The 57,714-nt window shown below is 42.2% G+C and overlaps 3 protein-coding genes across 4 annotated transcripts; 1 reads left to right on the top strand and 2 right to left on the bottom strand.

The window, feature by feature from the left end:
- The first annotated feature begins 18,510 nt into the window (after positions 1 to 18,510).
- On the top strand, positions 18,511 to 20,929 carry mrps18a (mitochondrial ribosomal protein S18A). Its single transcript, XM_068576811.1, has 6 exons — positions 18,511 to 18,667; positions 19,035 to 19,066; positions 19,411 to 19,515; positions 19,626 to 19,749; positions 20,246 to 20,318; positions 20,432 to 20,929. Exons 1-6 carry the CDS (start codon positions 18,532 to 18,534, stop codon positions 20,574 to 20,576), a joined length of 615 nt encoding a protein of 204 aa, XP_068432912.1. The 5' UTR covers positions 18,511 to 18,531; the 3' UTR covers positions 20,577 to 20,929.
- Positions 20,930 to 21,013: 84 nt separating this feature from the next.
- On the bottom strand, positions 21,014 to 24,836 carry rsph9 (radial spoke head component 9). The gene is made up of 5 exons (XM_068576810.1): positions 24,500 to 24,836; positions 24,213 to 24,375; positions 23,688 to 23,817; positions 23,239 to 23,382; positions 21,014 to 21,324 (listed from the first exon to the last, which is right to left on the bottom strand). Exons 1-5 carry the CDS (start codon positions 24,724 to 24,726, stop codon positions 21,164 to 21,166), a joined length of 825 nt encoding a protein of 274 aa, XP_068432911.1. The 5' UTR covers positions 24,727 to 24,836; the 3' UTR covers positions 21,014 to 21,163.
- Positions 24,837 to 30,869: 6,033 nt separating this feature from the next.
- On the bottom strand, positions 30,870 to 42,469 carry tmem63a (transmembrane protein 63A). Of its 2 annotated transcripts, XM_068576807.1 has the most exons (23): positions 42,291 to 42,469; positions 40,361 to 40,553; positions 40,155 to 40,234; positions 39,962 to 40,034; positions 39,709 to 39,746; positions 39,458 to 39,600; positions 39,161 to 39,212; positions 38,936 to 39,044; positions 38,641 to 38,711; positions 38,442 to 38,522; positions 37,966 to 38,083; positions 37,569 to 37,702; positions 36,902 to 37,048; positions 36,203 to 36,356; positions 36,008 to 36,114; positions 35,831 to 35,917; positions 35,449 to 35,514; positions 34,787 to 34,949; positions 34,171 to 34,276; positions 33,600 to 33,767; positions 33,077 to 33,192; positions 32,940 to 32,990; positions 30,870 to 32,511 (listed from the first exon to the last, which is right to left on the bottom strand). In XM_068576807.1, the coding sequence occupies exons 2-23, from the start codon at positions 40,526 to 40,528 to the stop codon at positions 32,368 to 32,370; spliced, it is 2,376 nt and encodes a 791-aa protein (XP_068432908.1). In that variant the 5' UTR covers positions 40,529 to 40,553; positions 42,291 to 42,469; the 3' UTR covers positions 30,870 to 32,367. The 2 variants fall into 2 exon arrangements, with proteins under 2 accessions (XP_068432908.1, XP_068432909.1); XM_068576808.1 differs by lacking the exons at positions 30,870 to 32,511; positions 32,940 to 32,990; positions 33,077 to 33,192; positions 33,600 to 33,767 and adding an exon at positions 33,846 to 33,985.
- Between the last annotated feature and the right edge of the window lie 15,245 nt (positions 42,470 to 57,714).

The raw sequence follows: 57,714 nt of genomic DNA, 5'->3' as shown, positions 1-57,714 counted from the left end.
GTGCTTTTGACATAATTTGAAATTGCCAACAGTTGAACCTCAATTTGGATTAATCAGTGGTGAGAAAAATCTACAGATTAGTAATCTGTAGTTGTCAAAGTCGATCAATGCATTTCAGTCACACTTAGAAGGGCAGACCCTGTCTTCATGCCTATATTAGGCCGTCCTATTTGATATCAAACTAAAATAGAGTCGTGCAGCTGTCTGCACCACCTGGCCAGCACCCTCAGCATGCAGGTGACTGCCATCAACACCAGAACACACACTGTAAACTCCTGTACAGTGTGTCTATCAGCGTGCACATGTGTGCGTGTGTGTGTGTGTGTGTGTGTGTGTGTGTGCACACGCACGGCGTGTCCCCATCAAGTATGCGGGGCAGGAATGGCTCGGCGGATGCCGCGAGTACTTTTCATTAATAGTGCGGTTCAAGCAGTGTGACATTTCCGTGGCCCGTGCCTCCTTGGTGTTTGTGCCAAAACCTGTCCTAACCTTGTCGGACCACGACAAGCACGCCATCACGCTGACAATCATCATACTAAACACGGTGCATGTGTGGTCAAAAAAGATGAATCCTGAGACTGACACTGCGGGGGGGGTGAGGGGGGGATTCTCACTGGTGCCGAGTGGATGAGATGCATTTGTGGCACCGTGAGGTTGCCTGGATGTCTGGTCCAGGCAGGATACGTGTGGAACACATGTGTCATACGTGCCGTATGATCGCAGAGGGTCACGCGGCACGACTGTGGCGCTTTGATCAGGATCCCTGGATGACGGGTGTTAAGCGGACTGGAACGGATCCAAAAGTATCACGCTGCTATTACAACACAAAGTGTTCCCATTGACTTCAAACAAGTGTATCGTAGTCCCTCGTTGTAATAATAAACTTAAAGGAATAGTTCAAAGGCTGGAAGCCGCCTGGCTGTGTCGTCGTGTAATGCAATTAACACCTTTTAAAGGGGGAAAAATCTTTAAAAAAAAAAAGCTCTCCTTTTTGGCGCTAGCACACATGTATTTGGGTTTCTCGACCTAGCGCCCCACAAACTGTCAATCAAGACAACCCAGCCAGTGTTTTGTGGGCTGCCATGTGACGGGCTCATTAGAATATACAACACACCCCCATCTGAGTGTCTCTCCCAACAGCTTGAGAACTTTGCACAAACGGCTCATCGAGTAGACGGGGACTTAAATGGAAAGCTTCAGATTTTAGATGAATGTGTTTTTTGAACATTATGCATACAAACCAATTCCAGTAGAAACCCAAAATACAAGTATGAACCTGGAAATTAGCACACTCGTCGTTTAAATCTTAACAATCAATGTGTGATATTGATTTAGTCGAAACCACACACAAAAAACTGTAAAAAATGGCATGCTTTTTTTCCTCCTTTTATGATGTATTGCTCACCGGCTGCTTGCAGTAGCTTGATTTTTATTTGACAGACATTAGAGAGGAATGGATCTTCTCATGGATCTCTCAGTAACGAGCGTGTTTTACAAAAATGTCTGTATGATAAACCAAAAACAGCAACAGTAACACAAAAAACCCAGCATGCGCAAATACAGAACATTTAAAAGAGGCATAAAAGTGATATTATAAAAAGAAAACCGGCGTCTAAGAGCAGCATAAATCAACATAAGGACGATTTAAATGTTCTGAATAGTTTCTTGGCTGGCTAAACTCACCAAGTTCATTTAAATTCTGCCTGTGTTCATTCTAACTATGCAGAATGAAAATAAACAAACCTAAGCAAGCAAACCCCAGACACACACACACACACACACACACACACACACACACACACACACACACACACACACACACACACACACACCAGCCTCAGCACACTATCACAGTGTTGTTTGGGGGATACCAGGCTTGTAGTTGTGCCGGGTCAACACACATTTCTCTCTAAAGTGACAAGCAGCGGGGCTGACATGTTCAGAGCTGTTTCACTTTGTTTCCTTTTTATACACAAACAACGTCCCACTGTCATCACTCCAGCCTTCAAATACCAAAGGGCCCCCTTAAGAGCGCGGCCTCAGCGTTGGTCTCTCGTCGGGGCCCCCGTGATTCCTCTTGGAAAGCACGTCCCCAAGGAAGGGAACTTTTACTCAATGCAAGCTCAGAGATTTCCCTCTCTCTGGCTTTTCTGTGAGCAGCCTCACATCCAGGATAACACAATATACCCCAAACATACTCCGCTGATCTCGCTGCTTTCACCACATCCTCGCACAGAGGGGGTTTTCTCCATTGAAAAGGTGCCTTCAGGAGGACAATGCCCGTCACCTCCCCCCCCACACACCCTCGCTCCTCACGCCTTGTGACATTAGGATTGCGTTACACTCTGACTAACAGAGCAACACTCCCTCCCCCTGATTGTGTTTTACAGCTGGTAGTCAATCTCTCACCCTGTAAACCCGCCGGCCGGTGTTAGTGTTAGTGGGAGTTTTCTCACAGGTTATCACTCGATCCCGGCTGTTTTTTCTAGGTTCTCCGGCTGTAATTTAAGCTACTCTGCGATGATAATGGATTGAGCAGGTTCCTCTTAACAGCGCTCCGACCAGATGTGCACGGCAGCCTCGAGGTAGACTGGTAAGTATGACTATCTTCTTTTTCGTCTCAGGTGGTCCTCCGTTTTCAACCGGGTAAGGCTCACCTGGAGGTCCTCGCCACGCCTCTTGATTACACTTCACTTTCATGACTTTCTCTGCCTCATCTCATCCTCTCTTAGCTCTTTTCCTCACAGCTCCATCCACTAAGAAAACTCCAACCTTAAGATCGAACCCGACAGCACACATGTGCCGATAATCGTCTTTTATGCTTCCTTCGTTTCCTCATTGCTCAAAAGAATCTAAAACTAAAAGCAATGACTTCAAGCGTGCAGTTCACAGTATCACTCACTCTCTTGTAGTCAAGTATTCATATCCCACTTCAAGCAACTTGCCTTATAGGAATAGGAACAAGGGAAATGCACTGACAGTCTTTATTGCTGCAGGGAGATTAATAACTCTTTGCACATTAAATATGAAGGTCGAGGTTGAACGTATGGGTCGTCTTTCGGGACCTCGAAGACTCCATAATGTAAATGAGAAGGGAGCCATTTTTCACCGTGAGTACAAGTTGATACCTTAAGTACATTTTGCTGATACTCTGACTTTATTTTAACCGTGCACTTTACCATTTTTCAAAAATCCGCAGAGCTCTCGGAGAAGAGATCAGGATGTGAGACGCTGGCTCCCTGCGGCCGCGTCTCCTCCATGACCACGGGTGAGAAGAGGGAGTTCAATATGAAGACTCTTAACCTAAATGATCGCAAAGCCAACATGCTCTACGCTCTTAACCTTTCCCAGATGTGCAAGTCAGCAGAGAGAGGAGGGGGAGGAGGAGGAGGAGGGTGCGGACGAGGAAGGTGCAGCAACGAGATGAGAAAATATAGCGCTGTGAAGAAATAACGAGTAGCGCCGCGAGAGAAGGACAATATAGCGGGGCGAGTGAGGAGGAGGAAAGAGGCCGTCACTGCCTCCAGGGGTGAGGCGGAGGGGGGAGGAGAAAGGGGGGGGGGGGGCAGAGGCGAGAGCGATGGGGGTCCCTGCTGTCTGGGTGGTGGGACCACAGGGAATGACGAAATTATTAGGATGAGCATCTAACAGGAAATAAATGCAGTGTGGACAGAATCGCCGAGAGGCAGCCAGCCAGACATTGTTGAAAAACTACAATAAACTGCGAAGTATACGGGTTAAGAAAACTTTCCTCATATTGCGCTGCGCTGGATATTTCATAACCTTTGCTGCTCAGAGTGGGAGTAAATCATTTATTTCTTCCAGAGGGCCTCAATATGCTCATTTCAGATGATCCTCTGGGTTTCTTCCTTTTCTTCATAAATCAAGACATTTGGAAAACCTTGCGTCATCAATCTCGCCTCCTGGGTCGTGTTTGTTGTGGACGTCGGCGCGCGGGGGTTCAGGTTCCACCGTGTTGTGTCTGCGGTGATGTGTTGATGAACGGATAGAGCGGGAGGACAACTGGATACCTCAGTAGCGTCGCTGGCTCGGAGCCATCCATCCTCTCTGTCATCTGTACGAGGATATTTGAGGAGGAAAGAATGAAAGGCGCGGAGCGCGGTGGTTGACTTTGAGGAATCCGCTTCGTATATGTCATTGTCAAAGGATTTCAGCCCAAGCAGTCCCGGGGATCTCCATAAGCAAAACAAATAAACAGCTGAAACCCTCCACCGCACTGCTTCTGACACTAGGAACGACATGAAAGGACATGTTTCTCATTCTGCCCGAAGACATGACTTATGTGGCATCCTTATCGCAATGTGGCTTTTTTTTCCTTCTTCTTCTTCTTCTGCTTCCCGACAGCGTGGGCTTCCTTTCCAAAAAACCGCCCTGTGTGACAATTAGTTTGGTCAATGGAAAAGGCAAAGGACAAAATCCCAGAAAAATGGGGCCAATTAGCTTCAAACCAGTGAAACGTTATCTGGCAGCGTTCACCATTTAACTGGCTTAAATGTCTGCACGTAAAAAATTGGAATCTCCTCGCAGCTTCGGGGTAACGAGATGTGTTGCCTTGATGTGGTTTCTCGACATCCAAGAGTGACTTCGCCGTAATGAAAGCAAATGACTGTGTTAATGCTTCCTGGCCAGGAGATCAGGATATCGCTCATACAATTCGTAATACTTCCTGACCGCTAAACACACGGAGGCCTTCCAAAGAGCTTTGTGTGAAAAGTAAACCAAGAGAGAGGGATGTAAAAGTCTCTTAAGACAAGGCAGGAGTCCGTTTAACTTAGTTGTGTCGGATCAAATGTTGCCTCCAGTATTTCGTTGTGCGTGTCAGTTTCCTAGGAACTCGTTGGATGTCTCAAGAACGTTGGATCCAAGTTGTTTGGATTGAAGACTTTTCATTGTTTATCCTGAGAGGTAGTCTGGTTCCAGATCCTTAAATTGCTGCTCTCGATCTCCAATTTCGTCAGTGACTCAATAGAGTCACTGACCGCTGTTTTGTCTGGTCGGAGGAACCACCAAACAGCCAATCACAGCATCGCAAGGACAATTTAAAACGAGCACATTTGTTATTTTTTCGGTGCCAAAGCCAGAAGAAGAGTGGTGACATCGGAATTGGCAAAAAGTAATAACAAACGATGATTGAGACGCAGCTGTGAAGGTTGTTACAAGTTAAGTCACAAATGTAGCAATTCTTCAAACATCACGTTTCCTTCATTGACGTGACAACATGTGAGGAGTGCATGTTTGAAATGTCTGGAGGAAAAATCCAGAGCAGGACTTTTGGTTCCTTCAACATGACGCATGACTTCACGGTTATTATACTCTACATGTGTTTCGGTAAGAAAAACAGTGTTCTTCAATTAAAGGGGGGGGGGGGGGGTCAAGCAGTCAGCGCTGTGCAACATGCATGAAGGCAGAGCAACATCCTTGAAAGGTATATCATCCGTTCTGCATCATACGGACGACCTATCACTTCAGTATGTCGACAGTACGTGAGCATGTAATGCAAACAAGACGTCGCAACAGCCAAAGGGAGCGTCTGTCTGCCCATCAACATTATCTTTAGTGATCTAAAAGTAACATTGTTCTTTATGTTTTTCTAAATGTGACCACCATGCTTCTATGAAAAAGAGGTAATTCAATTTCCAGCAGGGCCCCAGTCCTCGGAGGCGTGCTCTGCGAGGCGTGCTCCGCTTGGAGCGGATCCACCAGGATCCCCTGCCAGGATGTAAAAATCACAGACCGACACATGTTGGACACAAGGCACGGCTCTCGCTCTGGGTACTTGTCTTTAATAATAACATTTAAGTCTTTAAAGTACCTGTAGAGGATGACAAAGATCATTTCATTTCCACGTTGAAAAGGCTGGTTGTGAAGGCCGAGTCCCTGGACGAGTGCCCCGAGTTCCCGCGAAACTTTCACTGCATCCCAAACCTCTTTAAAGTTACCGTGATTTTCAACATCCTTCAGTTCACTGCTGGGGATTCAGCCATGTCTCAAGAATGAGGTAAGGAAATTATACCCCTGTGTGGGACGAAAGATAACTGTGGTCGTAGTGCGTCCAATGGGCCATTCATTGTATGAGCTGTATAAACATATTACAAGGATATTGGCTATTGTAAAACTTAAAAAACTGATAAAAGCGAGCTGTTCTATTTCAGTGTGTCTGCGGACAATGTACTTGGAGATAACACAAAAACATGAGTAGAAAACACTCCTTTCTGGAGGCGGACCCCTGGGGTCTTTAGCGTGATCGGCCGTCAGTGTGATTGCGATCTGGCAGGAGTCCCGAAGAAACGCTCAGAGACCAGTTTCATAGGCTGTATATGGTCAGGTTAGAGGTTGTCTGTGTCTTGTTCAACAGAATTAACGCCTGGATCGACAGCTTTCTGCTGAAACCCCTGGAGAGAGATATTAAAGGAACATTCTGGTTCATTTTAAGCCGGTGTATATTCCGTAAATGTGGCTAATGTGGCTCTGTCTTGTGCTAACTTTGCACTCTTGTCACATCCGCTGTAGAGATTTGGAGGGAATGAGGACTCCGGGAATGAACATTATGACTAAATGCATACAGATCCATGGGGCAATTTGACTGATGTCCTTATCGCACATCCTTGCACGCTAGTTTGTTTGTAAGTATAATGCTGACTGTCACTGCTGTTATGCCGAGGAAGCTCACAAAGCTTATATACAGATACTAATTTCACTTTCTTTCACGCAAAGGAAAGGAGACACGAAGAATAGAGGCAGAGAGGCAACAGGAGGAAAAACCTTTGCTGCAAGAGAGTGAGACTTTGAAAATGGACATGTCCCCCGACTGAGAGTGATCCCAGCTGTGTAACTACAACAAATGAATTTGCAGCGCTTATCAACATTATCGTTCCGCAGACTTTATTTCACTTCCCCCCCAAAATCAACTGGAAGAAAAGGCCTCTGCCGGCTGGACCAAACGGTCAGCAGACGTGTTAGTCGATGAAACCTTCTTGTCATTTTATTCTTTTATTTGAATTAACACACACACACACAGAAAATGGAGAAAAAAGCCTCGTGCATGACGACAAATCATGCGTGTTGTAGATTTCAACCACTCGCTTGTGCTGCGGCATTAAGCTCGACAACAGAAGTGACAAGTGCAAAGTTAGCGTGACCACAATCGCCACATTCATGGGAAACACGCCAGGTTGAAATACACCATAGTAAAAGAAAACCAGGCACATGCCAGATGTTTTACATCTGGGTTCATTTTTTATTCAAACAGAGTACAAGGACAAATCACTGGTGAAGTAAGGTCAGTTTAAGTAGTTTTAATATATAAACCAATGTGACAATCTGTTTAAACGTTATACATTGACTTGCAAATGAAAACACAAGCTTGAGGAGTGACAGTTCTCCCAGATCAGTTATCTAATTATAAAATACAACGTTATACAATTATTAATATTCAAAATGAGTAAAATGTCCCATTTACTGCAGGTATACTGCAGTATAACATGCTGGAAAAGCAAAAAAAAACCCAACACTTTTGCAGAAATAATTGCCCAAAAACAGTAAATCCCACCAAAGATAGTGTGGAGCCTTCACTAACTTACTAAATATTTTGACAGTGCATCAGTTAAATGATGTCGGACTATCTTATTACCAGTGGCATGCAAACTCTATACCTCCTGTCGGTGAAGGGTCCGCTGCCTCGGGCTAAGCAGATATTACTTCAGGGAAAAGAATCTCATTCAGCAGGCAGTTAATGCTCCCCGTGTCCTCAGAGACGGTTGTCTGCTATCGGGATTTGAACCGCCGTGTTCACTGCCCAGAGCGCAATGCTTTAACATGATTTTCTGGATGATGACAAAGGTATGTCTTCCCTGTAACGTGTGGCCTATTGTGTTAAATACATGGCATTGCTGTTTCACATTAGCTTTACCGTGCAACTCGTCCAACGTACAGCTCGGGATAATCAGAGCCACATTTCTGCTGCAGGGGGAGAGCTTTTCGGACTGGGATATATATATACATATATATATATATATATATATATATATATATATACATATATATATATATATATATATATATATATATATATATATATATATATATATATGAGGTCCGGGCCGCGATCATACTGTCAAAGTCCAGTGGGCGATTATTCTTCTAGACCGAGCACATGCAATAAGTGCAAAGCGGAGGGAAACACTCTCCAGTGTAAAGTCTTCAGGAACAGCACGTTTTGGGAGAAGATTGACAGATTTCAACGTCGCATCTTGTTTGTTTTCACACGTTTAAAAGCCACAATTTGCTGTTTTATATGGGTTTTATGTCCCAGATTACTTCTCATACATATTACAGTTAATATAATGTTTAAATAAGTGAGCCAAGCTAACTGCTTCCCTATTTCCAGCCTTTATCTACATGGCGCCTTTACGTTCATACAAGTGTCTAGTTACTGTCTTTAAAGCTATTAGTGGCGTGGCTTTTGTCCAGCTTTCATTTAATTTTTAGCTGCGGGTGCAGCATGGGCACATGTTCTTTTTGAACTTTCAAAGAGATCTCCCTCAGATCAAATATCGGCAGATTTCCTGGGGATCTGCAGAAGATGAGCTCTCGAAGTGATTGAATCATACAGAAAACTTAGAAAAACAACAGATAGAGCTCTTTAACTTCGAACAGGTGGAGTCATCGATGTCAAAATCAGTATCATGGAAAATGTACTGTACATATGTGTGTGCGTAGGTCAGATAAACCGATGGTGTGTGTGCGTCCGGGAGGACGAAAACAAATTGTGCAGGAGTGGCCAATATTTACTGCTGAAAAAAAAAAGTATGAGATGAGCTATCGCTGTTTAAAAATGGAAACGGCTCTCATTGTCCACGAAAGGGAGTAGAGATATGATCCAGATGCAGACACAGAGTAATCTTTAGAAGGAAAAAAAAGCCTTCTTAGATACCGAACATGAAGTCAGCCTGAGATTAGATTATGGCGGCAGGCTATCGTTCAAACACAGAGTCAATGCAAAATATACATTTATATTTTTGCAATTGCCTTTTTGTTTAGTCTCAGCCCATCTCTTTAACCCGTGTCGGTCCACTCTTTTGGTTCAGACTGAAATATGAACTATTGGTTGGATTTCCTTGTAAATACATTCATGTTTCCCAGAGGATGCTGGTGATCCCTTAGATTTTCCTCGACCCATACACAACAATCAGCTTTAAATTGGTGGTTTTGAGTTAAATGCCTCAACAGCCATTGGATGGATCGGTCAACACCTTCATGTCCCCCTCAGGATGAAGTAATTAATGTACAAGTTTACATTTGCCGCAAATGACTCAAACTTTTGAGCGGCCCTTTGGTATTGTTGCGCCTAAATTGTGCTGCCTGTCCTAAACCCACAGCGCCGGTAGACCGGCGGCACACATGCAGACACACATGCAGAGGAACATATATATATATATATATATATATATATATATATATATAGAGAGAGAGAGAGAGAGAGAGAGAGAGAGAGAGAGAGAGAGAGAGGTGGAGAATCGTCTGTTCACCGCGTAAAAGCGTGAATGCAATCGGCAGAAGAAAAACGCTGACGTTGGGTTGTAAAGGAACTCCACCGCGGTCACATCGGCTTGAGTTTACACAACGAGGCCGTGAAGGTGGACTTATTGGCGTGACGGCGTTATGTAGTCTTGTTTATCCACTTGATAGCAGCAGGCCTTTTTTTTTAAGACACGTAAAAGCTTCCAAATTCAGAAGAGGGGTATTTACTGACGTGTTTTATGTTGTCGGAAAGAACATGCGTTAACCACAGGCCTTATTTCAGGCATCTAACCAACAACTCATTCAAAATAGCCGTCGACTTCCTGGACGGGCGAACTGGAAGTGCAAAAATAGGAGCTTGTTTCCTAGTTTTAGTCCTCATTCCTGCGGCTGTCTACACTTTGGTTTATGACCAATTATACCTGCATGCTAACATCGGCATGTTAGTATACTGATTAGCATTTAGCTCAAAACACAGCTGTGGCCTCATGTCCACTCGTCTGCCCGTAGACCTGGTCCTGGTCTAGGTTGTCCGATTCAGTGCACTGGAGTGATACCGCTCGTCTTTTCATAAGAAGCTTTGTTTTTATCCACATGAATTACATTAGCGAAACGATTATGCTAACAGGTGGAAGTCCCCCATCTCTCAAACAGCTGCGGGGTCAAACACATGAAAGAGCACATGAGACACTGATCAAAATGTAGGAGACATGAGGGACCAGGGTCTTTGATGCTTTTGTGCGCTTCTTCTTTTCCCTGCGCGAGCATAAGGGAAGACTCTGACAACAGGGTGTTTATCAGACATAAAGAGAGCTAAATCAGCTGAGAGGACTTTGTTTGTTCTTCCCGGTGCATCACTGTGTTTCTGTGTTTCCTCGCTGTTCACTCGCCTCTTTAATTCTTTTCTTTTCCCCCCCCCATCACAGCCCATGAAGGTCCCTTGTGCACTCCCGGTGCTTGGGATCATTGTTCTCACCACAACAAAGAAAAAACACATCCCGCAGTTGTAAAATGGCTCTTGCCAGTTGGACGGATTCCCTTAAACGAGTATTTCAGCGAGGGGGAAAAGGAAGTCTGCGCTCTTGAATCTCAGCAGCCAACATCGTGGGCTGAGCGTGAAATGCGCGACGCAATCTTATCTAATCAAATGTACACAATGTTTTACACAGTTGACACCTTCCCCCTAAGCCCTCTGATGCAAGTCCGATGCGCCTATTTACAGATCTTGAGTGCTGAGTGAGATAATGAAGATTACTTTTATTAGCACTGCGACTCTTGTGACCTGTAGGGGATTTCCTAATCATAACATTGACTTGTTTCTTATCCAAGTTCTTCCCTTGGACATTCATTCTTGCTTGTCTTTCCTTTATAAGAATTGATGTATTATTTCATAACCAGCCAGATGTCAAACACTGAGCCCTTTTTCTAAGACCAAATAAATACGACTAGCACAAAGAAATTAGAAGCTTAATAATAAGGGAGAAAGTATCCTTGGTTTGGCTTCCTTTTTTTGCCAAAAGAGAGAATATAACAGATAATCAATAATAAAAAAAAAAAGTTTTGAAAGTGAGAAAACTTTCCAAACGAAGTCGGCAGCCGAAGAACCAAGGTGGCAATACGCCGAGGGTTTTGCAGAACCAGCACAAGTATAAAAACCCACACAGCAATCCAACACTAACAGCTAATTTACCGCAAATGGTAAAAAAAAGCCACATTCATTTTGGATGTGTGAAACATCTGGAGGAGAAACTGAAAACCAGTGAACGCCTCCATCCAAAGCTCATCCTGCAACACCTAAGAAGACATGGATGTTGCAGCTAAAAAAAAAGAGTTATCTACGGAATGAGCAGCAAAGATCTCCTAACCATCATCGCTCCGAGGCAGTCCGAGATATACAGGCTGTGTTTCAAAACTTTAAACCAGAATATGATGTCATATATCACGTGGTTCACTGTCTACAATGCAGATGCATGATTTTGAGCGTCGTAGTTTCATTATTGACTCTTCTTTACTCTTACGTTAGCTTAAAAAGATTTTTAAAAAATCACTTAAGTCCATAAAGCAAAAAACAGAGTAAAGTGCATTTCTTCCCGTGCATTGAGTTTTGATAAAGTGTGCGTCAAACAGTACAAATATTTTCAAATGTTTCACATTGTAGTAGCATGTGCGGTCAACCAGAAAGCATGCTAACGGATGAGCAGTGATAGCTTTGGTAACCCTGTTAAGTGTCTCCTTGTTCCTCTTGCTCTGTGCCAGGTTCCCTAATTATGATGACATCATGTAAAGCAGATGAATCAAGACAAGTTTGTGCAGTTTTCTTATTAATTGCTTCTAGATGCTGCAATGTCTGCAGAAGTTACGTAGTTTAAAAGCGAGACTCAGTGAAGGCCGGTATTCAGGCTTATAAATAGACTGAAAACTCAAACCGGGCATCTCTGAAATCACATTGAGGTTATGAGGAGCATTAAACACGTCGACTTACTTTAAATGTTATTTTTTTTCAGTGTGAATGGAAAGAATTAAACATGTGAGTGCGCTTCCACTTGATGACAAAGCAGCTATCGGAAAAAAAGCCGCTCTTCCTTTCCGACTGTTCTCAGCTCTGTGTTTGCCAGCCGTGGAATTTTACTGGAGAGTTTGCCTTGTGTTTGACTGCCCAGTCCTTATACATACGAGTGAAGTGAAGAGTGGGAGATGGAAGGACTTCAGGTTTGCTTCTTTTCAGCGTCCACTCTTTTGTTGCATCATGTCTCTTTGTGTTGGGAAAATGTCTCCTAATTAAGGCCGATGCATAAAGACTGGAGAAACTCTTGACTGATTGCCGTTCACTGTACGGCTTCTTCTCACCGTGGCAAAGGCAGACTGGACACACACACACACACACACACACACACACACACACACACACACACACACACAGTAAGGTTTTTACATTCTCATTCAGGGGATAAGATGTATTGGACATGGTGTTAAAATACAACAAAAAAGAGAGTAGTAAAAATAAGATAAAAGACGGTCTCAAGTTGTTTTTATGAATGACCCCCAACTGGGAAAGGAAGAGAACAAGGGACAAAGATCATGTACCCCATCAGGAAGCCTACATAACATGTCTCTCTGGTGGAAGAGGGGGTTTTGAACGTCAGGAAACATATTGCTCTGAGAGCAAAGTCATTAGGTCTCTCTGCTTTTACTCCAGACATTTTCTTTCCGGCCTTAATATGGTTCCTTTCAGCATTTGTAAAACAGTTTATTTAAAGGTTTATAAATATGACTGGTACCTCATCAGCACAATTAGATGTCAAAACTGAACTTGACTTATGAAAACTGTGTGTAGAGCCCTTGAACATCCAGCTGAATGATTTTAGTATTTCATCCCCAAGGTCTCACTGACTTACCACTGCCCCCTGCTGGGTTACACCTGTCTACAGTTTAGCCTCCTTCTCCCAGTTAACATCATTCATTCAATGCAAGTTTCACTTAGGGAAAAGGAGACGGGGTAACGAGGGTGTAGAAAATGCCGATGTGACCTTGGGTAACACCGGGTTTCTTTACAAGCAGTGCAGGCATGGTTCACATGGAGGGGGGCGTGGAGCAGCCAGACATCGGCTGCTTTCACTTTCTCTCTCCTGTAGAGACAACATCGTCATATGTTTAGGGTTACATCTTATGACAACCCAAGCGTTACTATCCCCCGGTGGAAAAAAAAAAAGCTTTGAAGCACTGATATTTTTAATTAAATACGAACTGCAACCCCCACTGTTAAGGATACGAGCCAGCTTTTAATAATATAAGCCACATTTTTTTTGTAGAAGTACGTTGTAGGCAACAATAACGTAAACCGACAAATTTCTCAATGGGAATTTCTGACCCATATAAGAGTGGCAGGTATTAAGGCCACACTGGGATAAGCTTGACTTGTGATGAAATGCACAGTGGGGAAATAAGTAGGAGACGCGAGATGTCAACAAAACTCATTTCCCTTTTTAGTCAAAAGCGCCGTAACAAATAAGAAATGATTTAAAGGCCGCCAAAACTATCATTGGTTTGGGTCAAACTGTCCTCTCAGAGCAGGCCTTTCCCACAAAACTTATACATACACAGTCTTAAAAACAGCTTGAACTGACGTTAGTCAATGGATCAGACGACTGTGTGTAATAAAGGCTCACAGTGATACCTTGTTTCTGCAGTTCCCCTCAGCTCTGCAGAGCTTTTTGTTTGTTTGTTTGTTGAATCTCTCAGCTTATTGTCTTGGTTTTCCGACCCCCAACTTTGTATGTTTGGATTTATTCTCAGCGACGCACTGGTCAATATTATATTTAGTCACAGCAGGCAGCTTTTTCCAACGAAGAAAAAAGCATGAATGAACTCACTGTATTCTTTACCTGCTCAGCACCAAACAATGTTGTCGTTAGCATCTAGCTGGTGAACATATTGGAGCAATCCATCGCTAAAGAACCAGATATTTCTTTCTATGAAGGAGTTGGTGGAGACCAAAACAGTGCTAGAAGGAGAGTGAATATTAGCACACAATGTTTATACATGCCACTGTTTGCTAACACCTTAATAAGGCCAGATTGACTTAATACAGTTATCATATATCAATATTGTGTTTATAGCTTGTTATGCTGCCAACAAATCATCTGCAGAAGATCTGACAGTCAAATTCATACTTTTTCATCATTTTAAACAACAAATAGTTGGTTAAAAAAGCGGCAGCTCCATTAATATAAATGGTCGCCTCATTAGTCACGTGCACTCGCAGACAGCCTCTTAGTAAAAGGGACTGCAGCTGACTGGAAATCTGGTCTAAGTGAGAATACCGCTGTTGGCGTCATGGCAACTTGCACAAGGAGGAAGTCAAGAGCAGAGGCAACCGCGGTGGGAAACTAATCTGGGCAGCGCTGCAAAAATCCACACAGCGTGAGATGGCCGTGTGGCACATTAAAACTTCCTTTAGAGCTTACATGAAACACAGGTTACATGTTTTTTTGTTGTTGCTGCTCCGACAGGTGAAACGTGATGCTTTCATCCAAAACAGATGGAGGGGGGAATGATTCCAGCTCAGAGTTGTGTTTGTAGTGCGTAGGTACGAAGGCATTGATCCTCCGGCTTTAATTGACTCCCTTGTTGCTAGCCACTGGGGGGGACAAACACGACTGGACGGAAAAAGAAAAAGAAAAATGCAACGAGAGCACGGTGTTTTCCAACATTTGAAGAGGACCACTTCAGGAGCCGAGGAGCGATTGTTTGCATGGTGCCGCGCGGCAACGCAACCTGCATAAAAATTGCACCAATTCTAAGGCCGCGCAGCTCGTCATATATAAAGTGTGCATATGAGATCCAGGCGGAGCAATGTGTTTGTGTGTGTGAGAGTATGTGTGTCAGAGAGAGAGGATGGAAGCTGGCACTCTCCGAGCAGAGGGGGAGAAAAGAAGAAGAAGAAGAAGAAGAAGAAGAAGAAGAAGAAGAAGAAGAAGAAGAAGAAGAAGAAAAAAGCGCGGATGAGAGCCTCTTCAAAGAGCAGTGGGTTGGTTGAAGAAGCCAGTGCTATTTAGCACGTACACCCAAATAAGAGCCGGAAGGGTAGTGAGCGACAGGGGCTGAGAAATAGAGGTGGCGGGGGAGAGGGAGAGGAAGAGGAGGGGAGCTCATTGATACTTTAATGGATGAAGATTCTTGTCACTCCCAAGAAATCGTCACTCAACACCCGAGCCAACGAACGTGCATCGGATGTCGCTCTCCAGACCTTGAGATCCGCCGCGCCCGGGTCCACGAAAAACCTGCGACTTTTGTTTCCAGTTGTCAAGCTTTGGCAAGCCTCTCTTCCCTCTCTCACCTCATCTTGCCCACGGTGGGGGCCTTTAAACCACACTCATACCCTTGAAAATAGGCTAATTGTGTTCAGTTGACTTCCTTGGACGCATCGGCCCTTACGAGTTAATCACCCAGGAAAGCCTCTTAGTGACAGCTATGCCTTAATTGCATACCAGATTGTGCCCATCAATTTGGATGGCAGCAAATCCACACATTCCATCTGCATGGGAATGAGACTTTCTGTCGAGAAACCTTTGACTCTCGCCGAGAGAAAATCTTCACCTAAGGAAGCACTCGGCGGAGAGAGAGAGAGAGAGAGAGAGAGAGAGAGAGAAGCGTTGGAAATATTACGTAATTCAGGAATTTTTGATAAACGTAACCGAATTCTCAGATCCCACGGTGTTCCTCACATGACCCTCCCTGAAGGTCATTTTTTGGTGTTTAGACTTTTCAGCAGAAACTACCGCCGGGGGCCTTTTAGTCTTCACCAAAACATGAAAGTCAAAACAAACTGACCAGTGTGACAATAAAAAGGGAATGTGCCCGTGCGGTTTTGGGTTTATTTTGTGTGTGATGTGACCGTGCCCGCTCCTCTTCTGCTCGCTCCATGCTGCGTGCGTGTTAGCGGTTTGTCCAAGGGAGCGAGGGTGTGTGGAGGGCGGGGGTGTTGGGGTTGGGGGGGGGGGGGTTGAAAACTCTAACCTTTTCCTCACAGCAATAACTTCCCACCATGACATCGAACCAACATTGCTTCAGCATCCCTCAGTGCTCGCTGTGAAAATGTCAGACGAGCTCTGTTCGTCTAAAGGGAGCTTCTATCTGATTTACTCGGCCCCCCCCTCTTCCTCGGCCGAGGCGCCTGTTTGTACAGGGCCATGTTTCATTTGAATATCAAAGCCTGTGAGGAGGTGGCCAGACACTTTAAATACCATTTTTTTGGGGCTTCTCTCAAGGAATGTGACTGCTTAAGTGTCCTTGACGAAGGGACCTGATCACTGAGACAATGCTCCCTTTGTGGCAGCAGGGTGACGGTAATCTCTATCTATCTACACTCTGCTCCGGAGAGGAGACGGACACAGAAGGCCATTTGCATCTTTGTGTGCGGCTCTTTTACGCTCCACAGTTGGGATGGCATTGATGAAATTGTTCACATTTTTTAAGGTAGGGGCCATGAAATTAAACAACCGGGATGCTTGGGGAGTTATCACAAGAAGGCCTTTGTGGCTTAGACAGAGAGGTTCTCTACCTCTTCTATTATCGCTGTTTTTACTGGAATCTCTACTTTTATGTAGACATCAAGTTATTCCAATTAATTTGAGCAATATTGGAAAATAAACAACTTTGATGTTCACTGTGGGCAATCTGCAGCATTGAATCCATCATAAAAAAGGCATTTTCAAATATTCTGGATTCGAAAAGTTTTTTTTTTTCTCCCCATAAACTAATAATTTCTTTTTACATTTAAGTGTTTCTCCAAACCGCACTGTGTGTATCTTTTGGGTCCAACAAACACACAATTTCTCGTAAAACACTCGGATGCTGATATTTGAATACTTAAAATTGTGCATTGTTGGTGTCGATGCTCGGAGCGTTCTCACTGTTTGTTGATGCATAACTACGTGTTTGACGGTCGTGGAAAAAACTGCTTGAGCAATGACCCTGAAATCAGTAAGAATGTATTAATAGAGAAAATGCTGCATGCACAGTGAAGCTCAGAGCCAACTGAATACTTCATATCCATATTTTTATAATTTTGTTTGGAAACTTGAGACCCACCCTGAGGACAAAAAGGAAACCTGTTTGCATAAAGATAATAATTATTCAGCACCAAACCAAACGGAGGGAATAATCTGCACCATCACATCTAAAACCCATTTTATAGAATTGCTTTTAAGTGATGTCGTCCTTTGATGTTTTTATTTTTCATTTTTCATGATCTCTTATGCAGTTCTTTCGTTCTCATGGTTTTGTTTGTATATTTTATATATTGGTTTGTTTTCTACTGTTCTTTTTGGCTATTTGTTTGGTTTAGTTGTGTTCAATGCTTTTAGGGTCTGATCTTTTTTGTTTGCCGCCATTTGGGTCGTGTTCACGCTTTGCATATCTGTGAAAGCACTTTGTAAACCCTGTTTTTGAAAAGTGCTATTTGAATAAAGTTATTATTATTTATCAGAGGCCCTACAAAAAGAGACTGTGTCACAATGAATGTGCTTCAGTGTACAAAACAGCTCTTATTTGTACCAGAACATGTTGCATAAATGTGTTTTACTGTATCCAAGAAGGGACTTCTGTAAGCAGTTCTATTGTTGCCGCCTGTCTCCTCTTTCTTATTGCTTTCTTTGTGCAAACAGTCATAAGAAAGATCCTGAAGAACAGCAAACAAAAACATGACTGAACATAGTGTACTCATAATAACACTATCAAACATCAAACTCTTGATCTTATTTCGGTCTCTGTATCGTGAATAATCTATACCTGTATCCTCCAGTTTCTGCAACAAAGGTTTGGCACGCTCCTCTTGGTGCCCGTCATACTTTCATCAGATAGGCGCGGTATGAACAGAGGCTTGAGCTGTGGCCCTTTCTTATGAACTCTGAGTATCTAAACAGCAAAACGCGTGGATGAAAGTGACTCTCGAATTCTCAAAGCTGCAGTGTTTCACATGGATTTATTTTCCCCTCGCACCAGCACGTTGAGTTTAAATCTTCCTTGCAGGAGAATACATATTCGCTTTACACTCTCTTTTACACTCTCTCTGTAATCTGAATATCACTATCACCTTTTCCGCGGAGATATCCCTCGGAGGCTATAATTTTTTTCTAACACGCCTTCATTGATTTCCCCTCTAGAACTTGGCTCATAATGTGCTGTCCTATGTGACAAATATTTTGACTAAGGATGCATTTTAAATGTAATATCCTGTTCCACATGCAACTATTATTTTTTTTACCAAGCCAGTTAATTAAAAAACAAACACATGTCATACACGTGCATGGAGGAATTTAAGCTGATTTGTTTACTTATATAACCTACTTTCTGTTGGAATGTGACTTTTGCTGGACTTTTGTTTGCACAATCGATGTAATAAGAGGTCTTCGCCATGAGTGTCGCTGTTATTTTTATTCTCGCGAGATTACCATACCGGAAGAGACAACGGCGAAGGTCGGGGACGTAAACATGGCAGCCCGCAGTATGCTGAGGTCTGTGTGGACCTCATTGTCGGGCTTGAAACTTGTGAACGTTAATGTCCAACAGAGGATAAATGTTCCCCAACTACCGGCTTTAACCACTCAGAGTCGAGGGATCCGCCAATGTGAGTTTTATCTGTAAACGTTACGATTTTAGCACACCGATGTAAGAAGAGCTCATGTTAGCTAGCATGCTAGCGCGTCTCAAAAGTTATTTCATTGTAGACTTGCATGCAGTTTATACCTCTAAGGATAGACAGCCTCGCCTCACCACAAAGACAACAACAACAACAACAACAACAACAACAACAACAACAACATTATTTTAATAAATTGCTGCTGGCTATGTGGTTGATGTATTTTTTTTAGCTTGTAGCCTCACCTAACCACAGTTTCAGTTGGCACCATAATAGGAAAACAGTAAAAGATTTTTTTTAAAATTCATATTTCTCTTCAAAAGTCTAACATCATAATAACATATCTGTTTTTCAGTGATGAAGCGGCAGGAGGGTAAAACCACAACGGTAAGTAAACCCAGACGTAAATTTTATATATATATATATATATATATATATATATATATATATATATATATATATATGCAGGCTTGTTACATCATTGCAACTCAGGGTACAAACTCATAAGTTTCAGCTTGTTTTCCAAAGGAGAGGCTCTGTCGGATATGAGGAGATGCAACAACAGCAACTCCTCTAACCTGCATTGGTTCACCTCTTCAACATACAGTTAGAGGATAGTGGGAGAGAGGGACTCGTGTTTAAAAATACACAATTTTCTCTTACTGCACATGTAAATATTCAGTCATCCTGTCAAGGAACCCATCGTAACGTATTCTATCACTACCTGTCAGATTGAGGGACAAAAACTGGACATTCCAAGTGGACCACAGCCTCCGAACCCGTCAGCCAAGTGTCCGATCTACAAATGGAACCTGCAACACAAATACAACTACACGGTGAGAGCGTCTTCAGGAGTGTGATAAGCTGAGTAATCTCAGACAGCCGCTTGTTTATTGTGTCTTGTTATCTTTTTCTCATTTTTGTTTTTTGGTTTCAACCCCTCCAGGATGTCCTGCTGCTTAGTCAGTTCATCAGGTCAGATGGAGGCTTGATACCAAGGAGAATCACTGGTCTCTGTCGAGAGGAGCATAAAAAGATCGCCATCTGCGTTCAGATGGCGCACAGAGCAGGTCAGTGTTACTACCGGTGCCTTGTTTGTGTCCTTGAGTCTTTGCCCACACCAAACTCAAATGACCCTTTCATTCATAATCAGTTTGACACTGGGGACCATGAGGTTGACATTCAAAATGATTGCAAGATTTCAGCAAATTCTAAGCACAATTCAGTATTGCGTGATAACTGATACTGTTAAGATGTGGAAAAGTTGTACTATCTGACGGGGAAATCTCTAAATCTGTATTTATAGCAGTGTAAAGTACCACAACTGAATTATTACTTTCTATTATGATGCTGAGTAGAATAGATTTTTTTATGATCGTCGCATGTTGATAATTTACTCTTAAATTACTCTTAATTGATTAATTGACCAATAGTTTCAGCGTGATTGATATTAAAGACATTTTTCAGACATTAATGCTGGTAAAAAAGCGAACGAGTTAGTTCAACTGTGCTAGTTGATGATTTCATGGAGTACATGCATGTGACTCGTGTTTCTCTGTGTTGAAGGTCTGCTCCCTGACCACAGACCCAAACTTCCAGAGGACCACGTCCCAAAGAGGCCAAAGCCACAACTTAACAGGTAACATATACGCGTGTGTTTGCTTATATGCGTGTTTCCTGCCGTGACCTTATCGATTTGTCAGCACCCGTCTCAGTGCAACTTAAACTAAGCAACGATTTTCTATCATACAGATACCTCACTCGCTGGTCCATTGACTCGGTGAAACCCATATACAGAAGTGGACTGAAGTGGTGTAAGAAGCGCATGGCTGTTGGCCACCCATATCTCCAGGACAATGTGCGTTACGGTGTTAAGCCACTTAATATAAAACACTGAAGGACAGAAGGCCTGATGAGTCGCTACAGCAACTGGATGAGAGTGGGTGGATCTTTATTTTCAAGCGGATTGACTTTTGTCATACCGCCCTCGGAAAGGGCTTGAAAGCTTCAACCATCTGTATTTATTCTACCTTTTTGTTTATGAAGCTGAGTCACCCAATTAATGAAGTATGCTCAGCCCGACCCACAACCATCTTTTCCGTGTCTGCTGTTTTAAAAAAAATAAAAAGCCCTTGAAGGGAATTCTGGGACAACTTAAAAAGAGCAACAACTGGGTCAGTGTAACAGTTTCAAAGTAGGTGGTATATCGACTGTGTATACTCGGATGTGCAAATAAAACGTGTCTGCTTACTCCGCCTCTCAACGTGTGTTTACAGTAAAGGAACAGCTTTTGTACATGAGAACTGAAGGCAACAAAAAGCTCGTAGTCCAACCTTGTGACTGTACTCTTTTTAGTTTATTTGTTTCAAGGCACGACTTACAAAGTTCTGGAATACGTTTACATATAATACATGTTGTGGGGTCGATATGAACAACAGAAACATTAGGAATTCTTAGCTCAAAATAGGTGGATGAAGTCTTATTTCACAGCATGAAGGGAAGGTCCAGGTTCTTGGTCCCGTAACCGATGTAGACGTATCCATGCTGTGGCGTCATTGGTACATGGTAGAAGGTTAGGCCGAGCCACAACAGGCTGCGAAGCACACACACGCTGCTGGCACATTCAACCTGAAGACTCCATGATCCTATACACACACACACACACACACACAGACACAAAATGCAGTTAAACGATTGCTGTTAAATGAAGGAGGCTGCCACATCATGTTCAGCAGATTTTAAATGCTGGTTACAGGAATCTTTGGAAATCAGTCCAAGATGAATAAATTCTAAAGGCAGCCAAGAAATAATAATCCAATGATTCAACCGTTTATGCTTTTGATATTGACAGTCTAACTTGTTCCTTAATATATTTGGGTGTGTCCATGACCCGGGGAATTGAGAACAAGAGTTGGATCTGCAGCTATGTAATAATGTAAACCCCCAAAAAAAGCCCTTTGATGCCGTTCCACAAAAGAGATAATTAGACGGTTCCTCCTCCACTTTATTTCTGCCTTTTTGAAAGTATGATTCATTTGAAAAGTAAAGACATGTTTCAGGTCATAACTACACTGCTGCAGGAGTAACATAGAGCCATAAATCAGGAGCTGGAAACTGTTTGCAAGATTGTTGCGGAAAGAGGTGGAGTGGTGGTGGTGGGGGGGGACCCGGCGTAGGGTCTCAGAGGAAAGCACCTGTCTTTTGAAGGAGATCCATCATACCACGTTTTCTCCAGAGTCCCGTTTGAAAAAAAAAAAAAAAAAAGTTAACTCATTCTCCTTCTCAGCGAACGCATGTGATCCGGTTGAGACGGCTGCAGTGAGTGTGGCATTCAGACAGCTGTGTAATGTCTGCTGCAGTGATGACACCGCTGACATCCGCATCAGCTCCAAGCACACACACACACACGCAAACATATACACATGTGAAAGCCCTCTTGATAAATCAAACAGCTGTTACATGTTTGGTCATAGGCGCTGGAGTTTTTTTTCCGCCCTTTTTTCTCTCACACGCATACGCATAAACTTCCATCATCATGGACTATATTCAGCGAGGCAACACGACTAAATCCACATTATTTTCAGTAATCCATGTTTGCCTCCTGGGTTTGATTTTTCCAACATATGTATTACTGCTAAACAGCTCAAGTATCTGAGCTTCCCTGAAGACGCAAACCTGGAAGACTTATCTTGTTACATTTTTATCTCCACATATATAAGTTAGTCTCTTCAAATCCATTGTCATCCTGCACTCAAAATGTTAACGTTGAAATTGTATAACACGAGTGTACTCTCATTCTAATAGGCAGTGCTTATTTTAAAATTGGCTAAAACAGTAATAATATTACTTGAATTGTTTTAGTTTGATTTCCTACAGCTGAGAGTATTCATTTAAATCATTTGAATTCAGTTTGGTTTCAGGTGGGCTTCTTCCCATGTTCTAGTTTCAATTTTTTATGATGATAGAATAATTATCTGTAATTTTCCTATGAAAAAAAAACAAGAACAGCCTCTCAGCAGGTTGGGCATGAAACCAGATCTAAGAGGCCAGACATTCCTCATCCAGCAATATTTATCTGGCTATCATGCAAAAGCTCTTCCAACATATTCCCAGAAAACCCTTTTCCATCATGGCAGGTAGGTTGACCATAAGGCGTTTTCTGACTTTGTTTAGTTAGTTTAATCCTGCTTTAATTGAGCATTTTACTGTTTAAACAACTCCCTTTTCTCTTGGTAGAAACCCCTCCTGACTCAGTTGACTCACCATAATGATTGGTGCTGAAACCTCATTTAGTTGTTATGTAGCGTGGCAGTTGGAACACGCTGAATGAGGGAAAAAAAGGATGATTTCCCACGGGCATAGTGAAGGCCTCAATAACTGATCAAGACGTGTATTAATGGATCCAGATCACAGGATATTCTTTCTGCACTGGTTTGATGGACTATTTTTTGTGGAAATCTGAGTGATCATAAAGTAAACAAGGGCTTGCTGATGTGTCCATGTACTTTCAATGGTTGCAACCAATTCAGGAAGCATGTTACAGTCCTGAAGAGATTCACCTTTAGGAATGTCATCGCTCAATAGATCCATAAAGTCGATTGCTTGGTTCAAATCACCCATTTCCAAGATGGATTTCCTTGGATTCTTCGCTTTGCGGAAGTGAAGGAAGTTGTCAAGCTTCTGCGCTTCTGAGTGAGACAGACCTTTAAAAAAACAATGCAGACAGGTAGATATTTTAAACTAAATCACAGCGTCGACGATGCAACTATACAGTGGAATGATGCCAATATATACAGAGACATGCATATGTTTGCTTGGAAGTTAACCAAATAAATTAAAAAAAGATATGTAAAAAGTGTTTTATTGTATGCATTCAGTCCAATTGAAATGCATACCAAACTTCAACACCATATGGAACATCTCCGGGTCATTCATGTGCTGTAGCAACTATTCATACTGCATAATGAGACACAGCCAGCCACCATGTGACAGTAATATAAATATTCACCACCAAAGCTGCGGTTGATCTGGACGAGGCCAAGAGGACTTTTGACGAAGGCGCCACGCGGTACCACAGACACTTCCTCGTCGATCTGATGGACCGTCACGGCCAGCCTGCTTTCCTCTGTGACTTTGATCTGAAACCAAGAACAGTCCATCCCTTAACAGGAATTTCATGGCTGTAACATTGACATCCGCCAGAACAATTACTCAGTCGTCATGAGGGAAACACTTGCTTGTTGCAGAGATGGCTGACCTTAGATATTGTGAGACTTAAATACATCTTTTGGCAAAAATCATACATTGTCTCTTCTGCAGTTAAATTGTTTGGGGCACATCACTACTTGTTTTGGCTGTAGTGCCAAAATCTTTTTCCTTGGGTCTTAGTACATTGATGGATTTATATTCATAAACTGAATAATTTAACAATTAAGCTTGCTCTGAAGCAGGACCACAGAATGCTATAAAACATGGGAGTTTAATCTGACAGCTCGGTATTCACTCAACCATACACAGTATGGATCATACTTACAGCTGCTTCAGTCTCTACAGCATCCTGCTGTCCCTCCATGTTCTCGGGATGCTCATAAACAAAAGAGGGGTCTCCGATGAAGCGACTGTTCGCGGCCTTGGACACTTCCTCGATCATAGAGTCTGTGGCAGGAGGCAGCAGGAACCAGTCCATGCAGTTGAAGCTGCACACAGAGAACAAAGGACACACACAAATGAAGGTAGCTAGTGGTACTCCACCATGTCAAGTTCAGACCGGAAGTAGCTCCAAAGAAGCAGAACCCCAGGTTGAGGTTCTCCATACACTACCTGTAGAGAGTCTGTCTGTCCTGCATCTCATCTTCTCCTCTCCCCTGAGCGATGATATAATCACTTTTTAGTCCCAGTATTTTGCCCCAGAACAAGACTCGATGGAACTTGTAGTTTTTCTTCATTATCACCAGAGAGGTCTGCATGGCGGCTCTTTGCTCGACGTTTAACGTTGTTCCGCTGCCGGCAACGAGCTCCAGAGAATAGTACAACAAGTTCGAGTCCATCGTGTTAGCTGAAAACAACTTTATAGCGGAGATAAAGTCAGCTTCGCGGTCTCAAGACAACTGCAGGTCAACGTAATTCAGCTAACGGCTAGTCCGGTTGCTAATGACAACAAACCCTGTTGCGCCGGTTGTCACGGCAACGCGCTATTTTTTATTTTATTTATTATTATTTTTTTCCTTATTTTTCTTTTGGTAAACCCCATTTTTTAAAGCGTGTAAAATGTTAACTTCCAAAACAGAAAGTATTTTTTTTTTTTGGTGTGTTTGCTTGTCGTGTTTATACAAACCACAGCGCTCGCGAGTCTCTGACGTCATGCTCCAGCTTTTCAAGTGAGTGCGTGCAGGAGGGAGCAGACAGAGAACATAAATATTAATATGGCTGTATTTAGTTTAAATTGTTGCTAGGGAGACTTTAACGGCAGCTTTCTGCCTCACCCCACTACACTAAAGAATAAACCCCAAACTACTGGTGCATATAGGTGCAAAAGCATAATTCATTTGAGGTAGAACAGTCAATAAAGTCAAGAATGTGTGTCATGATAACTAAAATCGATCACAATATCTTGTCCCGGACCTAATAATTTACCTACTGATGATTCATTAATATGGGACTTCCCATTCTGTTCTTTAGTAACTTATCCACATCCTACATTAGTCTTCCATTCATCAGCATCCACTTGATTTGTATTCATTCCATGCTTGTTTCTTAATTAACTAATCATTAACTAAGAGTTACTTACTGTATACATTTGTATTAGGTGTTTATCATTAACTAATAGTCATAGCAGTTAGTTCCTCATTTGTTTCTCATTTGCTCCCTGACTGCTCAATGTGTTATCTCTCATTGCAAAGTGATACCCAGACCAGTTAATGCATAAAAGCAGGGAACAACTACATGGGAAGCAGCCATCATTAACGTCAAGGTATTACGTATAACATAATAAAGGTATTAAACACACAAAACATATATTTATTATACAATACATTAATATTTGGGACTTTTCTCGTTCTTTCAGCCATCTTGTAATTTCTCTTCTGGAGCTCTGTGTAGAGACTGCCTCCCTCCTTCTCTTTGACCAAGGAAAGCCAAACACAGGGTCTGGCAGTTTGGTGTCTGGTAGTTGAGACCAAAACGTCATATCAGACAGAATCAGTTAAGCTCTTTGCACAGCTGGCAGGATGCATGCTCACATCCCTATAACGTGGAGCACATGGTAATAGGAAACCGCCTCAGGGTGCGTTTACTGTGTACGGACAATCATTGTGTCTGTTTGTCTGCATGTTAGGGAACAGAAACAGCCCGAGAGCGTGCTGGCGTTCACCTGAATAGCTAACAATACCCGTGAGATGAGATATTGTCGAGGTAAATGTGTTCATAGTTCAAAGTAACTAATCATCCGCTGGTCCTGCAGTATTTGAACAAAGAGTTCTTATCCTCCATCTGCTGTGGCTCTTTGATTAGCAATTTATATCATCATGAGCTTTGCTATTAGATGTGAATTTCTGGTCTTGGGGAGAATGAACAGCAGTGAAATCACAGTTTTTCTCTGAGCAGCGGATACGGAGCAAATCCTGCTTAAAAGACACACTGGTGGTTTGGTTTATCCTGGCTCGGATCCAGCCGCCTCCACCAGCATACGCAGTGTGACGTTGGTTTAAGTTACTGGACACTTAGAAAAACATGATTGGCTTCTGTCCAGCAAATTCATTTGGACAGTATGGCAGGTTGGGGCTCATCGTGTGGTTGGTGATCCTATTTTGGGTCCTCACCTTGCGTGAGAAGCTCGCCTTCCACTGCCATGACTGGTTGCTGCAGGTTTCAGAGTTGTGAACTTTATTTAGTTGTGACAAACCCCCCCCAAAACATCTTATTTATGCTTATTTAATTAACTCTAACCCTCATATCCTCACGACTTAAAGTTGTTACTCTAAAGATTTCCATGGGCTCAAACCTTCTTTTCAATACTATTTATATGTCATTTGTTCTGCAATAGTACTTTATAATTAGCGATCGATAAAGTAGTTTTCATGTGAAGTGACGCTGTGTGCCATTCAAATTGCCTTTACACACACACACACACACACACACACAAGGGATTCACAGGAAATGATATCAGCCTCATTGCTCGCCGCTCACTCACCTAACCTTGTATCAGAGCAGCCAATTTCATGTGAAGCAAGCATTGTTTGTAGTGAATCCCTTGGGCGTGGGAAGGCAATTTGAATCCAGCAGGGGAACAATGAAAACTACTGTCTAAAGAGGTCATTGCAGAATATAAATACATTGAATGGCTTTTGCAGAAAAAGACAAAAATATACAAACTATAAATAATATCAAAAATGAGGTTTGACGCCATGACAAGATGTTGAGGTGTAACTTTAAGAAGCCATTGCGGGCAGTTTCTCTTAAAGAACACCCAGGCGAGGTTTTAATAATTCCTGATGTCCATTCATTCCCATGCTTGCCCATTCCCATGCCACACTGCATTTCCAGGGCTCTGTGTGTTGGCTGTAATTGCCCAAACAAAAGGGCCTCGGTCCGAAGTCACATGCTTCATCAGCAGCGGTGATTTCAGCTGTCTGGCGCTCTGCCCTTCTGGCTAATGTAGTCCACCAACAGAAAGGGGAGGGAGAGTGGGGTGACTTTTTTTTTTTTTTTTTTTTACAGAGTACCCCACACAGAAGAGAACACACAAGGACCGCCCCTCACCAACCCATCCACTCACTCACACAGACAAACACACTTTGAGCTTGTGGCTCAGGATGTCACCCCATTAGAGTTGGCAGTCTAGGTGGAAGTTTTTGGAGTTGGAGGCAGACACACAACTCCAGTTCTGTTTCCCAATTGGACGGGAGGGAAGTAATACTTGGAGTGAAGCGTCCTGTTTCTGTCCCGATCCCGCTGCTCTGGGAAACTCACCTCCCAGGCGACCAGCGTTGCCACGGCACTAATCCTGACGGACAAAAGATGGGAGTGCCACAGAGCACGATGCTGCCAGACGCTCTCATTGGCTGGCACCATCCCACGCGATGCTGTGATTGGCCCGTGCTATGTTTATATACAAATTGGAGCAGTCAGAGGTCACATCCATCGATCTTGGTGGTGACATGAAGGAAACCTGACCTCAGAAACCTCAGGACTCCAAATGGGGTTTAATTCCTATTTAATACACACACACACACACACACACACACACACACACACACACACACACACACACACACACACACACACACACACACACACTTTCTTAAGTTCAGTGGCCTGGGAGTGCAGAATTCAGTGAATACTGAGGGAGAAAGAGGGAGTGAAGTGACTAAATAATAGTGTCTGTGCTATACAAAAGAGCAGACGACAACAATAGAAGAATGCATTGAGGGCACTGGGTTCAGGGGGTTGCACACCTACATACAAACACAGAGGTTTTGGATTAAGACTGGATAAATATTTTGATCCAGAGAAGGGCGTGTTGTGTAAACTTGTAATACCGTACAGGCTAAATTACTGCCTTCATTTGGCCTGAGGTGCCGACAAAATGGTTTGAAACCGTAACAATTATTATCATAGTCAGGTTTTATCTGTTATCTTCAAATAATTTCAAAGTGTATTCTTTAGAAGTTATTATTCTCCTCATACTGTACTTTCTAAATCTAGCATCATCACTCTCCGTTGACAAATGGGAACCGGATTACAAAACAGTTTACAAATGAAGTGGCTATGCTAACATTACGGCTACTATTAGGTTGTTGCGGATATATCTGTATTGGTGTACAGTAAAGTAACACAAAGTTCCAGGACAGAAAGGCCAAAGATAAAGGTGTAGGGTCATTTAGGAAAAAGTGTGTCCTTAGAAAGATTGATACCATTCTCGTGTCTTTGCGCTGCATACAAAGCTACTGCCGATTAGCTTAGCTTAGCACAAACACTGGCAGCAGGTGGTATCTAAAGCCAACAAGTGAACATCTTGTTTGTTTAATCTGTACAAACAGCTCTCCCTGCTTCATGTTTAGAGAGTGGCAACGATCTTCTGATATAACTACATCAGCAAATAATAATATTCCTTTTTCCAAACTTATTTTAAAAGGTCTGTAACTTATTAATATTCTGTTCTGTAAATCTTCTAATTATTTCCAAGAAATCTCCTCATAAAGAACTGAGGAATCTGTTAAATATTATAGCCAAACTAAGTTCAGTTGTTTCTAATTAAGTTCTAGTGTAATCCAAAGAGTTCCTTTCGGTGCACATGCAAAAATGACTACATTTTTCAAATTCGTTCTATTTCCCCTTCATAATCTGAACCAAATAACAGTTTTTCAAGAAAACGTCTTGGAAATTGTTTGCAAACACATAGAAAAGTACCGACCTATCAAATAAAGCTTTAGCACACAGATGTGAGACTGTCTGATGATTGGAGGATGGTTCTCTCAAATTTGGGCGTTTACCAGGCAAAAAAAGATTCTATCAATGTCTCCCTTTGTATCTGGAGGTCAGGACGACTTGTTTTTGACCATTTTTCAATCATGCCTCGAGCGTCCCTTTAAGTGTCCGAGTGAGAGGAACTGGATTTTGGTGACCAGACGTGAGAACATTGTGTCTGTGAGAACATCTTGCGGAGCCGTTTCAACATCAGACGCCACAAACCGCTCCCAGTTTGCGTGGCGTTGGATCGAACTTCAAAATCAGACTTTCACACACCCATTTCTCGAAACCTCGAAACCACGTGGGCCCGAAATCGAGCCAGTGAATGTGTGGTGTGTTTAACTTCGGGTCACAGTTTGGGTTTTTTTGGAAAGCTGCACAGAGCTGCTTCCCAGGCTCCCGCGGCCTTAACGTGCACATTTCTCCCGCTCCACTGAGCTCGCAGGAGACTGTCTTCTGTAACAGCGAGTGCTTTAAAACACATTTTATACACACGACCCAGAGACAATCTATCAGGTATCTAATATCAAACGCTCATCTCTTTCCCAGCTCATCCTCGGAGCCACATGAGGATATCTGCAAGTTATTAGTGCCCCCGCATCCTGACCCTGCACAGCTTTCTCATGTGACTTTGTTGAGGTATGTCTGTTCAAATCTGTCTCCAAGTCTCTTTGAATGGGGGTCATGCAGTGCACGTTTGTATGATTATTAGATTTTCATTAAAAAACAGGCTATATTGTGGGTTTTATTATTACTTTCGGCCTACTGGAGATCATTTAGAACTGAGAGCAGTATTTGTTTTGCTCAATGACACACTCACGAACGCGCACACACACACACACACACTCCACCATGAACTACTTGAGAAAGTGTGAACATGTGAGATTGTTTTGTAATACTTAATCTTTGTCCGACATTTGAGGTAAAGCATAGTCAATAACCTTTGTTCACTCAGATCTTACAACATTGATATCACTATAAAACAATATAACAAAGTTACAAAAAATTAAGTCTGTTTATAAACAATGTAGAGTAATAAAACTCAAAGTATCAGATACTTGCTGTTAAGCTTTAAAAGTAGCATTTCAGAATAGCTACTGTTCTGGATTGCTATTGCCAATTTCAACAACTATTGTGAGGCTCCATCCGGGTACACTGATCCGCATTAAATACTCTCTAAACCACAGCTAATAACCTCTAATATATATATATATATATATATATATATATATATATATATATATATATATATATATATATATATATATATATATATATATATATAGCTTAGCACTTCATTACCCATATTTAACAAGTATACACTAATCATGATAGAATGCGAAAAGTCCTCAAAGGACAATAGGGGTTCTGCTGAGGCAGGTACCGTGGTTGGTGAGAAAGGGAAAAAGGGCAGAGGAAAGAGGAAGCAAAAGAAAAGGGAGACAATGGTGAGAGATCAGGTGAGGAGGTGGAGCTATTGGAATTGTCGCCCAGTAAACTGGCTCATACCAATGTCAGAATAAGTTAAAAATCCTCAATGCAACACTGTGCATTTGTCCTTTTTTTCCCTGCACGTCTGTAGTTTTACTTCCCCACCGCAGCTCAACAGCGCCCCCAAATGGCATATTTATAAATGTAAAGTCATTCCTGTTAGGACTCAAACTGCATGATAGTTTATTTTTTTTATTAATGTTGACATGTGAATAATCATGTACACAGCTAAGTAAAACATCAGACTTCATAATAACAGCATCAATCTGAAAACATTGGCAATCACAGTTACAACATTGTTTTTAAAAATTCAGTTCCTAGTTGTTATGCACTTTTTAAAAAAAAAAAAAAGCTGCAAAAACATCACTTCCGAGTAACATTGACCTGTTTGAAACGCCCTGTTATCTTAAACCATAATATAAAATATTGGCGCTCACCCTCTTCACGTGAACACTAAACAAAAAGCTTTGGTTGTAAATCTCCAGCAATACAGATACAAATGTTCTCTTGTCCCATTACAAATCTTGTTAGTGGACACAAAACCAGCCTCTCTTGATACAGAAAGTGCAAAATGAACATGAGGCAATATTACTTATTCCCTTGGCAGGCGGTGTCCTAAAAAAGCATCACAAAAAAAAGGCACGTGGAGAACTCTTCACTGAAACAAAATAACAAGTAACAAACAGAAAGCTCTGCATGTCCACCTCTTTGGCATCAGTGCTAGCTTGATTGTTCTGGTAACACTTGCATAATGAAGCTTCAGCTTGTGCAAATAATAGACTCCAGCTTTGGAATCCAACAGTACGGCTTGTTTGAAATGGCAGGTTTTGGCTTAACAGTTCTCGGTAAATTGGCGAGAGAAGACTTGTACAGAAAATACGTATATCTTCACTTTAAGACAGATCAGATTTAAATAGAAGACCCAGAGGGTTTGTCATAGATGTATGTGCTATGCTCATTAAGTGCAAATAATCAAAAATCAATTCCTATTGACCGTCTGTCTTGAAGAGAAGCGATTCAAATTCAACACACTGTCCCTCACTGCTACTTTTAACTCTATCCAAAAGATACTTTCGAATCCATCGCACGTCACTCTCTTGTACCATCTGGCAATTTTCGCTCAATGGGACATGCTGCGTCTGAGCAGGAGGGTCGAGGGGAATTCAAACTCTTGACTTCAACGCAGAAATCATTGGACCTCATGCAAGAACATCTTCGTACTCTTATCTTAACTCGTTTTTATTTATTCTTTTGTACTGCGGTTTAAACATGTTCCTATTGATACTGTGTTTTACAACAGCATCTGCAACCAATTTACATTATTAGTGATATCGTTAGGCTAAATGTATACATCTAGAGTCATATTAGCCTATAATTTGAATTTCAAACGGAAAAGTATCAATATAATTATGAAGTATTATGTATTTATGTTTGTTAGGTTTTCAAGCTCATACTTGCTTCAACGAAATTAAAGAACCAACTGCCAGTGAAATACTTGTTGATAACCGCAGACTAAATGCTCCAATGGCAGGTCTGTACCGCTTTTAGATTTATGTTCATACCTGAGAGAAATCGCTAAACGTGTATAGTTCTCCTTCATCCATCGGACAAGCCCCTTAAGAACGAACCTGTTCGTCCGAGTGATTCTTGCATGAAGGAAGCAGATTTACGGTCAGGAGTCGAGGGCATCCGGACTCCAAAGCTCTGACTCTGTGTTGAAAAAGGCTTTTTCAGCCATCTGACATGCTGTCCGTCAACGGGCTGGAGCTGTGGGCCGGGCTGCCCTCTGTGGAGCCGTATGACGGCTGAAGTTTAGAGCCCTGTTGTGTGGCGCTGGCAGGCGATTTGGGATTAAGCACTCTGGGAAGGTAGACCTGTAATTACACAATACAAAAGAGATGAGTACTGAAAACAAACAAAGGGCTCCAAAGGGCGTTTTTTTTTTTTGTGTTCAGTTTTGTGTATTCTTTTATCCTCCCGGATGTACATGATGACATACTGCAGGCAGTGGCCAATGTATAATTTTGATATTAAAGAATGTCGAAGGGAAAGAATTAAAAGGTATAAGACAAACAAGGTGTTAGATATGAGTTTGCAAGAAAAGCTTTAGCAACAATGAAACATTGACCTCAAAAGCTCTGGTGTTTTACTTTGTTAATGAATAACAATCCAGAGGGGTGACAAATAGCGTTATATAATTTATAGCAAAGCTCAGGTGAGTTAACTTAAGATCAAGCCTGCCCTAAATACATCTGATCTTTGTATTCACGCTGTGGACTTTGTTATGGAACAAGTGCAGTACCATGGTGTTTTCTTCCACTCCCTCTACTGTATCCTCATCCTTCTCTTTCACCTGCAAAAGAACACAAACAATATGAAGGCTTGGCTTGAGGGATGACTAAGATGTGTCAGCTTAAGCACACAAAACCAAACGCTCACCGCATAGTTGTGTGGACTGAGATACTTAAATTGGCCAAAGCAGGTGTAGCTGACGCAGATGAAGACGGTGATACACAGGACCACCAGGGTGAATAGAGATGTGGCGGTCCAGAAACCTGAAACACACACAGACACACACAGACACACACACACACAAAGTTTAAACAGTGACGCAGGGTTTAACTTTTTTATAAAGCTAACAATAACAAGGCAAGTTCATTTGTATTGCACATTTCAACAACAAGATTCAAAGTGCTTCACGTAAAAGCATCAAAACATAATGCAGAAGAAAACAAGATTTAAAAATATGTAAGAACATTCATTAAAACATTAAAAATCAGTTAAAAAGCAAAAAATAGAATAAAAGTTGCAGTGCAGTTTAAGAAATAAAATGCAGTAGTGAGATGAAGCAATTGATTCATTTCCTGCAGCTTTGCAGATCTGCAAACGTCTTCATGTAATTATATCAGACAAAAACGTGTTATTTTAAGTTCACTTGGTTGAGCCCATGCTTGTTTCCTACCTGCTCTGAGGACAGAAAAGAAGTAAAGCCATATCAGGCAGATGATGGGCGCAGCCAGAGCTTGATTGACAGCTCCCAGGTGGACTTGGCGGTCCAGGCGAGCAGGCAGGTAGGCAAAGTACAGGTTGTGTTTGTCCACCAGGTGCTTCAGCATCATATAGAGGAGACCTGACAGGGTCAGACACACACACGCACACACACACACACACACAGACACACAACACAGCCCTTTCAAAACCCCTCTGAAGACGTGACAGGAAATACGCTGTCTGTATAGCAGTCAGATCTACTGGTGAGACGTCGTGAACTTGATGGACTGCGATTCATTATTAAAGATGTTTATTGTCAACCCAGTTATACAAGTACGCTCGCGTTATATGATTTTGCTGGTAGGCAAATAACAATACATACATACATACATACATACATACATACATACATACATACATACATACATACATACATACATACATACATATATATAAATAAAAAGACACATACAATAACAAAAAACAAGCACTAAATGGGTTGGATTGATTGTGTGAGAGTGCGTGCTTGTTTAACTACTCACCAAAAGGCACAATAATAGGACATATGATGCTGTAAGCCATGATGACAGTGAACACACAGAGGCAGTAGCCATACATGGCTCCATATTCAAACTCATAGGCCTGATTCTGCAAATGGAAGTCAAGAGATTAGTTCGTGGTAAGTCTGATGTAAAGCCAACAAATAAAATTACTGTCTTCCACTTTTTCTGTATAGTTTTATTGACTAAATTAATTGGAAACAAATGCACAGTAAAAAGTTAAAGTCAGATGCCTCTTTGTAGAGCCGCAAATTTACAAATCTATCTTTATAAATTAGGGTGATTTTTGGTCAACATTTCTGAAACAGTGGAAAGACTAAACAATCGTTGAGAGTTTGATTTTTGTTTCTGTTAAGTTTTAACAAAATGTTTTAAGATTCTCTAGTGCTTGAAAATATCTCACAGCTGAAACTATGAGTAGAACAATTACCCCAAAAAATATTTTCATATAGTATTTTGACTAAAACTTTGCAAAATAAAACGTATAATCGAGCAGGACTCAATACACAAGTGGGCCCTGCTGCTCTGCTCCAGACATTGATATAAAATACACTGATGACTTTTAGGTGTTCCCGTAACGGACAAGGCCTTTACAAACCTGTTTGACATATTTCCTTTCCGCAGCAGAGCGAGCTATCGCCATCCGAATCATGTAAAGCAGTAACCCTGGCAACCGCATCAAATCCATGCCCGAGCCCACGAGCGCCGCTGTGATCACGTAGTTGACGAAAAACGCACCTTGGTCAGGTAAGAACACACACCTGGTGTAAGGGACGACACAAAGATAAAAGAAAGAATGACTATGAAATCAAAGAAATTAGGAAAAAGACTTTGATGAAAGGAGGAATTTTAAGAAAGTAAAAATCTATCCACTCATAAAAACCACACAACCACATGCAAGAACATTTCCTTTTGTTTCTCACATGTTTCTGACCACGTCAGTTTCAACAAACTTAAGAAAAACTGAAATAACAAACAATTACAATGTAAAATATGAAACTAGACTATAACAATGCAGTCTTGAGTGGGTCAAACATTGCAACTAAATCCATAATTAGTTAATAAATAGCAACTCGCATCAGACATTTGAACCTGTACAGTACGAGTTGAGAATAAAACAGATAGATTTTTTTTTCTTCTTTTTATATATAACTCACCATTAATGTGAGAAAATGCCTAATTAGTCAGTTTTTTATTTTATATTTATTTGAATTTTTAAAAGGCAAGATGAAAAATAAAAAGAAACAACGGATTACTTACTCAAACCTCAATTTCCCATTTGTGAGAAACTCTTCATCAAACAGCCAGCGGAAAAACACTGCAAGACTAATAGGGGGGAAAAAAAAAAAAAAATACATCGAAAGTAAAGCAAGGTTGTTCCCAAATTCAAGTTGACCAAAATATATCCATTCTTCTGGAAGGAATTTTAATAAACAATAAAACACAAAATAAAAACCTACAGACTGTCAATTGCAATCACAGCTTATACTTTCTCATTTTTCAAAGTTGCCCATTCATCACTATGTCTGACAAAGTATGTTTGCTACAGTAAACGACAACTACAATATCATCAAATAAGTAACAATCGACTTGGATGCTGGGCGAGCTGTTGCGTATTGAAAATGATGGGGACGCAAATTACCTGGTGAGTCCCAGCGAGGGGAGGATCAGCACCATGAAGAGCAAGAAGAAGTACAGTTTACGCATCATGCTCAGCTGCTCATTGGACCTGAGACACAGATGGCACTAGATCACAACATTTCCTCCACTAACAGAAATCCATCACTGCACTACCAATATGTGTGTGTGTGTGTAATACCTGCTCCAGTGGGCCTCTCCAATTGTAGAATAGTAAACTATGGTAGGCAACAACGCAGAGAAGGACCACAGCAGGAGAGTGGGGAAGAACTGACTGATGATAGGGCTCTAGGGGGAAAAACAAACACAAAAAAATCTGTAGATTTTACAAAAAGCATAACTGTGACAAGTAGGTGTCTGCATGTGAAAGTCTCACATTGAGATAGTAGATTGGCTTCGTCACGTTGAACTTGTCCATGGTGCTGATAATGATGCTGGGAGTCGTGAGGAAGGTGAGCAGGAAGAATAGGAAAAAGTTGAGCATCAAATAGCGCATGAACCAGCGAAAACCCTTCACTGACAGATTGTCCCTGTAGCAATGGGGGAAAAGGAGAAAAAACAGAAGCAACACAACAGTTACACACAAAGAGGCCGTGCAAAGAAGAGAAGACATACTAGTGAGGGGTACAAACTAATTCCTCCCACACTGATATATATTTATCTTCCTCAGGGAACAAAATCTAAAACGTTTACACGTACAGTGTATGGGTATTTTGGGGATGTCCCAAGGATTGGTATCACCAATGATTAAAATCAGTGGAACTAATATTATTAAATTGCAAGATTATGTAAAAAAAAAATTAAAAAAAAAAAAAAAGCCAAATTGATTGTTTTCGACTTTTATGAAAGAGACAGCATACTCAATCTTCAAAAACGGTTTTCTTTTTTACTCATTTTTTTTTAAATTGGACTCATGCATTTGGCCATCGGAAATGTAATAAAACAATAACGTCTTATGATTCCAGTAAAAGTCAGTTACTGATAATATTGAATTACTGCCCAGACCTATAAATAGCTAATAATATGATCTCCATAGAGTACAAACTTTGTGAGGGGTTGGCGCTTCAGACCTTACCAGTACACATTTTTGGGATGGGGCGCAAAGCTGACGCTCCACTTGTTCACTTTCAGAGTGGAACTCTCCGATGAAGGTTGTCGCTCTCTTCCGCAGCAGCAGCAGCTTGTGCCACCACACTTGAGTGCATTGAAGTCTTTCAAAATGCTGAAGTGAGAAAATGACAGCTGTTAGTGATACACATTAACCAGCTTTCATCAGTGGCAGACGCCCAAAGGCCTGCTCCCAATAAAAAGTCATGCAGCGACAATAAAATCGAGAGATCGCTCTTTTGATCGGTCCGGGGCAGAAACGAGACAGCCGACATAATACTGCTGCTTCTGCTGTGTCACATGATGTTCGCCAGCCAATCATCTCTGGCCGGTAGAAATGTGTGTGAAATTGTCATATTGAGCATATCAATTATTAAGTTATGGGCAAAAACGTGTTTTATGAGAAGACCGTGACCTTGACTGTTGAAAGATTTTGTCTCAAGACAAAGACATTGTGTTCCCAATGAACCGGACAGACAACCCGACAACATGAAAGGCCTTGGCTGCTTGCATTGCTGCTGGCCTTGATTATCACTCGTCAGGTGTTATATCAGATATTACAGACGTTCCTGCTATTCACTTCTCCTGCACAGTACATTTCAAACAGCAAGAGACACCTTTAAACTGGTACTCACTACTTGGCCATAGCCTCGGTCTGCAAGGTGACGAAGGCCATCCCCAGAGGGCGCTGCGGTACCACTTCCGTCTGTTTCCTCACCTCTTCCAGCAGGTCTTTCTCTTTAGTACTGTAGTACTCTATTGCATCAACCTGAGGAAACGCACACCGATTAAACATCGTACATGAAGCCACCTTTATTTTAATCTTGGTGTTGAACTGTTCACGCTTGCGTCATTTACTGCCACTTTAAATTAATACAACCGATACTACCTTTTCTCACAAGAGTCATAAAAAAAACAAAAAACACTGCATTTGCTTTTACTTTCCTGAACTTAAATTGCAACATAAAAGATGAAAGATTTAAGGCATAGAGACAACCTGTATGAAACTGTCTAGTATCTGGTCCATCTCACCTTCCCAGATTTGGCGCAGCAACAGAGTTGACCACAAAAACGGGGGTTAAATAATTCACGTTTCCCTGTTTTCTCCAGAACATGCTCATAGTAGCACAGGTTTTTCCCTGCTCGCAACCTGGGGTGAAGATAATTAACAGACAAACAAACACATACAAGTTGGTTTAACTTGGTAAATATAAAGCTTGAGTAAATATCCTTCAACCTTTGTGGCACCAGCATATGCCTGGAATTAATATGCTTCACAATGCTGGTGCCTACAATCACGCGTTTAACATCTGTAACCATTTAAATATTCAAGAGTAAGTCCTTTGTGGTTGCATAAAACTAAAATAATGAGCTACAAGATGCTATAAAGGTAGGGAGAGCTGCTGAGTTAGGTGGAATTTCTCTCCGTGGGTTCATCGGTGCACACAGAACATAAACAGTTCAAATTTAAAATATGTATTTGGTTGTTTACTGTTTCAATGTCTTACCTTTCTTTATCAAGGTGCATGAGCTTGGCCACGTCGTAACCCAGAGTCACAGCACATACTCGACAGGAAGGGTACGCCTCTCTAAACAAAAAACAGTGCTGACGTTGACGAAGGGAGCAGATGGCTACTATTTATGGTAACATGCAAGGACACTGCGTCGAGAGGAAAATTCAACTTTCTTCAATTCAATACTACTCACGTGAAATGAGCCTTTACAGCTTCCTCTGTTGCTGTTTTAGGGACCGAGCACACAAACAACGCGTTTCTGGTCTACAAACAGAAAGAGATCAGTCAGTTAACATCACAGCTGAGCGACACTCGGCATCGACTTCATATAATCAAACACTAATCTGACTTTCATGATACGCTTAGTTCCTCACGGACGGGTGAAGTATAAACAGAGAGAAACAGGTAATGTGGACACAGCTGAAATGGGTAGGTTTGTGAGAGACATTCAGACCAAATATCTTGTAGTTTAGATGCCCAAGACTCACCGTCTCTCTGCGCATGCCTTTCATTTGTGATGTGTGACGTCGCAGCAGAACAAGTGTCAGGATCAGGTACACAACTGCAAATACTGTATGCAGCCACAACAAGTTGTTTCTAGAGGCAACACAGGACAGAAACCAAGAAGCATTTTGTCACGAGCAACCCACAACTGTTTCGCACTACAAATATGTGTTTGTATATCCAAACTGTTTTCATTCTCCAGTAGTTACCCCTTTTGAAGATTCCCAACAGTTGTTCTTCCAAAACTCTGTGGATTATTATCTGGAAGAAAACAAACATACTCTAAGTATACATGTTAATAAGAAGAGAGAAAAACAGAAAACGCTGAACAGAAAAATAAAAGAATTTCACAAAAACAAGTGGTTAAAATCATCATTGAAAAAAAGGGTACACACTTAAGGGAAATTTACTGGTTATAAAGTGAATAGTGCATTCTGTACATAAAATAGCCTTTTAAATACTAACAACAATTTAAACCGGCAGACAGATAATTGGGCAAAACATACCCAGCAGGTCTCCAGTCAAGTTGACCGGCAGTATGATTGCAAGGGAGGTGACAGTTATGAGCATCAGCAGGGCGATCAGGTGACGCTGGAAGGAAAGGTAGTGGACAGCATCCATGCCACATTTGGCTTTTATCTTTTCGTCACTGAAACACAAACACACACATACAGAAGAAAGGATGATAAAATAGCATGATAAAATAGTTCTGCTTGAGGCACAAGTATAGAAACGATGACCTGCAAAGTTCACTCACTCCATTCTGAGGATATAAGGCAGCCAAGAGCAGAATCCCTAAACAGAAATGGAGATATTTTGATTACATCAAGATTCAATGAGGATAACAGTAGTAAGGATTATTTGGTAAATTATTTATAAATCAAGACTGGTTTAAAAGTTTTAACAAAGTGCCATGATATCTTAAAAAGGAAGTGTTGATAAAGTGAAATACCTGATGTGATATATCTATATCTCTATATCTACACAAACCAAGATTTTCTTTTACATACCAATTCATACTCAAGGTCATCCACGCTGCATGATGACATGCGCCCATAGCGCCGCCGTGTTGACTCAGTGAACCTGATACACAAAGTATACAGAGTCAAGGAATAAATCAGTTTGACGAAAATGATTCCTCTTAATGTCACACCTCCAACATATCCTATGACAGATTTGGTGTGCGCGACATGATGGACTGACCCGTCATTGTCTGCAACTAATGCCAGACGTCCATAGTCCCAGAACTTCCTCCTGATAATAGAGAAGGTAATCAGCAACACCTGTAGGTGGCATCGGGAGAACAACCGATCAGCTGACACCTCGTGCCACAACACAACTTAAATAATAAACCTTTGCATCTCAGTTAATGTATTTCACAGATAGACACTGTTAATTTTTAGACTCACCAAAAAGACACAGAAATCGAGCAGTAGCACAACTGGCACACCTCCAAAGCCGATACCCTTGAGTACGGTGTTCTGTTTGGAGGTGAAGCAGCTACTGTTGTCTGGGAATGAGTTATTGCTACTATTCGAGGCCAGTAGGGGCCACTGCTCCAGCCACGGGGAAGACATCGCCGGAGGGGAACCAGCAGTTTGTCTGCAGAGATTGATAGTAGTATATGTATATTGAGAAACAACCTCCCCGAGCCAAAGCTGCTCCCATAGTGATAAGAAAAATATTAGGGCTGCAAGTCACAATGCCTTTCATTATTTAGTTTTTGGATTAATTGTTGTTGAAAAATGTAGGTCACGGTTTCCAAGAGCCCAGCCGACGTCTTCAAATTGCTTGTTTTCGTCCAATCAGTACAACACCAGTAGAAAACCCTTAAAAATGGGATTTAATATAGAGAAAAGATGCAAATCCTTATACGTGAGAAGCTGGAACCAGTTTATTTTTGACATGTTTGCTTGACAAATGTAAGTCGTCAGGGGTCTCAAACCATGCACAGCATGTGTAGTACTAGCTTAAATTTACACACTTTTGATCACGGGATGTGCTGTTAGAGTTACAATCTGCAACACTTAACAGAACAGCAAAGATGGGCTGCAGCTATTAATTTTTGTCTTCATGTAATATCGCTTTTCAGTTAATATTGTTTTGCAGTTAATATCGCAGCAAGAGGCTGCAGCTTTTTATCCCAACAACTAAGCAGCTTTTAGAACTTTTCATTCTTACAGCTAAAGATTAGACCAGATGATGTCAGTGATTAGTCTACTTTAGACCAGCTAGGAGGAACTGTGAATATCAGATGGTGTTTTGCAATGAAAGTCTACCAGTTCTTGTTACCAGAGACAGAGATTAAAAAAAAGAAGTAGCAAAATGACTATGTAGAAACACAAAAAGGAGTCTGCGTTCTAAACCTCAACTAAGCTCTGGCATGCTATCGTTTCCCAATTATACAGCAGAAAGCCTCCTATCTGGTCATATGTTATCATATTTTTAAGCCTTGGATCTTTTTTTTTTTTTTTTTTTCAACAGATGAATATATTGTCAGCAGTTTAAGTACATTACTTGAGTACATGCACTTAAGTACATTACTTAAATACATGCACTGAAGTCTACATTACTCGAGTACATGTACATAAGCACGCTGAAGTACTCAAGTCCACAATACGTCACTGTTTGGTCGCCTAGTGCATACTCTGAAAGACATGTGTATCATCATAATCATGACTGTGGTTTCTGAATTTTTCAATGTTTGAACTCGAAATTAGGGGCTTCTGTCATGCTGCACCATGACTTGGCATGAAGCGAAGATAGAACAACTGTCAGAGACTGTGTAGTTTCACTAATGGACTCCGTGACGAATCCCATCCGTCGCAAGTCATTAGGGAAGCTGCTCGCGGCCCCGCCTTCCCTTTAACTTAGTAAGTAGTAGATGAACCGCGCACCTCAAGTCACGAGGGGCGCGGTGAAAAATTATAACACATGTTTTGTCATTAAAACTGACACGTAACAAAAATCCCAACTAAACACAAGTAATGTCACCCGTCTGCTCTTAGCTTGTCAGGGGGCGGTTTACTCTTAAACACGTAACAGTTATTTATTTTGGGCTCAACAGCTGTTTACTTACTCAAACAGTTTGACTGAAGACACTGTGACAAGCGGGTTATGAACCGTAACACTTTCACGAGTTTACGGTGAAACAAAAGCGTATTCTTTAAAAGATGCAAATGTTTTTTTTTTGTTTTTTTTTTAAGGAGCATCTATGAGGAAGCTAATGAGTGCGCAAGTTACACGACGGGCTATGACAACATCCGCTAACATAACTTCATATAGTGCCTCAACCATTCGCGCTTCCAGGTTGCCTCCGTGTCGTGTCGTCTGTCCTACCTGTATGCGTGTTTGTTTTTTTATTCCTGCGAGAGGGAAACTTCTTTCTACAGTGAACAGTAGCAATGGGACGGTCTCCGCTGCCTTCCTGGTAATGTTCCGCGTATGCGCAGAGCAGAGCAGAGCCAAGGGGCGTCTCGTGCGCACTGCGCAGGGTTCCAATCAGTCCTCGTGCCGCTGCAGAGAGACACGCGGTAAGGACCTCCCTCTGGTTCTCCACGCGCACTTGTTGTCCCTTATGCGAGTTTAGCTGTCAGAGTTTCCACTGATGGGAATTGAATAACGAGGCAGGGAACAGTGACGAATGATGATGAACCGCTCCGCCTCTGTGTGATTCAATGGGACTAGTTTCAGTGTTGAGATCTTTTACTCAAGTAAATAATGTCAATACCTCGCTCTCAAAATGATTGTATTTATGTAACGTATGATGCACAGAAGCAAAATGTACTTCACATTATTAAAAGTAAAAGTAGGCAGACTTTACAGTAACCGAGCTATCTGGCCCTGCCAGAATGTGGGTTAATATTGCACTTATTGACAATTTATAATTATGTATTAGTAATCCTACTTGTACTAATACTAATAATGACTGATATTATCATTTTTTATGATTTGTGTTAATGTTTTGTTTACGTAAAGATTATTTAAAAAGTTGATTCAATGTTTTGTAACACAAATAATACATATGGTCATTGCTGTTTTTGCAGCAACAACATGTGAGGTGGACCGAAGTAGGGACTGAATTCAATAATAATTGTATATTGACATATATTCAAGAAACACTTCATGATTTTTTTTAAATATTGGCATCTGATTGAGGTAATGTTTTTGACTTATTAATAAATATATAGTTGCAATGTTCAGTTTTGCTTCACAGAATATCATCTGAAATTGTATTTCTGTGTGTTTTGTTTGGGCAAGAACTTCCTAGGAAATGAGACAAACTGAGAGAAGGTTTATTTTAATGTCTGTCATCAGGCCCGTTTGCACTAAACTGTCACTACAATTCTCCTTCTTCATAATGGACCTACATCGAGCTGGGTTAAAACATTTTGTTTAATATGTCTAACCTTCTGCTGAAGCGTTGTCTTGCAGCTACAGGAATAGCTTAATATTACAAAAAGAAGAAGAAAGGCAACATTTTATTTGACTCACCCATTACCCTAATCGACACCTCCCCGATGAGTTGAGCTGTTCCCTCCTGTTTGCAGTCTTTATGCTAAGCAACGCTGACACACTCTGTGCTGTAGTTTTATATGACCGTACACATACATGAGAGTCACATCAATCCTTTCATCTATCTCTCAGCAGGAAAGTGAATTTATTCTTACTGGTGATGTACTTTGGAGATTTATTCCTGATGAACAACAATACCTCCTGCTTCGTAATAACAGCATTACCATTTTGAATCGTTACGATTACCATATGATTACGGTGCTGCTGGACAACCAATTCATTCAAACATGTTTCTCTTTCTCTAATTCTGAATAATGATTGAAATAGACTTTTTTTTTTCTGCTGTTGAGTTTTGTGTTCCTCGTAGGGCAAAAAGAGTAGAGGAGGAAAAGTCCTGGGCATGTTGTGTAAGACGTAATCAATTATACATCACCGACGTTATTGCTGTGATGTTACAGCGTAGCTCTGCAGACATTCCTCTCAGTGATCCCACCCAAAGAAGTCGGTAACGCTCACTGTCATAAATAGAAAACCACTGCAGATCAGTCTGTCTTCTTCACTTTCAACCCGCCGAGGGGGGAGCTATATAATATGCTCTTTGTGACTTCTCCCATCTCATCTAATCAGTGATTTGTCAATGCTGTGCTTGGCTGAGATTTGAACAAGAATTAGCATAACATCAGACATAGCGGAGAGAATCTGAATTGTTCCACATTTCAGACATCATAGAAGAGGTGTTGTTGTGGTTTGTAGGACAGTGCATTGCTAACCAATGTCACAGGCCCCTATCAGATGTGCCAGTGGTCAAATTAACAAATCCAATGCAATTAGTCATTCAATTTACTGTGAGATTCTGGGGTTGCTCTGAGTATGTCTCTCTGCCGCTCTCGCTCTCTCTCTTCTCTGGTTTTCCATTATGGGATTTTCTGTTTATCTGTTGTGGACTTGACTGTTCATTTCTGCTTCCTATGTCTTGCTGTGTGTACTTGTGTGTGTGTGTGTCTTGTCTCTGTGTGAATGTGTGCACACAGTGATGTCCGTGTTGTCAGTGTGTATACACCAACATCAATCTACTGTGTGTAAGCGTGTGTGTGTGTGTGTGTGCGTGTGTAGTGACTGTTCATGCCTCACTCTGGGACGCGTTGATTAGCGCTCACTGCGGCTCAGCTCCCAGCTGTCCTTGCGGCTGGCTGCTGATTGAAACCAATCAGGCTTGCGATGGCCCCATCGCGGTGACCCCTCACCCCTCCCACCCCCGGCCTAATCACCTGCTGATTGGCCCACGCAGGGCCCCCTCCCGTTGGCACGGAAGGTTAATTTGACCGGTGGATGAAGGCTCCAGGAGGGAATAGGAACGTGCGCTGGGTGATATTGCATGGATATAGCCCACCTGTCAATCACCGCCACTTAAAGGGGAGCAGCTAGGGAAACACTGACAACCAGCGAGAGAAGGATATGAAGGGAAGGGATGGTTATGTTGGTGTTAGAACCTTTTAGCAGAAGTTGTTCTCTGGAAGCAGCTTTGTTTTGTCGCATGAGAACATCTTCATTCAAAGGTTCTATTTTTTTTCTTCCAGAGATTAAATGGTGTTTGATCAGTAAACTCAGTGAGAAGTCTGATATAATAACAACTAAGCAACCACATTCTACTGAAGAAGACAACATGATGGAGTTGAAAGCTCAGGGGAAAATGTGTCTATTGGTATTATTGCCAATAGTAGTCAATCAATAATGTACTTTCATACCCAAGTTTGTTCACAATTGGTTGTATTAAAAACAAAAATAATTTTCCTTTACTTACTTCACTCATCTCTCCCAATGGATGACTTAAAAAAATCTAATTGTTTAGGTTTTTGGAAAACGTCGCATGTACATTATTGTGACTATTGTAACTCAGTAAATTTGAAAAACATATGACCACAACAAAACTATAATCTTGTAACAATATTCATACAATAAGTACAGTATGGTCACAACAATCTCACAAGTCACTTGAATAATGCATATATTAGATGAAATTTACATTTTACTTGCATAATGGTATTTTCACAAAATGCATTGTGTGTTAATAGATAGTATATATATATATATATATATATATATATATAATATAATATAATATATGGAAACACTCACATGATCTAAATTCCTAAGCAACACTTCATTTAACTACCATCCAGGTTACAGTGTCAAGGTTCAGCCAGAGGGTGGCAGTGTTGTATTCATTGTAGAAAGTTGCAGCCTATGTCATAAAATGTCTATTAATAGTCCACTGCTTTATGGGCAACTTCTTTAATTGATGCTTTAAGTCTGTTTTTAGTTGTTTGTTTTTTAAAATTTTAAAGACTTCTCATGATATATAATATGTTTATTTCCAAATATACATATATAAGTTGTTTATATATTTGAGCTTCCTAGTTCTTTCTTGACCTTGAAAATATACAGTGACAATTTAAAGTCAATGTTCTTCTGGTGCTTATCTCGAAGAAGTTCATCAGCAGAGGAAGTTTGTTCAGTTGTCATTAAAGGGGGTTTGGACTAAAAAGCTAAAATGAGTTGAGTTAAAGGAGCTGTGTTTAACACTCTTCACATTAGCAAACATCTATTTTATGTAAAGATGTAGTGGAGTATCGTCTACCTGAGCAGAGAATACAGTCACTCCTCTTCGGTGTGTTGTTATCAGAGCTTCTCCTTGCTTTGTTTTCATAGCTGGGCCGGCCGCACACACTTCAAGTGCATGTTAGCTCACGGCCGCCACTCTTCACAGTTCTCATATGGCGGTTACAGCGGATAACGCCGTCCCGAACAACAGTGTTGTTAAAGAAGTCCAGCACCCATCCCCCGGCAGCGCCCTCAGGTAAATACAGTTTTATCAGCACTTTTGCCATAGTTTGGTTAGTGCTGTTAGCACAGTTAGCTATGAGTCGCCATGTTGAGAGCCGTTGAGAGTCAATTGAAATGCTCCCAATCTCCGAAATTGCAAAATTAACTACTCTTAAAATGTAGATTTGCTTCTCTTCAAATCACAGCCATGATTTTCATTTGAAAGTTTTGAAAAGTGGTGCCTTTTGCTATAGATAGCACTTTACTGCTAAAAGGGTGTGTAATCAACTATACACTTCCTCTCACTAGCAACACCCCCTCCCCCACATTGGCCTTACCCTCTTCACCCATGTCGGCCCAAAGATCTCATCTTATCCCTGCACGTTGGTGTGTGCGCTTCCTTGTGTGTATGCTTGCTTATACGCATGCTTGTGTGTGTGTGTGTGTGTGTGTGTGTGTGTGTGTGTGTGCAGTTTGTGGCAGGTTCTTCTCCCTCCTAGTCTCTGGTGGGCAGAATAATGTTGCCAGATTACCATATCATTACCATATCATTTCCATGTCATTATCACACTTCTGCCCACGATACGTGCCTGTGTGTGTGTGCGTGCACGCATATGTGCATGTGTCTGAACTTTGCATCAGATCTTTAACTGTTTCTCTTTGTGTTGCTCTCAAACACACATGTTCACACACCCACGCACACACACACACACACACACACACACACACACACACACACACACACACACAATCCCCCAGAGGAATACACGCATCCCTCTGACACGCTCCCTCTGTTTTTCACTGTCATAGACTCTATCTCTCTATCGCTGTCCCGCACCCATGTAAGCACATCATAATTCTCGATAATCTGCCATTCATGAGCCGTGTTTGCTTATTTGTTTCTGTTAATCGTAATGCCAATTAAAGTTAACCTGTTTGCGTAATAGCAACAATTGCTAACACTTATTTTAGACAAGAGGTGGTTTTTGTCTAATTTTTTTGGGTCTATAATTTTTTTTATTTAATTACATTTTGTATTCCAATTTTTGCTGGCTTAGCGATATTGTGTATGTTTCTAAATGAACTTCCTGTTTAACTGTTATTGGAACTACAACTATTCAAATAAAGCTAATGAAATGAAATTAATCAAAAATGCCAAAACCCAATTGGTTCTGGCTTCTCAAATATGGATATTTGGTAGTTATCCAAATCTTCTATAATTGCAAATTAAGTATCTCTGGATTTTGAACTGCTGGTAAAAAAAAACAACAGTTAATGGAAAACGTCAACTTGGGTTTTTAAGGAATACATAGCTACTTGGTTCTGCATTTTCTTAATGTATACATTTCTGATTTATTGAGCTGTCCTGATAATCCATCACATGCTTCTTTATCTGTCTCCAGATTGAAACAAAGGTAAAATATAATTGAAACAGACACCGCTTTTCCTTAGTCATCCATCCTCAAAGTGTTGGAGTGCTGAACTCCCAACGAACACATTTTGGATGAATGACAACCAAACATCTCTTGGACTCGGTCAAAAATGCTGCGGTAATGAAGAACAGAAGTCCTCCTCTGTAATGCAGTCAGTCAGCCATTCTGGCTCCAATTCTCACCCCCACAAGGTCAGCCATTTTGGGGTCTGCAGCTGCCAGAAAGAGCCCATTTAGTGAGGGGAGCATGTTTGGGGTCGCGCCCTTGTTTACATGGGGAGCCAGAACTGATGGTTTTAAAATGGCGTCCAGATGGTGACAGAGGCTTGATTGCGGCAGAGGGGGCTTCTGTGTCCCGCCCACTCCTGCTGTCCAGCTACTTTAGCTAAAGCTGCATGTCTCTATCTGCTCCCTCTATACCGCCTATCATCGAGCTACCACTCCTGTTTTTTATCACTCCCTCCATTATTGTGTGTCTCCTCTGTGGATGTGACTCCTTGCCTTTTATATTGCACTCTGTGCTATCTCTGCCATCACCCCCGAACCCCCTCCCTGTGCTTCCTACAGGTTCACTCTGTGGCTCTCTCTCGCTCTCTCTCTTACTCAAACACACCACATCCAGAAAATGCACATGCTCGCCTGCAGGTGATGCATGGCAGCGGGTGTGTGTACATTGTCTGTGTGATGGATTGGACAAACCGCTGTTGAATTACAGTGCCGCCGCCGCCGCCCTCCCCCTGAAAGCACCAGCTTAAGTAAGAGTGTGCTGTGTTAAGATGGAAAGGAGAGTGAAAAAAAAGAGGAGAAGAGAGATACACAGTTTGATGAATGGAGACAGAGGGAGCGATGAAGCCGAGGAGAGGAGGGTGAGACGGGTGTCAGTCTCAAGCTTTCTATCTCTGCGTGTGCATTCTATGTCTGCTTTATCGCCCCAGAAAGGGAAAAAAAGTGGAAAGAGATGAGGGAGAAGGAAGTGGTAGATCATGATGGAAGGGGAAGCAGGAGATTGAGGCGAAAGATGCAAAGGGTGGGGGTAGAGGGGGGGGGGGGGGGGGATAGAGTGAGGGAGGCCTCACATGTGTGTTGGAGGAAAAGGGGGGAAGAAGAATGAGAGGGCGGGCCACAGTCGATACAGATGTTGTGATTGTGTTTGTGTCAGTGGGAAATATGATTACTGTTCTCTCTCATTAGGAAGCTGATCACCCTCACGCCTGACACACACACGCACACACACACACAGACACACACACACACACACACACACACACAGAAACAGTGGGAGAGCAAAGGCGCTAAATAGGTAAGCATGAGCGTGTCGGGATGACTCGAGTGTGACCTGCGTGTGTGTTTGCGAGTCTGCATTTTGCAAATTTTTGACTTGCGAACAGATTCGTCTGCACCCGTGCATGCACACATTTGTGCGCGTGTAAGTGTGTGTGTGTGTGTGTGTGTGTGTGTGTGTGTGTGTGTATGTACACGTTGACATGTGTGTGTCCTCTCCCCCGTCGTGGTAGCTGGTAAGTGATTCCACAGGCTGTTGGCGGAGCTCCAGCCCAGCTCAGAGAGGAGGGAAGACATAGAGAGAAGTGAAGGGAGAGGAGGAACAAGCAAACAGAAAGAGAAGGAGAGAGAGAAAGCGAGAGAGAGACAGAGAGAGAGAGGCAGAGAGAGAGAGGCAGCGGCTGTGTAATTAGAAGCAGGTTTTCTCAGCCCTCTACTTCTGTTTAATTAAAAACTGAAAGAGGGAGAGAGGAAACAAGGAAGGAGAGGGAGCCCACAAGAGCAAAAGAGAGTTTTGCATAGTTATTTTGTTTTTGCCAGGGGCAGGTGTGAGACTGGCGCTGGGAAAGATGCCCAACAGCCCAAGGCGTCTCCCACTAGGCTTTGGGAAAGAGTAGTTAAAGGGATGAACCGCACCAACAGTTTGATTCATTCAGAAAGTGAATTAAAAGTGAATTTGTTGGCTTTCTCCCGCATTGAATGATACACATGACGGACTTGATCTTGTGCAGACATAACATCGAGGCCGATGACTGATAATGGAGGCGATGATGTTCTGGGGCTTCTTCATTTTTTTTCTTCTTCTTCTTCTTCTTCATCCTGCAGCTGTGTATCCGAGCGATGATGAGTCAGCGATATCGGCAGCACTCGAGGTGCTGATGAAGAGTTCTCTCTGTCTTTACTAACCTGGGGCTATGGATCCATATTGCTGAGCACGCTCTTTCGCTTCCGCCACAAACTCCTTTGTCTCTTCACTCCGCCTCAATCTTATCGCCAACTTTGTTGCTGTTATTAGTCTCGACTTGTTGTGGATCACTGCCCCGTTTTTCTTTTCCTCAATTTCTATTTGTCCTTTGCGTTCCTGCTCTGTGCCGTTCCTTTATCTTTCCCAGCCACATATAGAAGGTTTCACTATCAGGATTGTTTTTTTTTCGCCCGTGTAGTTTTCTCACTTTCACACAATCTTCACCTTAAATGAAACACATTGGCAGAAGCCGCTGCGGTGTTGATTTCACAGCCACGTGTTGACGAGGAAATCCCCATTGCTGATGTTTCAAACCCACCTGTTTTAATTCCTGTAAATCCGTACGAATTGCTAACAGATTTTGGTCACATGGGGGGGATCTAAGACAAGCTGCAAACACAGCATTGATATATTATCACCATGTAAAGTTGTAAAGCAAACATGTGAGCAACCTACTTACACATTCAGCAGATACTACGTAGCGACGTTAGCATTCATTTAATCTTTTAGTATCTGGCTTCCTGACAAATCTAAGTCCAGTATTCACTCTCCATTTTGGCCTCCACCAACTCCTGAGGGGAAGATTTGACTCTTTAGTTGCTAAATGCTCTGTTTTGTTCACTAGCATATCGCCAACTGTGTCTGTCTGCTGAATAGTGCCGGACAGGAAGTGTTTTGCGGGGACCCTAAAGCCAAAACAATGAGCTGAAAGAGGCTAAAACGCTCTGTAACACAGGGGCAGCTCAGCTTTGGGTGATCATTCTTCGTGGGTTTATCACTACGAGCAACCCCTTTTACATCACATGGAAATATAAAAAATGTATTTCTGCAGCTAAGATATCTGTCTCCGAATTACAATCTGCCTCTCCGCCCGATATATTGAAGCAAATGGAATTTAATTGGTGGTGCTCACACTGGATTAATCAAAGATGGGACTGTCAACAGTCATTAGAGCTGTAAATCCCCGGTGAAAACTCTTTACAGTGTTTTCCGTGGACGAGAGTATCAGCATTACTCTCTTTCTGGAAAGCAAAAAAAAAAAATCACAGAAGCAGATATCTTAAAACAAAACGATCTCCTCAAGAAGAACGACAGCATCCGTCATTTTTAACAGGTGCGTTAAAAGATTACATCACAGTAGAGGAGGAGTCAGGTGATGGATCCACAAAACATTGTCTTTTTTTACAATGATTGCTCCTTGCCACTGTGACAAAGACACTCCCTTCAGCATGCAAACGCTTTCCTTAAGCCTACAGAAAACCCGGCCCATATCTTCCCATAAAACAAATACATTTTTCAACAGAGATTTGCAGCTGCTTCGCGAGGCGCACGTTCTGCCGATAGTGGTGTGAGATCAGATAAAGGCCTCCACGTGTCGTTCTAGAGGGCACAGACAAATGAGGTGTTTTGTAATTTAATTTGAAGGACTTGTTGCTTAAACGCCGGACAGATAAAAATCAAAATCATCTGCATGGCTACCGATACCACTACAAGTGAGAAAATACTTTTTTTTTTTGTAATTAGTGTGCATCAAACCATTATTTATTAGTGTGCTTACTTTATGGTAAGGTACTGGATGTGTGGGGTTTCTGTGGATATCCAAACACTGGGAGCTGCACAGCATGTCTTGAGCTGCTGGAGATCTTCAAAAACATCTTAAAAAAATACAGGTTACCTCTTCTCTGTCTTCGCCTCTTCTGTTTCTCTCACTTTATATCAATATATTTCATTGTCGAACCATGTTTTTCTTTCATCCCTACTGTGAATTTTCTTTGTAAAATGTCTCCATGACACGCTCTGCCTCCCATTCTTTCTCTTTGGCAGTGTCTCTTTCATCTTTTGAGTCTTCCCATCCTGAGAAGTAAATGAGAGAGAGATGAACGAGCTTTCGGTCCGGTCGGAAAATAAAGACAGGAGGAAAATATTGATGTGGCGGGAGTGTTGGGGGGGGGGGGGGGGGTAGAGGAGGGGTAGATGGGGAGGGGGTGGTAGGGGAGGGGGAAAGAGAGAGGGCAACAGAGGGAGAGAGAAGGGGAGGGGAGTTGGGGAGTGAAATGCTGCTGCCAAAGCCAGTCAGGTGGAGGAGAGTGAGGAGTAGTGAGATAAGGAGACAGCCAGAGAGCGGGAGCTAGCAGGCACCCGGAAGAAAGACACTGATACCCCCTCTCTCTCTCTCTCTCTCTCTCTCTCTCTCTCTCTCTCTCTCTCCCTCCACACCACCACCACCTCCTCCCTTCCTCCCTCTACTCCCAGCCTCCTCTCCTCCTTTGTGCAGTGTCTCAGCGGAGCTGCTTTTGAGTGGCAGGCCGTCACAGATCAGCTAGCAGCTAAAGCAGAGGGCTCTCTCTCTGTGTGTGTGTGTGTGTGTGTGTGTGTGTGTGTGTGTGTGTGTGTGTGTGTGTGTGTCAGCCAAGACAGGGGGCTGCCAGCCCAGAGCGAACAGATCAGGGGAGAGTCTAAGTGGGTTTATCAGTGCCGCCGAGAGCCAACACACACACACACACACACACACACACACACACACACACACACACACACACACACACACACACACACACACAAGCGGCATAAACATGAACGCACAACTGTCGCACACAACAGAAAGTAAAGAAACAAAGAAGTCGTGAGTAAGACACACATACAGTCAGATTTTGGCATATGCACATGTGCACGCGCACACGCACGCACACAAATATACATACACAACCAAAAAGAGAAAGGGGTATTAAAACCCAACCAAAGCAAACCTGTGAGCGTGAAAGCGCCTTACTGCCTGCCTGCTAGCAAGAGATGTGACTGGATTCTTAAGCAGCCAGCTAGAGAGTGAGGGCTGCTGAGTACACTCACACACACTCACACACACACACACACACACACACACACCGCTCATATCTCAAGGTTCAGACGAAGGCTCGTGCCTCATTCCTCTTGTAGCTCAGTGCCTCGGATGCCTCAGCATGCTTGCCGCGGTAACGATTAGGTGCGTTTGCTTGCTCCTGTCTGTGATTTCCCCGGGTAGCATATCTTTGTTTTGATCACATTTATTGACTTTTAAGATTATTTTAAGGAGGGAACATTTGTATTAGATTTAACATTTGTGCGGTTTAGACAGAGGATGAAGACGGGGGGGGCGTTAAAGTACATGCAAGGACTGATGCAATGTGTTCATATTTACGCACGGTACCTCCATAGCCGCCGCAATCAATATATTAAAATGGATAACATGACTATTTGTGCATAAAAAGGGTCGCTGGTGAACCCACAGAGAATTATCACCTGACTCTACGGAGCGTTTTAGCATCTTCCAACTCATTACTTTTGGTTTTAGGCCCCACAAATTCCCCATTCACTCTCACCAGTGTCACAGATGCATGACAATTGTGTGAAATTAGTTATGACACACAATTTTCTGAGGGACACTCTGCACATGATGATAAACACACTCGTAAATTTGGTCATTATCTCTCAATATCCGATGAGTGAGTAACACAGAAAATCACGCTTTTTAGTCCTAAATTTGCTTGCGTTTTATTTATTTGCGTTGTATTATCTCACGTGACATTTCTGTTGTTAAACTAGTGAAGATGTTCTTTGCGTTTTAATCATTTGCATATATTTTCTTAAGCCGCAGTGCATTGAGTTCTCCATTGTGGAAACTCAACCCATAGCACGTAAAACCAATAACGACCCATTATATTTGTTTCCATGTTGGTTTCCATATATGTTAAGTGTGCACGATTAATATGTTAATTAAAACACGTGTGTGTCTGTGTGTGTGTGTGTGTGTGAACCTTGTCCCTGCTGGTGCACTGTGTGATATCTCTTTGTGTAGCAATGGAACAGGCAGGCCTAATTACGTCTTTAAGTGTGTAATTAGGAGCGAATGTAATTGCTGGTTTGCACACACAACACACTCCTGGTTGGAAAACACAAATCATGTCTGACACAATGCCTAACATGGCTACTTGCTGCAGCAATGACAGGTGGTATATATGCTCGCATTGGAGCTTCTGTATACACATAAATGCAGAAAGGATGCATGACATGCAACAAAAACCTTTGTTCGTCTTAACCTCTCGGCCACCAGGACTGTTTAATATGTATTTCATTTTGTGTTATTGCCAGGGCATGGTGATACATCCTCTTCACATCTTGAGGTTGCTTCTTGACATCGCTTGTTTGGTGCAAACAAACTATATTCAATGTTGAATGACATAATACAAAGAAAGGCTGTAAATCCCTCTCTGAGAAGCTGGAACCAAATAATGTGTTTTTGCTTGACAAAGGCTGTAAGCAGCATCTTTAATGGAGGTGCGTAGTTTCAGGTTCCTGTGAGAACTTACAGTCGTGTAATACGATGCGAAGTTATGTCGAAACATTCCATCATGCGTCCGTCACACGTTACCTTCTTCATGTGTCATTTTACTTCGATCGAGCTCTTTTGGAAGATCTGCGTTGCCCACGAGGTCAGCACACTCACGGAATGATCTGCCCTTACACATACGGACAAAAAAAACATACAAAACATTCAAACATCGGCTCAGGGAATGGCTTGCTGCCCATCAGATGTGCAAGCATTAACGTACTGTTTGTCCTGCCTGTCTATTCGGTGTGAATGTGTCTTTGTTTTGTTTGGTGTTCATGTATTATGTGCCTCTCGTGTTCACTTACAGTTGTACTGTTGACCAGTGTGCTCTGTCCCTGTAAAATAAACAAATAAACAAACAAAAAAGTTACAAAGTATTCTACCGTAAATGAGGCTGGCATGTTTGTAGTTTGACAGCATTTTTCTGCATGACACCTCATTGTTTTTAGTCAATAATGTGCAAAAAAAACTTAATGCAAATCTGTAGTGTATTTATGACAGGGACATGCCGTCTTTATAATCCCATTCCAATAGCTAGTAACATGTTATCTGTCTACTTTAAAGAGCTCAATACAGACCCACAAAAAGCGTTATACAACTATTTCAGTAGTTCTCCTCGTGCTGAGTAAACTGATCTTCAAACAAAGTTGTTGTTGTTGAGGGATTTCTGTCCATCAACCAATCAATCACTGACTTAATGCATTCGTTTAAGAGCAAACAGACAACGTCTGTGGGGCCCATGATTGACATGACAGTACTGATACTGTACTTTCATTCCCACCTACAGTACGCCTACTCACACACACACACACATATGGAGGAGGTGGAGCAGGACGGAGAAGCAAGGAGAGAGAGACATCGACAGCGCAGGCCTGCAGCCTCCCTCCTGTCCACAGAAGTGATGTTTGTTTAGCGGAAATGACACGTGCGGCAGAGGAGGAAATGATCTGCTTGGCCCCATGTAAGATCCTCCCTGGCACCAAGACCACTGCGCTCAGCTCTTTTTTATTTTTTCCTCCCACACACACGCACACACACACACACACACACACACACACGTACACGCACACGCACCCACACACCCTTCCGACCCTTTCTTCCCTTCATCTTCTCAGCTCTCCATCCATCGCTCGTCTGTCACGGCAGGAGTGCAGCCAATCCATCACGGGTCGGAGCGAGGCGAGCCGTAAGGGCGCGTGTGTGCGTTGTGTGTGTGTGTGTGGTGTGTGTGTGTGAATGAATATGTGCGCTTTGTTTTTGTATCAACATCCCACCGTAGCCCACACTGAACACCCTCTGTGCGTGATTCCACATTATGGTTGTATGCAAGCTTTCACACTCTTTTCAGACACACATACACACACACACACACCTTTCCATCGCTCCTTCACCTTTAATAAACAGTGTGACTGGTGTGTGTGTGTGTGTGTGTGTGTGTGTGTGTTTGTGCTTGACACCAAGGAAGTGGATTGGCTCTGCTTTCCCTTTGCTCTGCTGATAGATCGTTGGACCATGGCAGGCTGCAAAGAGCCACACCATGCTGGGATGGAGACTTATGATGGAATATCAAATTATGTAGCGGAGGAGTGTCTGCGTGGGGGCTCGCATACACACACGCGCAAACACACACACGCACACACACACACACGACAATACACCTAATCGAACTGTTGCTGTATTCCTCTATAAGTCTCCCACTGAGTCATTATGATCTGGTGGCGGCAACAAGCCAGCATTACTGATGGCCTGTTGTTTTATTTACATAATACATCTTCTTTAGGCCGCTGATGTGGTCTCTGTAAAACCACTTTGGATTTATGAGGCCATTTTCACGCTTGTTACCACAGGAAATATGAGTGTCTATCAGCATGTGTTAGAGAGGGAAAGAGTGAGAGTCCCAGCTACGCACCGCACTGACAGCTTCACACACACACACACACACACACACACACACACACACACCCACGTGCGAAGATAGCCGCACACACAAGTTGCCTCGCTTTGTTTTCTCCCGTGACAGTGAATTGTAGCTGTGTGCTGAGAGCCAAACTCAGGCTCATAAAACATACCACAGCTGAAGCTTTGCACGGCCCTGTGGGAAGTGTGTGTTCTCTGAATGTGTGCGTGTGTGTGTGTGTGGATATATGTTGCAGGTTAACCGCAGAGTAGGTCTCCAAAGCCAGGGCCGCGAGGGGATCAAGCTAAGCCCAGCAGGGAGCTCTTGGCTGGGCATCAATATGCACCACCACAGCCTCTCCGCACTGGGTTTCGTCGGTCGAGTGTGTATGTGTGGGATGGTAAGTACCTCAGCTGTGTGTCTGTAATTATCTTGTGTAAAAGCAGCGGTGTGTTTTTGTGTGTGTTTGCGTCCATAAATCTGCATTTGTGTTTGTACACAGACGGCGTAGTTCCCTTGGAGCACTTTGTGGTCGTAACCACAATCAAGGATGAAATGAGCAGAGGTTCTTCGTCAAGAGAGTCATGACAGTAAGCGGCTACGTCAGCGGTTCCCAACACAAGGGTTGGGACACTGCCAGGGGGTTGGCAAGATATATCTGCGGGGTCAAAGGTCCGTTCATGGGACCGCAGAGAGGGAAAAGGTGTCATCCCGGAAGCTTAGCACCCACCCGCGGTCAGATAAACACTGTTAGCTCCGTCGGCACTGTTACCCGAATTGCACAATTAGCGCTGTTACCATCCTTAGCTCGCCATGTTGAGAGCCACGGGGAGGCAATAAAAAAGCTCTGCAATCCGCACAATAAAAATGACAGGAATTAAACTGTCTGAGAATTTTTTTTAAAGAAAATCTGACTTTGGAACAGTTTACAAGACGCGCAACGTCGGACAAGAGGTCAACGCTGAGTCACTGTATCTATCGACAAATCCTAAAAATCATGTCAAACAATCAGAACTTCAAATAAATAAAGCAAAGGTGAGCAAATTTAACATCAAGGGGAAAAGCGAACTAAATTAATAATCATTACAAATCAAAACCTTGGGTGTGCTGTTGAATTGATGGATGATAAATCAGGATCATATTCAACAATAGAGACTTCAATCCACATTGCGTCAGAACAAAAGTCTTGAGCATTGGGGAACATCATGTTCTTCATCAGCAGGTGGAATTTGCTCAGTGTCATGGGATGCTTTCATTATTTTCACGGACATTAGTTAGGGCTCAGAATAAATTAATATTTGATCATCTACAATTTCCAAGAGATGGTTCAAATCGCTGATGAAGATCATTAGTAATGATTGAAAGCTCCAGAATGGACCTTGAGGTGAAATTGTTTGGGCAACTGATGTTTCCAATCAAGAACACACTTCAGAACTTTTAAATTTGTTCTGACATTTAATAAGAAGTTGGTTACACATGGTTCAT

Source organism: Clinocottus analis, unplaced genomic scaffold (assembly GCF_023055335.1).
Source record: "Clinocottus analis isolate CAN_PGR_092001 unplaced genomic scaffold, fCliAna1.0.p SCAF_15, whole genome shotgun sequence".
In the NCBI taxonomy this organism is placed as follows: domain Eukaryota; kingdom Metazoa; phylum Chordata; class Actinopteri; order Perciformes; family Cottidae; genus Clinocottus; species Clinocottus analis.
This window is presented reverse-complemented; position numbering and strand designations above follow the sequence as displayed.

Bases quoted from the DNA above. Each gene is read 5' to 3' on its own strand.
- mrps18a (XM_068576811.1), top strand. From the start codon at position 18,532: ATGGCAGCCCGCAGTATGCTGAGGTCTGTGTGGACCTCATTGTCGGGC. The intron at 19,067-19,410 runs GTAAGTAAACCC...ACTACCTGTCAG, and splicing joins AGGAGGGTAAAACCACAACG to ATTGAGGGACAAAAACTGGA. The intron at 19,750-20,245 runs GTCAGTGTTACT...TCTGTGTTGAAG, and splicing joins TCAGATGGCGCACAGAGCAG to GTCTGCTCCCTGACCACAGA.
- rsph9 (XM_068576810.1), bottom strand. From the start codon at position 24,726: ATGGACTCGAACTTGTTGTACTATTCTCTGGAGCTCGTTGCCGGCAGC. The intron at 24,376-24,499 runs GTAGTGTATGGA...CTCTGTGTGCAG, and splicing joins GACAGACAGACTCTCTACAG to CTTCAACTGCATGGACTGGT. The intron at 23,383-23,687 runs GTGAATATTTAT...GTTTTTTTAAAG, and splicing joins GATCAACCGCAGCTTTGGTG to GTCTGTCTCACTCAGAAGCG.
- tmem63a (XM_068576807.1), bottom strand. From the start codon at position 40,528: ATGTCTTCCCCGTGGCTGGAGCAGTGGCCCCTACTGGCCTCGAATAGT. The intron at 38,084-38,441 runs GTAAGACATTGA...TCTTCACCCCAG, and splicing joins ATGCACCTTGATAAAGAAAG to GTTGCGAGCAGGGAAAAACC. The intron at 34,950-35,448 runs GTAAGTAATCCG...CCCTTACACCAG, and splicing joins AATGGGAAATTGAGGTTTGA to GTGTGTGTTCTTACCTGACC.